Source organism: Diceros bicornis, chromosome 27 (assembly GCF_020826845.1).
Source record: "Diceros bicornis minor isolate mBicDic1 chromosome 27, mDicBic1.mat.cur, whole genome shotgun sequence".
Taxonomy (NCBI): Eukaryota; Metazoa; Chordata; class Mammalia; order Perissodactyla; family Rhinocerotidae; genus Diceros; species Diceros bicornis.
In genome coordinates, this window is record NC_080766.1 from 2,740,516 (window position 1) to 2,812,604 (window position 72,089).

Below are 72,089 nucleotides of genomic sequence, written 5' to 3' on the forward strand. Positions count from 1 at the left end.
ATAAATAAATAATTAATTAATTAATTAATTAAAAAAATAAATAAATAAATAAAAGTAATCCCAAATTGAATTAAAGACCTAAATGCAAGACACTAAATATAAAACAACTAGAAGAAAATATAGAGAAAACAGCCCCAAGAAACTCATCTTGACAATGATTTTCTTGGATATAACATCAAAAGTGCAAACAACAAATGTAAAACTTAACAAGTGGGATGACATCAATCTAAAAATCTTCTGCACAGCAAATAAAATAATTGGCAAATTAAGGGGTTAATATCCACAGTATATAAGAAACTCTTACAACTCAACAACAAAGAAACCAACAAAACAATATGAAAATGGTCAAAGGACCTGAATAGATACTTTTCCAAAGAAGACATAAAAATGGTTAACAGGTACATGAGAAGATGCTCGTAATCACTCATCATCAGGGAAATAAAATCAAAACTACAATGAGATATTACCTCACATCTGCTAGAATGGTTATTTTCAAAGAGACAACAGACAACAAGTGTTGACGAGGCTGTGTAGAAAAGAGAACACTGTGCACTGTTGGTATGAATGTAAATTCCTACAGTCACTATGGAAAAATTTTGGAATTTTCTCAAAAAATAAAAATAGAAATACTATATAAATGAGCAATTCCCCTTCTGCTTGTATATGCAAAGGAAATGAAGTCACTATTCTGAAGAGATATCTGCACCCCTATGTTCATTTCAGCATTAATCACAAACTGAGGACGTGGACACAATCCATGTGTCCATCAATGGATAAATAGATAAAGAAAATGTCAGACATATGTATATATACATGAAATATATAATGGAATATTATTTAGCCATGCAAGAGAATGAAATCCTGCATTTTGTAACAACACAGATGGAACTTGAGGCATTACGCTAAGTGATATAAGTCAGACAGACAAAGACAAATACTATATATTCTCACCCATATGTGAAATCTAAAAAAGCCCAACTCAAAGGAATAGAGGCTAGAATTGTGTTTGCCAGGACCTTGGGCTTGGGGGAAACGGGGAGAGGTAAGTCAAAGTGCACAAATTTCTAGCTGTAAAATGAATAAGCTTTGGGGATCTAATGTACAACATGGTGACCATAATTAACAATAATATATTATAGACTTGAAAGTTGTTAAGAGAGTAGATCTTAAAAGTGATCGCTAGAAAAAACAAGTTAATTATGTGAGGGAATGGAGGTGCTAACTCACTGTATTGTGGTAATTCTTTCAGAAATCATCATCTTGAACACCTAAAACTTACATGTGTTATATGTCACTAATATTTCAAGAAATATAAAAAAAAAATCTCTCAACAAATTAAAACCCAGGACCATATGACTGCAGTGGTGAATTCTACCATACATATAAAGAAGTTTTAAAAAGAAGCCTTCTTACACTCTGTCAAATATTGAAAAAGAGAGAATACTTCCAAACTCATTTTACGACGCCAGAATTACCCTGATACCAACACTAGACAAGGACACTAAAAGAAAATAAAATTACAGACCATTACCCCTGATGAACATAGATACAAAAATCCTCAACAAAATACTAACAAATTGAATTCAACAGCGTATTAAAAGAATTATACACTACCACCAAGTGAAATTTATTCCTGATATACAAGGGTAGATTAACACACAAAAATCGATCAATGTAATATGCAACATCAAGAAAATGAAGGGGAAAAAACAGGACCATCACGATTGATGGACAAAAACCTGTTGACAAAATTCAACACCCTTTCATGATAAAACACTTGAGAAACAAGGAATAGGAGGAAAAACACACAGGAAACACAAAACTCAGTGTTGGAAGACTGAAAGCTTTTCCTGAAAGCGCTAAGATCAGGAACAAGGCAAGGATGCCCACTTTCACCACTTCTATTCAACACAGTACTGAAGTTCAAGCCAGAACCATGAGGCAATAAAAATAAATAAATAAAAGTCATCCAAATTGGAAAGAAAGAAGTAAAACAGTCTCTGTTTGACGATGATATCATCTCATATGTAGAAAATCGGAAAGACTCCACAAAAAGGCGTTTGATCTAACAGAGAATTCAGGAAAGTAGCAGGATACAAAGTCAATACACAAAAATTAGTTGCATTTCTATACATGAACCGGGAGCTCTCTGAAAAGGAAATTACAAAAACAATTCATTTATATCAGAAAGAATAACATGCTTAGGAATTAGCTTAACCAAGGAGGTGAAAGGCTTGCACCATAAAAACTACGAAACATTTCAGAAAGAAATTTAAGAAGACATACATAAATGGACAGATATCCCATATTCATGGATTGGAAGGTTTAGTATTGTTAAAGTGTCAATATTACCCAAAGCAGTCTACCGATTCAATGTAATCCCTATCCAAATCCTAATGATGTTTTTTGCAGAAATAGAAAAACCCGTCCTAAAATTCACATGGAATCTCAAGGGACTCAGAATAGCCAAAACAATCCTGAAAAAGAAGAACAAAACTGGAGGACTCACACTTCCTGATTTCAAAACTTACTACAAAGCCACAGTAATCAACAGTATGGTATTGGCATAAAGGCAGACATAGAGACCAATGGCATAGAATAGCTAGCCCAGAAACAAACCCTCACATATATGGTCAAGTGATTTTTGACAAGGGTGCCAAGATAGTGCAATGGAGAAAGGTTTCTTGTCAACAAATGGTACTGGGAAAACTGGATATCTGCATGCAAAAGAATGAACTTGGACCCTCATCCAACACCATATACAAAAATTAACTCAAGGATATAAATGTAAGACCTAAAATAAGAAAACTCTTAGAAGAAAACAGGACAAAATCTTTATGACACCGGACTTGCAAATGATTTCTTGGATATGACACCAAAGGCACAGGTAACGAAAGAAAAACAACGGACAACTTGGACTCCACGAAAATTTTATAAGTTGGTACATCAAGAGGCACTGTGCATAGAGTAAAAAGGCAACCCACAGAGTGGGAGAAAATATTTGCAAATCATATTTCTGACAAGAGACTGGTATCCGGAATATACAGAGATGTCTTAAAACTGAACAACTGAAAAACAAGCCAATTCAAATATGGGCAAAGGACTTGAAGAGACAGTTCTCCAAAGACTTATGAATGGCATATAAGCACATGAAAAGACGCTCAACACCACTAATCATTAGAGAAATGCAAATCAAAACCACAATGAGACACCACCTCACACCCACTAAGATGAGTGCTACAGGAAAGACAGAAAACAACATGTGTTGGACAGGATGCGGTGAAATGGGAATCCGTGTACACTATTGATAGGAATGTAAAATGGTGCAGCCGCTATGGAAAACAGTATGAATGTTCCTCAAAAAATTGAACATAGAATTATCACATGATCCAGCAATTCCACTTCTGGATATACACCCAAAAGATCTGAAAGCAGAGCCTTGAAGAGAGATTTGTACACCCATGTTTATAGCAGTATTATTCACAATAGCTAAAACGTGGAAACAACCCCAGTGTCCACTGACACATGAATGGATACACAAAATGTAGTATATCCATACAACAGAATATTATTCAGCATTACAAAGGAAGCAAATTCTGCAATATGCTACATGTGTATTAACCTTGGGGACATTATGCTAACAGAAATAAGCCAGTCACAAAAAGAAAAATACTGTATGATTCCACTAACACGAGGAACTGAGATTAGTCAAAATCACAGAGATGGAAAGAGGAATGGTGGCTCCCAAGGGCTGGGGGAGGGGAGAAGGGAAACTTACTCTTTAATAGGTATAGAGTTTCAGATTTATAAGAGTAATGGGGATGAATGGTGGCGATGACTGTGCAACAGCGTAAATGTATTTAACGCCACTGAAGTATACACTTAAAAATGGTTAAGATGTCACGCTTTTTGTTATGTATATTTTAACTCAATATACAAAAAGAAAAAAAAAGAAATTAGCTATCAAGGCACAAAAAGACATAGTGGACTTTTAAATACATATTGTTAAGTGAAAGAACCCAACTGGAGAAGGTTATATACTCTGTTCCATAGTTTTCATATATTCCAATCACACGACATTCTAGACAAGGCAAAACCATAGAAACAGTATAAAGATCAGTGTTGCCAGAAGTTGGAAGGCAAGGGATGAAGAGGCAGAGCACAGGGAATTTGGGGCAATCCAATTCTTCTGTAGGCTCTGTCATGGTGGATACATGAGATTATGCATTTGTCAAAATCCAAGTACGTGACAGTGAGACAGTGAACCCTTATGTAAACCACTGACTTGGTTACGAACACTGTAGCAGCATCAGCTCCTCACTTGTAAGGAATGAACCGCACTAACACAGGTGGTCATGCAAGATGTTAACAGTAGGGGAAACTGTAGGGGAGGAGGGAGAAACGCTTTGCACTGTCTGCTGAATTTCTCTGTCCAACTAAAACTTTCCTAAAAACAATCTATTAATTAAAAACTAATCAATGCAAGGTAGGGAGTGAGTAGAAATATGGAGGAAACAAGAATATCAGAATATTAATGTGTTGGAGCTGGGTAATAGGGACATGGGGGGCTATCACACTTTTCTGTTTAATTTGTGTATGTTAAAGGTTTTCCACAATAAAACATTTTTAAAGCTCCAGGTTAAATCTAGATTATATGTACAAAGAATCAAAGAATGTGAAGAAAACATATTTTTGAAGCAAGTACTCAAGGGGTACACTGAGGGAATGTGCAATCACACTGGAAGGTTCAGAGCTCAGTGAGCAAGGCAGGGGACAGCACAGTCAGGGAAATGACAGATAATGAACACGGAAAAATGTTCGCCCTCGCTGGTCACAGAAATGCCAATGATGGGCCCTGATAGAACTGCCAGAAGATTTACAACGTTGTGACACTCACAGTTAGAGCAGGCTCAGGGACAGTGTACCACGTCCTGTGAGAAACCCAATCATCACCGGCTTTCTGGAGGGCAAACCTCTCAAACCCTGGAACTTGCAGGCCACTGGCCCGGCTGTTCTGTTGTACAGAATCTGTCCAAAAACAAAGGTATTGGGTAAAGATGATAGACTGAATAAACACATGTAGAGCCCCCTTGACATAAAATCCCTAAAAAATGACCCAAAGATTCCTTGATTGTTGAACAAATTCATAATAGCCCTGAGAACCATCAAGAGAGCTGACATTTTGAGGAAGACATCAAAGAGAGACAGCAGCTGGTGACCGGGGATCCCAGTGGGGAGCTCCTGGTGGGCCATGGAAACCAAGCCAGAGCGCCCTCTCCCTCTCCCCCTCCTCCCCCTGCCGCTCACCTAACACCTCCTGCATCGCCCCTCCACTCCCAGCCACTGCCCACATCACACTCCAGGAACACAGGAAGAGAGGCACAGGGTGCCCTTTCCACCAGCACATCTGTCCTCTTGTTCTCTGCACCTCCCCTGGCGGTGAAACCCAGCCCTGCATCTCCTCAGGGCCCAGCATGCTCCTCCCTGACCCTCAGGCTCCTCCTCTCCATCCGGTCCTACCTGCAGCACCTGTTAGCTCATCTCCACCTTATAAACAAAACTCTCCCTTGGACGCATGCTCCTTTTTGGCTATTGTCCACTTTCCTGACTCCCCTTCATGGCTAAACCTCTTAAGTAAAGTGTCTCATCCCTACTGCCCTCCCATGGCCCCCCTTCACCCACTCTAGACCCAGCTTCATTCCCACCCTCTCAAGGAGACTGAGGTCACCAGTGATCCCATGTGGCCAAGTCCAGCCATCTTTTCTCCATTCTGATCAGAGCTGTATCCCACCCAGCAGAGCACCCCTCCTTTCTGCAATACCCTTTTCCCCTCGTGGCTCCTGCGACTCCATGCTCCAACCTTTCAGTCTCCTTTCCTGGACCCTCTTCAGCTGCACCTCTGTAAACACTGCCTGCTCCTAGGCTGGGCCCTCATCCCTTCTACAGCTGCAGTGTTTCCAGGAGACCTCATTCAATTTCATGGTTTTAAACATCTCTGACCTCATCCTGACTCTGCAGACACACTGATGCAACTTTAACAGGATAGGTGCTGGCTCCCCAGTGTCAGCACCTAAGAAGTATTTCAGACTCGATTCCTTTCAAAATTTTACTGTCATATGAGTTCCAAAATAGCATCAAATATTTCCAAAAAGGAGGAAAAATTTGGCAACAATAAATAGTAGTGAACAAAGTAACCAATAAAACGTCTACTTGCATATAACCATCGTTGCTTGATGGGGAAAATAAGAACATAGAACTAAGTAAGATCAGACAGTCTCGAGCTGGGGAGTGGAAGGTGATGAGTTGGGAGTGTACAACACAGGAACTGATCGATTCTAAGCATTTACAGAAAGAGAGGCAGAAATCGTTGTTCCTAAAAGCTGAAAGACACCCACTAGAAGAATAGAAAAATCATGAGAAAGCCTAACAAATTAAAAATTAAATTAAATGGTAGACTCAACTTCCAATTTATTGATAATCACAATTGTAAATGGATCAAATTGCTCTATAAAAAGATGAAGGCTCTCAAGTTGAGTTAAAATATAGTTATAAAATAAAGGTATATAATATGGTTGAAAATAAGGAGATAAAGAAATAAGACTTTAAATGGGACAAAAAGGGGTTCTCTGTGTTGATAACTGTCAGAAACACATACACCTAACAATATGGTCTTGAAACATAAAGCAAAACTGGACAAACAAGAAGACACAGGCACCTCAAGAATCACAGGGAAACCTACCTTACCTCTCTTAGAAATCCAGAAGTCAACTGATACAGTAAGTTAGGAAACAGATCTGATGATGAACACAAAAAAGCTAGATCTAGACTCAGCCCAAGGGACAACAACATAAGCAACTAGTGGAGAGGAAACATTCTTCTCAAACCACAATGAAACAGTCACCACAATGGACTGTGTGCTAAGCCACAGTGAAATCTCTAAAGAGTCCAAAAAGCAGAAATCTATGTGACCATATTACCGGACCTTAAAACAATAAAAGTAAAAAATAATCACAAAATATTGGCTCCCCTCCCCCAACCTATCCACTTGAAAATATATCCAAACCCTTCTAAATCTCTCAGGTTAAAGAGGGAATCCAGACAGACAGGACAACCTCTTTAGAAATGAATAGCAATGAGAGGAGCATGAGACAAATCTATGGCGTGGGGACAAAGGAAGAGAAGAAGGGACACAGCCTCCACTGCAAGTATCAGGGAATATCAACTGTACACGAAGAAGCTGAGCACTTCCCTCCAGGAGCCAGAACAACACCACAATAAAACCAACATCAGCAGAATGAAGTGAGGATTCACAAGACAAGAACAACAATGTAGACCTGAGCAATGGAGTCAAGGGCTGACTGTCTGGAAAGACCTGTACCAGTGAGAAACCTTGCGCAATCTGACCAAAAGGAACAGACAAAGGCACCAAACTGTACCATCAGGTACAAGAAACTACAGAAACAGCTTTAACGTGATAGGAGAACATAGGGGATAACTCTGACCAGGACATCAGCGGTCCTCAACTGGAGCTGTCCTTCCCCCGGGATGCATCTGGAAACACGCAGGATGGGTTTTGTTTCTTGCTTTGTGTTTTCTTAATGGTTGTTGCCCTGGGGGTCCGGGAGGTCCTGAACAGCCTGTCATATAGAGCCGTTTCCCTCCTGAAGTGTTACTGACATCTGGGAAGACAAGCACTGATCCAGATTAAATGAACAATGTGGTAGGGAAATGTTCTCCATGGGTGTATAACAGGCAAAAGATGGTACCCTCAATACATAAGGAATATCGAGAAACCAATGTTTACAAGGACTAAACTGTAAAAGAGCAGGAAAATCAGAAATGTAGCCAATAAACACACCAACAATATTCCAACCTATTTGTACAGGTAGAGAAATATGTATGTAAAGCACAGGAAATAGTCTAGGAGATTACACACCAAATTTTACTACCAACAAGGAATAAAAGTTGGGAGGTACGTGAGAAATAGGAGTTTTTACCACTTGTTAGCTTGTATATTTCTGGAGTGTTTTAATTTTTACAAAAGAGAATGTATTCTACTCAAAAAGATGTTTCAAATTTTAAAGAAATTATTAAAATGTTCAAAATGACTTCAGTTCAAGGATATTCATTAAAACATGAAGGGAAAGAACCCCCCCATGACTTTAAGAGTCTCCTGTAACTATTCTAATAGTTACTATGTCGATTTTATTTCACATTTAGATCCTAACTCATTGGAATTTACATTTGTTTGAGGGATGCAACAGAACCTGATTTTCTCCTGTTCAAGTGGAAAACCAACCATCCAGGAACCATTCATTTCGTAGGTCTGGCTTTCCCAGCAGACCTGCAATGCCTCCTTCCCCACCTGCTAAACCCTGACAACTACCACTGCCTCTCGAGCGCCCTAAAGCGAGCGGAGTGAGCTCTGCAACCTGGGCTCCCTGTCTACGAGGGGCGGCTACCAGCAGAGCCTTCTCCCAAGACAGCAGCAGGCATGCTGCACACAGAAGTGCTCAGGGGCCGTCTGCTGCGGAGCAGGAAACCCCTCATGATGAGCAGGCAGTGGGGGAGCCCCGAGCCCCGGGACTGACCTCGGCGGGGGGCACCAGGCTGCTAAGGCAGGGAGCCCCCTCCCTTCAGCTCATCCAGCTCCTCCTGCAGCTTGTGCACCTGGCTGTCGGCGGCTGCCCCTCTTCAGCTGGCCGTTCTTCTCCACCTGCTCCCGCAGGCGGCACCCGTGCTCCTGTTCCCCCGGGAGCAGAAGCAATAGGAGTGCAGCAGTCGAGGAGATCTTGGGCCCCCAGTGCTGACAGGATGACCCCGCTGAGGGACGGAGGGCTGGTGTCGCTGTTCTCGCCCCGCACAGCTTCTGCGGCTGGCTTCAGGGTGACATCCGTCGGAGGGTGAAGGGGCTCTGGGAGGGTTTCTGAGGCATCATTGTGAATGATGAACTTGGGGGTTCTGGGCCAAGCTCTCATCAGGCCCCAGGCTGGTCCCGCTGCAGCTGGGCTCCACATCCTTCTTCAGCCTCTTTTGGTCAACAGCCTCTCAAGGGACAGATGGCCTCTCTTGAGTGTGCTCTGAGAAGAAACTGTAAGAAGGAAGCCAGCCAATAAATCTGCACTCCCCGATCCTGAGGGATAAAGTCACCCACGGAAATGCCACTCTTACCCAGCAGGCCCTGGCTGGGAAGAGGGGGTCTCATCGCCAGCATCTACAGCAGACTTGTTTGCATCTCCTTGGCTGCCTAATGCTGTGGAGGCCACACTGTCTCCTGGAGTTCCTTCCAGAGACTGCGCCCAATCCTGACTGGCAGCTCCCTGGGCGGCACTGGGTGCGTGTTCACCCTGCAGAGCGGGTTACTTCCACTTGCGGGACCACGGCTGGGCCCTCAGCTTTTCCCTCAAGGCCCACAATGAACCTGCAGCTCCTTTCGCATCTGCTTCACGCGCATGTTCCTCAGGCCCCCGGTGGCCTTCCTGATGTCTTTTCTCCTGGGGTGGCTGTGGCCTTCAGCCCCGCCCCGTCTCAGTCAGGTGGAGGATAGAGGGCGTGGCCATGGCTTGAGCACATAGTACTGATCCTCCAGCCTTTCCTAGAGCTGTTTTTGGTGAAATATTCACTACAGACGAAAGAATGCTTAGTAGAGTCCAGTCACCCCTGTGAACAGCTTTTAACCACTGGACCAGACGTTTTGAGCCCATTATGTGGAGCCTGCAAGGATAAATGAAAAAGTAATTAGAAAGAAAGAATTAAATGTTTCCCCCTAAAATAATCAGCAATAAAAGCAAAACAAGTGTGTTTGGGAACACCCACACCTGTAGCCACTTTGCCCATTTAAACCTTTAGTAAAGATTTAAGGAACACCTGCTTGCAACTTATTACTGGAATAGAAACATGAAAGACCCACTGTCTAACTTAAGGAGGTGACCGTCTGTAGGGCAGAGAAGGAAGGAAGGTGAGGACCTCCTCCCAGGCTGTGGTAAGTGCCCTGTAGGGACACAGACGTTCTGGCAGATAACACAGGATGGCATCAAGACAACAGGAAAGGCTTCAAAAAGCCTCAGAAATAGTTCTTAGAAGCTCATGGCTGCCCAATCCTCCTGCTGTCCCTAGGATGCAAGACTTTGGGTGCTAAAATGGGGAGGGTTGGTCCCCCTATTTCAAAGCCAGGCCAGGTGTTGGCCAGCAGAGCCTCCCAGGCACCCAGCAGGGCGCCTGGCCCCAGCTCTGCTCAAGCAGCTGAGGATGCGAGACCACCGCCAAGGGGAGGTCAGCCCCAAGAGCTGTGGATCAGTATTACTCCTGTCCTCCCACTACCAGGAGGAAAGCTGCTTCCTGTACAAATCAACCAGCCCCTGCAAGGTACTGACCAAGACACTTCATAATCTCTTCTCCTCATTAAGGTAAAATCTCTATTTAGACCAAACTGTGCACGTCGGGGGTTGGGGGGGGTCTGTCCCGAGGGCTTTCTGTTCCACTTGAGGTCATCTAACCCCCCTGAGGCCACTGTGGACCAGACCAGGTGGATACTAGGTCCTCAGGGAGTTCCAAGCAACATGACTTTCTAACCTTTCTCAATGCTTTGTGACTAGTTACCAAAGGACTCCTACCTCATTTGCCCCCAGACCACATTAGACCATGACACATGCCAAGAGCCACCTTCTCTGCAGGGCTTTGCCTCATTCTCAAAACAGTTACAAAACTTTTGGGACACAGGCTCTGAAGGAAACCGTCAAGAAAGCATGGTGGCTGACCTCTGAAACAAGCTCATGTTACTAGTTCTTTGGATAGATTGTAACAACTTCCGAATTAGAACAAACCACTGTAAACCTTCAACAAGACTACAGACAACAAGTGGCATTCAGGTCTTTCAAAATTCAATAACAACCTGCAACATGAAACAAAATGATCTGCCAGGAGGTTTTCAAAGTAGAATGTCTTCAGCACACTGTTCTGGGACCTCCAGTGTGGAGTCTGCAGGAAAGGACTCATTGAACTAGCTGAATTCCAGAAGCCCTCATGAAGGGAGCCAGGCCAGGGGGAAAGCAAACACCTCACCCTGCTGTAGGAGCCCAAGGACGATGTGTAGAGAGGAGCCCCTTCACCGAGTCCCCGAGGTAAGCCTCCCGGTGAGGAGTGGGCCATGCCCTCCTCCACCCAGGATGCTGTCAGATGCAGAATCCAAGTCCACATGGTCAGCCTCCCTATGAGGAGTGGACCGTGCCCTGCTCCCCCAGGATGCTGTCAGATGCCCAGTCTGCAGGGTCAGCCTCCCCGTGAGGAGTGGGCCTCGCTCTGCTCCACCCAGGATGCTGTCAGATGCAGAGTCCCAAGCGTAAGTCTCCCCTTGAGGAGTGGGCTGAACCCTGCTCCTCCCAGGATGCTGTCTGAGTCCAAGTCCACAGGGTCAGCCTTCCCATGAGGAGTGGGCCTTGACCTGCTCTGCCCAGGATGCTGTCAGACACCTCTCCAGCACTCACCTCCACCTGCAGAGCCACCTTTCCCTGCACTGCCAGGAACCTTCTAGCCACAGAGCATCTGGGAGGTGTATCCATCCAGCAGGTACAAGCTGCATTTGCTCAGCCACATTCCTGATTGCAGAGATCAAGGCAGGCTCCTTGCCATCAAAAGAGCAGAAAAGTCACAGCAAATCCAAGAAGATAGTGACCTAAGGAAGAGCGTTTCCAGACTATCCTGTTACTTGACATTGTTGGCCCTAGCCCAAATCAGTGGAGAGCAGGGTGGCTGCAAGGTAGTGGTGAGAGGGTGGTGGAGGCCATAAGGTGGGTGCTGGTGGCTGTGGGGTGGGCATGGTGGCCCGAGGTGCCCCGAGCAGAGACGGTGGCGCAGACCACAGCTACACAGCACACAGCGCTGACTCACCTGCTGGACAGGCCCCGAGCACAAAGTGCTGCCCACCTCTGGCTGGACCTCATGGGGGGCTGACTGGGCAGTGGCGACCAGTTACCTGTGGAAGGAGACGGTGGTTTCTCCTCGTTGCCTGGCCAATGGGAGCAGATCGTGGCCGCACAGCGAACACCATCTCAGGCCTCAGGCTGTTGCACCGCCAGGCTCCGTCCCCCTCCTCACCACCTCTGAGTGGGACCACCACGAGGGTAGAGCTCTGGGCAACACTCTATGGGATGTGGAACTGGTCCCCGTGGCCTACAGGACAGCAAGATGGCAGCACTTACTCCAGCCACCCCCAGTGCACAGTTCTGATCGTTCTTGAGCTTCTGTTAGTGTTTCTTTATATAAAAACAAGCCATTGCGGATGCATGCTTTTCTTTGCATGTTTGTCCTTGTAATGAGCAGTCAGACTCCGCACTTTTTGATGTGTGCTGACAGCTTACGCCTCTCCTCTCCCTCTTCCCCTCACGTCCACACCTGGACAAGCTGAAGAGCAAGTCCAGAGTCTCCTTTCTCTGGCATTGGCTTCGGATCCAACCACACAAGCCCCTGTATGTGTGCAGAACTCTCGCCCTGGTCTCACCCCTGGCAAAGATTTCTTGCTTTGACCAAACTTTAGTCAGGATCCTGAACCTTTTCCTAGGTTTGTGTGTGCACTTCCTTGTAAAATCCAGTTTTAGTAAGAACCTTGCTAAGTCAGTTTAAGCAGAACCCACACCCGTAGATCTGATCACCCTCGAGATCTGCTTGGGCTCCTCCACGTCCCCCACCATCCCTCAGGTGGTGTCTGATAACTCTGGCCTGGTTTCGGTAATAATCTTGTTAGGTCAGGTTAGCTAGAAACCCCAACATTTGTTTTTTCTCTTAGTAATTTTCCATCTCCTGACCCCCACAATGCTGCCTGGCCGTGAATGCTCACTTGCCCATGCTGCATTCAAAGTCGAGCCCAATCTCATTTCTCCCCAGCTGTGAATCCCATCACAGTGGTCTCTACTTATTGCAGTGGTTCTGAATAAAATATGCCTTACCATTTTTGACAAGTGTCATTGAATATTTTTTCTTTAAAACCTCCAACCACGATAAAAACCCAGGCCTGGCTTCTTTCCTTGCTCCCTCAAGCCATTTCAGAGCTGCTTGTGATTTTGACCCTGCTCTCCTCAGAGACGTCTATTATGTGAGTCATAAGACTTTTGCTAACTTCTGTGTGTGTGTGGAGGGGGACACACACCAGCATCAGTCTCTCCATGGCAACCATAGCACTTACCAGTGAGCAGTCATATTTTGAAAGGAATCTCTTTCTCTGGGCGGTAGGTCTCAACAATGAGTTCAAAATATTCAGTGAACGATGTACTAAACAGATGTGCTGTCATCCAGGCTTTGTTGTTCCATTTGAGCATTGACTCTAAGTTAAAGTCACCGGATGCATTACCCCTAACAAGAGAGCGAGACTGTACAAAGGCCGGGGGGGGGGGGTGGATTGGAGGGGGAGGGGAGAGAACAGGATCAGTTAGAGGAACCAGAGGTCAGAGTGTGAGACAGGAGTTGGAGAAGAGGCCAGAGCAGTCGGTAACAGCACAGCAGCCAGGTCAAGTCCCTGTGCACCATGTCTGGGAGTCAGGATCTTCTAATTGCAGTCAGTGTGGGAGCCCCATTTCTGCTTGGATCTCTGGGGGACAAGAAGGCAGTGTCTTACCAAGTCTGTCTGTCCACAGCTCCCAGACCCTGGCCAGGGAGCACGAAGCACTGATGCAGAAGTACCTGCACCTGCTGCAGATCGTGGAGAGGAGAAGACAGTGGCCAAGCAGCTACGGCAGCAGATCGAGAATGGGGAGATCAATATCAAGCGGCTGAAGGCAGAGGTGACTGCTGACGAGGGGTGCAGAGGAGGCTGGCTGGGGTGCCCAGGGCACAGGCCCAACACCTCACACTCCAGGCTTCAGCAGGATCGGGGGGTCACATGACCGGCAGCGGGGACCAGCTTCCAGCCACAACTAAGCCAGTCTCCAAAAGTAAATTTAGTGATGCTGGCAGAGTGGGAAGGGCCTTAGTCAGATCTGAGTTCAGATCTGCCACTTGACAGTTGCAACTTGGAGTGCGCCCCCCCATCCTCTATGCGTCCATTCCTTCATCTATAAAACAGCCTTTTTATACTTGCCTGACAAGGGTGTGAGGATTGAGTGAGGTTATTTATGGGCGAGTTTTTATTTACTCTGCTGATGACCACATTGAGTAAGCATCCCCACATTATCAGCTGAAGAGTCCGGGGACACAGAGTCCCTGGTAAGTCATCATAGTGTGGGCTCTTGGCTCAGTTCCAAGCAGTCGTTCTCTCTGCCTGTCATAAGAGCACCTACAGGGGCTCACCGGCTCCAGGCTCATCGGTCTGGAGGCCATGCTGTTGCTAAGTTAAGCCATCTAGAACTTCACTACTCAAAATGTGGTCCATGAAGCAAGAGCATGTTAGAAATGTAGAATCTCAGGCCCTGCCCAGACCTCCGGAATCAGAATCTGCACTTTCACAACAGCCCAGTCGATTGCCATTTACATTAAAGCTTGGGAGGCGCTGGCTCTCTGTCCCTTAGACGCCCCTCACCAGCTGTCTACCCCAGCGCCGAATGATCTGATTGCCTCTCCCCCCTCATCTCACCATGCTCACCAGATGCTCAGAGCCATTTGACCACGTCACACGAGGACCGTGGACTCTGAGCTGAGGACGGGAAAATGGAAACATAGATTCTAACGAGGGTCAGATGTATGATTTGTAGGGCCTGAGGCAAGGGAAAAATGCAAGGCCTTGGGTGGAGTCGGGGAAGTCGACCTCCCCTTCTCACAGCCCACCAACCCACCCATGGCAGACAGGCGCCCTCCCCAGTTTCAACCTCCAACCTCCTCTAACCTCTGTGCCATGATACACTTGGTACCTTGATGAGGGGTGGGCAAGATGTCCCTGCTGAGTCACCCACCTAGTGCCCAGGCATTGTCCCTCACCCTGCCCTGAGACACCATCGGGATTGCACTGCACCCACTCTTACTGCACCTACACCGAGGCTCCTGAAGAGGGTTGATGGTGACTCACGGAGGGATGTGAGTTTTCCTTGCTAACTAGACCCATTTGCTCCCAGAGAGAGGGTAGAGGAGGTCATGGGTTCTGGGGGTGCCAACGTGTGTTGAGCAAGCAGCTGAGAGACCATCCCAGTGAGGCAGCAGGAGGCAGGAACACATGGGGGCTGAGGCTCCAAGCCCCTGGGGAGTGCTCCATTGTTCCATCAGATGTTACTCATGAAAACAAATAAAAGAGAAATGGTTAAGAACTACAAGGTTACAACTGCGGAACTTGAAGCCCCAAGCACGGGGCCCTCTGAGCATAGGACCCCATCACATGACTTTGAAGCCAGCTCTGCCTGGAATGTTCAAAGATCTGAAGTTGCCAATTCCACCTTATGGTGCCGCTGCCAAGCTCTGAACTGAAGGTCACGTCAGCTCGGAACTTGAGGTTGAACAAAAGGTTCAGATTCCACACACCTCCTCTACCCTGCACCAGGCACTGTCAGACATGCTTCCTTAGTCAGTCCCCATAGCTGTAATCATAGGATTGAACGAGGAAGGGGGCTAAGAGAACTCAAGTCACCTGCCCAAGCTCACACAGCTGGGAGGTGGCAGAGCCAGGACTAGAACCCACGTCTCCTTGTCTACTTGCTAGTCTTGCCACTCTACTCATAGCCTCTTCCCATGTCGCTCCTGGGATGGGGGCTTGTCCCGAGTCTAAACCATCTGGTTCATTCTGAGATCTAGCCTAGCCCTACACATATCCCTGAAACCAAGCTGAGTCGTTTTTAGGGACCAGGGAATAGGTCTAGGGACCAGCACCAGGTTAGTGGCTTCATGATCGAGGGTGTCGGGTGTCATTCATTCACTCACTCACTCATTCACTAACTGCCTAAGATCAGCTGACCACTGCCTCATCCTCTCCCCCAGACTCCTCTTCCCCCATCACTTGGGGATCCAGCCAGTGCTCCCTGGTCATGAGCTGTGCACTTCTTTGCCTTTGCACATGCTGGGGCTTCTGTTTGGAGTGCCCCTGCCACCCCCACGCTTCCCTGCCTGGTGGGATCCTACCAAGCTCGAATGCCTCCTCCTGGGGACTCTCATCCCAGAATGTTCTCCTTGCCCCCTGCTCCCACGGCTTTCCCACCCTCAGCATGCCATGTCAGAGCCAGGTCCTTGGGTGTCTGTCCCCAACCCGGCCTGGTGAGACCTCCTTGAAAGCAGTGGTGTCCTTTATCACTCTGTCCCTTCTGCCTCACACATAGTAGGTACTCTGTAAGGGCTTGATGAATGAATGGGCATCAGGCTCTGTGGCAGGCAGTAAAGAGATGTAAGATTCTACCCTTAAGGTCTGATTGGGGTAGAGTGTGATTGGTGCCATAATAGAGTTTGTGGTGTGAACCCAGCTAGAAAATGAGTCATTTTATGGCCAAAGAAGGTGTGGGTTCATGTCGCATATGGCCTTGAAAGGTTTCAGGGGTTGGTAGGCCAGAGAAGGGGTGGGTGCAAAAGACAGGGCCCTCTCTGGTGCTGGGGAGCACAAAACTGGTCAGTTTTGAGTGAAAATGTGTGTGTGTGTGTGTGTGTGTGTTTGTCAGTGTGGCAGCAGAGGCCTGTTTGGTGGGAATTTGGAGCAACGTTTTCAACTGAGTGCATTACTCTCCAGGGCAAAGGATTTCTTTAAGAAGACTGAAAGATCAGCTTGGTAAAGCCTTCTGGCTGTAGTCTCTCTCTCTCTCTCACTGTCTCTCACTGTCTCTCACTCTCACTCACACACACACATCCACATCCTGCAGGGCAGAGGGCACCTGTGTGCTCTGGAGGGGCTTTAGGAAGGTGAAACAGAGCCCATTTCCCAGGAAGTAGGCCATCAGGTAGGCAGGAGGCACTGAGAAGCCAAGTAAGTGATGAGTGACGCCCGTGACAAAGATAGAGGGTCTTAGAAAGTCAGAGCTGGGAGGGATCTGAGAACTCAGAGGTCCACAGAAGAGGGAGGACTTATCCAAGGTCACTCCAAGGTCACTTCCAGTGTTAGAATCGAGGCTTAAACTTGGGTCTCCTGGCTGCAGATCCTTGGCCTGTGCCTGCCCCACAACTTATTCCTTCCTTGCTGGGGAGACGAGCCAGATAAAAGGTGCATGTTCGGGAACCACTGTGTCACCTGGATGGCCTCAAGCTCTCATGGTCCACCTGATAGCCAGAAAAACTCCTCAAGCCCCATCCCACTTATTCCTGAGGATTTTCAGGGTCTTCCATTTTCATGGCCACGTCTGGCTTCCAATTCTGCTCTCCTGGCTTCTTGTATCACTTCTCACAGTGGCTGTCTTCACTCAGTCTTGACTGCTCCTTACCCCCGTATGGGCACTCCTTGTGTCCATCAGGTGGAGCTAGATTCTGCAGCAATTACAAACAGCCCCCAAGTCTCAGTGGCTTAAAACAACAAAGATTGCTTTTTCTCTCACTCTGTGTGTCCATTGTGGGTTCCGCTCCACAACATTCTCACTCAGAGTCAGGGTCACAGGCTGATGGGTCTCCCACAATCAGGAAATTCACCAGTCCCATGGCAGGGGAAGCAATGTGGCAAATGGTGCCTGACAGCACTGCTCACATTTCATTGGACAAAGTGAGTCACTTGAACACACTCAACTTCAGGGGCTTGGGAAGTACAGTCCTGCCCTGTCCCAGGAGGACAACCAGAGTATCCAGGAAAGACCTAATGACACCCAACTGGCTCCTCTTTCAGTCCCCAAGCCCCTGACACCAGCCAAGTATAGACCAGACTTTCTGAAAGGCTTAGATACAGTAGAAGGGGTTTGCAGTACTGAAACAGAAAATGGCTTAAAGGTGAATAGAAGACATCCTTGCCCTCCTGTCACTCAGCCTTTCCTGCTACACGGATTTCTTGCTGACCTCCTCTCCTCACACTGGCCTCTCTCCACATGCTTCCAACACCATTTTGTTGGTGGTGGGGGTGTTCATAATCTCTTTATCTGCCAAGACCCTCGCCCCCGTCCAGTGATGTGTTGGAGCTGGCTTATACCAATTTGCAAGTTTGTTGTGAAATTTTCAAGACTCTTGCAAGCTTGTTATTCGCCCTTTGGTAGCTTAAAATGGGCCAAGGTTGGAATGTTTACACCATGGAAATCAGCCAGTGCTACCAGTCAGAGTTTTTTTTTCAGAGAGCTGGTCATTAATCCTTTACCAATATACCCTTGTATACACTTTCTTCAGAACCAGCTAAATACTTTGCTGGGTCCAGTGCAAAATGAAAATGCAAGGCTCTTAAGAATTTCAAGGCAACAACAACAGAGCCTGAAACCAGGCATTAGGCCCTTCTAAGCGGGCTGTGGACAGGTCACACATCAAGGACATTGACCCTGTCTCTACTCCATGTATACTCTCCATCCCTGGAGCCCCCACCCACAGCCATGTCTCCCTAGAGGTAACGGGAGAGCATACCCAAACAAAAGTCTGCACAAAATTTATTAAGCAAAACTATCCAGCTCTGCTTAGTCTCTTCTTTTCCATCTAAACAGCCCTCTTGGGCCTTATCTTTTGTAACCAAAAAGCTCCAAGGACCATCTAAAACAAAGGGAGCATCCTCCTCTGAGAAGAATCCTCCGCTCCTCTAGAATCTTCAGTTTGGCACCATTTCATTGTTTTAATAGCTATTTTTCTCCCATTTATGATTGGAAGTAAGTTGGGATGGCTCAGGCAGCTCTAAAGGGCAGGGTAGGAGTTTAGAGATGGTGGTGATATTTTCCTGACTTGGTAGCACTCAGAATCCTGCAAGCCTGACTCTGCAAGAAACTGCAGAGATCTTTAGTTCAGGGTTTAAGGTAAAACTGTAGCCATGGAATCAGGTTTGCAAACCAACTTTGACATGGAGAGGGCCGCCTTGACCCCTCCCCAGTCAGCCCCTCTGCAGGGCCCACTCTGTGCCTTGAGTCCTGTTTCCCATGTTCCTCCTGCCATCCCCAACCCTGCTGTCCTGCACTCAACACCCTGTCGTACTCTGCATATTTGTTCACACCATCCCCTCTGCTCCAATTCCTTCCATTCTATAACACACTTGCTGGGCTCCTTTTTTTCTTTGTGAGGAAGATAAGCCCTGAGCTAAAATCCATGCCAATCCTCCTCTTTTTGCTGAGGAAGACTGGCCCTGGGTTAACATCTGTGCCCATGTTCCTCCACTTTTATATGGGATGACACCACAACATGGCCTGACATGAGGTGCATCGGTGCAGGCCCGGGATCCGAACCCAGGCCGCCAGCAGCGGAGCTCGTGCACTTAACTGCTACACCACGGGGCCAGCGCAGTTGGGCTCCTATTTGTCCTGCAAAACCTCTGGGTAGCACTTGTGGCTTCCATGGTGAGACCCTCCCACTGCAGGAGGTGTGCACCTTGTTGGAGTATAAGTTACCTCTGTGGGTATCTGACCCTCTTCTTAGGCTGGAAGCTCCTCCAGGGAAGGGATCTGACTTATCCACCTCTGGCTGTGTCTCACCCATGCCCAGCATGGTGCCCACCACAGAGACTCCATCAGGACATGCTGACAGGATTGGCACAAAGGGAGGCAGAGATGGACATCTCTTAGGCTTGGAAGAGGCCAGAGGGAATGGAGAATGAAGGAGAGAGAACTGAGTTGTGTGGCAGATGTTGGAAAAGCAAGAAGTGCAGAGATCTTTAGCAAAACTTTGCTAACAAAAGAGAGAAAACCCAGGACTAATTCCTCCACCAATGACTGCACTGACTAAATGCATTCTGGATTAAAGACACTGTCTCCAGAGAGGGGACTGGGGTGTGGCAGGAGCCGATGAGCAGTGCTGCTAAGGAGTGTGACAAATGAGGGTTTGCCTCTGATGGGCCAAGAAGGTCAGACTGTGGGGTGGAAAGTGGGCAGGGCTCAGCTGAGACACCAGGCATTGACCCAGTTGGGCAGACAGAGCTGGACTCTAGCTGGCGAGTTGGGGTGTAAGCCAAATTCCAAACTCTCCATGGACATCGTTGACAAGGGTCAGCTGAGCAGGCCCTGATGTCAGCCAAGCAAACCCAGATCCAAAGCAAATGCATCCCCAGAAGGGACCTGCAGGATAAGGGAAAGGAGGCCTCTGCGATCTCAGTGGGGCTGGGGCTCCTGCCACCATCCTGACACTGGTTTGTAGCAGGGTTGGGCCATGGTCCAAGGCTTCTGCAGGGTCCCCAGGCTCACAGCTTTCCAGAGCTTTGCCAACCTGGCCCAATCCTTAAATCAGATTCCCAGACTGCCAGTGTTGCCTATGCAGGGAGCAGAGTGCCTGACCTGACGGCATCTGGTTTTTGCTCTTGTCCCTGGGGAGTAGATGTCTTGTAGACGTATCTGAGAAGAGCGCCATCAGTTTTACATACAGACTAGTCTTACACACACACACACACACACACACACACACACATCCCTCCAGCCTAAAGAGAAAAGGATACCACGTGCAGATACCAGAACTGGCAAAGACAGCAGACTGGCATGAGGGTGATGACATCAGGACAGTAAGGGTGCTGACTGGGCATTCACGTGTCTCTGAGCTCTCCACGAGCCTGTGTGTGAGTCCCTTAGCTCTTTAGAGTTCAGATCCAAGAACAGCCATTTTTTCATGTGCCAAGGGTCTCAGAGAATCGAAAAAATAGAAAAGCCTGCATCAGCAATGCATATTTCTCCATTAGATATTTTCAGCCGCTCTTCAAGCACAGTCCGGGGCAGTTTTAGTAACCCAGAAGTGGAGAGAGGGTAACTGTCCCATTTTGCTTTCAAAGTGCTCCATTCACTCAATTGTCAGAGCCCATTCATCCTGCGGTTCAGCAAGTGGCCTTGAGGGGACAAAGCCACGTGCCCTGAAAAGGGAGCAGAGCTGGCTCTGTGGCGTGTTTGTGATTTCCTGAGCTACTATCTCTGGACGTCTGCCACACAGCTCAGGGATGTCTCCACCCATTTAGCACCTTCCACTCCTGCTCTTGTTGTACTGAGGGAGTGAGACCCCAGGGTGGGGGTTTGCCCTCAGGCAACACACTGCTGGGAGAGGGGACAGCCTCCTGTGACACATCCCCGAGGAGGACAACACCAGGGGCCTCCAACAGCCAAAGTGCTGGATCATCACAGAGGAGGGAGCAGAGAGCACACGTGGACAATGGGACCAGGGAGGGGCATCTGATGTGGCAGAGAAAGACAGAGACCACGGCAGGGAGATGAGGACAGGCTCCTAGGCTGGGGCTGCCCTGACTCCCGGGGGGGTTCACACTTTCTCTCTGGGCCTGTTTTCCTGTCCACAAATGGGGTGTATGACAGAGTCCCTATGGCATCCCCTATGTCGTTCAGCTCAAACCCCAGACACACTGGAGAAGTTCCCAGTTCTCCAGGGTGGTAGGAGATGGGGTTTATGAGCAGAGGCAGAGGAGGAACAGTTGGGAGGGGAGGGGGCTGCAGGAAGTAGCAGAAGTCTCTCTGGCATCCTTACAGCTCACCCTGGAGAGGAGACTCAGGCTGTGTTCTGGAGCTGGCTGGCTGGGGAGCATGGGTGGAGAGGAGGATGCTGGGAGGGGAGCCACAGCAAATGTGGCTGCCAGGGGTGCTCAGAGGGCCATTACTCAGCCTGGTGCTAAGCTGCTAGTGAGAAGGCATGTTTCCCAGTGCTCTTTAGGTGGTGACAGGGCACTTGCATGGGAGAATCTGGGTGTTTTTGCTTTTCTGTTTTCCCTCAAAATGGGGTTGTGGAGAGCTAGCATTTACTGAGCACCTTCTCTGCATCAGGCCCTCAAATTGTCCCATTACTTGCAGGGGTGACCTCATTTCACCTTCAGATTTTCCAGGAAAGACCTGAAGTTAAGAGATGTTAGGCATCTTGCTGGAGGTCACACAGCTGAGAAGCAGCATAAGGCGGATTTGAGCCTGCTCTGAGTGGGTCTCAAGCCTTAGCTCTTTTCACACCATCAGTGGCATTTCCTCTGAATTCTCTAGAGCCCTGAGTTCCTCTAAGATCCTTTAGGGTCACCCCAGCAGGTGGGCACTGAGGGTGCCAGGAAGGCTGGCAGCGAGAGCAGCTCCCATCCTCTGCCGGCTTTTGGGGAGTGTGACCCATGTTTAGAAAAGCCTGTGTTTGGTGTAGAGCTCTGCTGTCACCATCTTGAAATTTTGTCATTTTTTAAAGAAGGGATCCTGCATATTTGCTCTGCACTGGGCCCCACAAGTTACATAGTCTATCCCGCTGATGAGGTTTTCACATAAGGTGTCACTTGAGAAAGGTGTTTGCTGCTAGAGTCCCACGGACGGTGGCAACCCCTGTCCTCTCCCTGGGCCCCTCAGCTCTGCTGGGACTTGGGGGCAGAGGCCCTTTGAGGGGCAGGAACTCCATGGCCGGAGCTTATACTGTGCTTCCTCTGTCAGTGAGGCCATTGTGTGTTTGCACCACATCTTTACCAAGGCCCAAAGACCTGCATCTCCAGCTGGCCCACTGGGGCCTGGGTGAGCAGCCAGCCCTGGCAGAGGTCCCCAGCCACCACCTGAGAAGTCCCTCTCCAAGGCCCACTCCTCCAGGCTGGCGGCACTTCCATCCTCCCCGACTGTAACAGTAGCCCCTTAAAAACTCACATAATCCCTCAGAGGGAGCAGAAGAGGAAAGACAAGTTGGCAAAAGCTGTTTTTCTAGGAAGAAGAGATATTTTTAGTTTCTTATCTATTTTCCCTTTTAAAAATAATATATATGAACACATTTGAGAAAATTTGACTATCTAGAAAAGCAGAAAATGTTAAAAGCTATATCAACCATAGTTCTCCTTCTCAAAGATAACCACTGTAAACACATTGATGTGTTTTCCTCAAACTTTTCTACACACAGATCTTGGGATCCCCCCCCCATTTGATTTACATAATGTCACACATATGAATATTGAATTTGAATATTAATGTGTTTTTTTTTAACTTAAGATTAGCACATGCTTTTTGATGGTTGTATGATGCTCCAGTACCTGTGAGCATGCCCTCATCCATGTAGCCATCTCCCATCATTGGCTCTTACAGTTGTCGCAACTACTAGAAACACTCATCTCTGCATCTGAAATGTTCATATGAGAGAGCGTCTCCTTGGGACAGGTTTCCAAAAGTAGAATGACAAAGAAAAGGTAGAAGCACGGTCAAGGCTCCCACTCCATCCACCCTGCGTCACTGCTCTCTGAGCTGGCTGCACCGTCCTGATGGCCCCGAGGGCTGCACAGCAGGACCCCTGCATCGCGCCTCTCCCACACTGAGTGTGACCCTTTTATTGTTCACTTTCCTAAGTCAGAGAGCCCCGCTTTTCCCCAAGGTCACAATGAGAAGACTACCTAGAAGGAAAAGGTCTGCACTTCCTGTAGTTGCGTCATTGAAGGTGCTATCTCTTGGGTAGTGTAAGAGCTCCCACTTAAGAGTTTATCGCAAAGGAAGCACGTTTTTTTTTTTTAATGGAGTTTATAAGCAGAGGTTTCAGTGGGTTCATCCCTGCCAATCAAATATTGAAGGGCAGGTTTGGGGAGATTGGCTGGGCTTTCAGGGGCTGGAAGGCAGGGTATTGTGTATCCAGGAGGTTGGGACAGAGCAGGCCAGCAACAGACCCACCTTGCTGAACCTGGGGAGGCATGGAAGGACAGGGACACACAGATAAAGGGACAGAGAGCTGAGGGGACATGACCCGGGAGGGCATGTCATGTGCGGAGAAGCCCTGGAATGGGGGACTCAAGAGAGCTGGTTCCAGGCCAGCTACTGATTCACCTTATGACCACGGATGGGTCACTTCTGTCACTGGTGGGGCACTCTGGGAGGCCTCTTGGGGGAGCCAGGGCTGAGGGGGATGTGGAGCTGCAATTCAGTTACCACAGAGGCCTCAGCTGAACCCCCAAAACTCCGGAGCTGGGTGGCCCTTCAGACCCTTCAGGCAGTGGGGCACACCACAGCACCCACAACAGCCCTCTCCGACCTTCCAATACACAGGTGTCAGAGTAGACGGAGCACCATCTCTATAAAGATCTGTGACTCTGATGTGGTCCCAATGCCTGGGGCCACCTATCTGGCCCTGGATAGGGCAGTGGTGTCAGAGTCATCCCCAAAGGCAAGGGTGTCTCTGGGTGGGAGGTCTGAGCCTAGCCTTGACCTCCGTGGGTAGGGCTGGGTGACCGAGGGTTTGTGGGGCATCTCACCGAGCAGACCTGTTGGCCATCCTGCTGCCCGTGTTCAATTTCTATCAGGAGCTAGTATCCAGCCAGCAGTACAGCCTGCAGACCCTGGCCAACTGCAAGCAGAACAGTGACTGACAAGCTGCTGAAGCACTATGAGGCCAAACTGACTGCAAGGAGAGAGTTTTGGAGACCTTCCTTACTGACCCCATGTTCCAGCTGGCATTTAGCCCTGTCCTTGAGGGCAAATGCATGGGGAGCCCACTGGGGGCCATGACAGTGAGGGCCACATCTGGGAGGAAGCCACACCTGGGGGCACCAGGGGGCCATGGCCGGGAGAGCCCAAGCCCTAACAGGCCCCAGCTCTGGGCTGCCTGGAGAATGGGGTTAGAGCCAGCCCCTGACCTAGTGGACCACAGGCCTGTCCAGCTCCACAGAGCAGGCAGTGTGGGAAGGCGAGGGGGAGCTCCTGGTCCTGAGCCCACCTCCAGGCCCTTCCTCTTGCTGGCTTAGAGCCTCAAGCTCTGGGCTCTTGCCCTAGACAAGACCCTGGAAAAGTCTCCACATTAGAGTCTGAGATCAGAAGCGCTGTGGGTGTCCGTCCTCAGCCCTGCTCATGGGAGTGCTGGGAGTTCAGAGAACCATCCTCCATCTGCTTTCTCTCTCCCTCTCTACATTGCTGCTTTCTCTGACTTGCTTCATCACAGTCTCTCTCGTTCCTCATCTTTGCCTCTGTCCCTCTCCCCCTGCCTCTCCCTCCTGCAGATTCCCAGGCACATTCTGACACTGCACGAGCTCCTGGCCCACTTTTCACATGCACATCCAGCCAACAGCCTGGATGATGCCAGGGCTAAACTGGGGGGGTTGTCTGGGTGAGCTCGCCTCCCGGGTGCCCCCGCCAGTGGACAGGCCAGGGCTGAGGATGCTCCCCAGCGGGAGTTTGCTGAGCCCCAGATGGTAAATCTCATGTTCAGGTTAGGATCCCAGGAGGTGGTGTTTGGGGGACCCCCAGCCTGCCCCACCTGGAAGCAGGGTCCCCGGAGCAATCTGAGTTCACAGCTGAAGCCCAGGGGGCAGTTGGTGGGATGGTGTGGGTGGTGTGCTGTCCCTGGCACAGTTGTGGTTCGAGGAAGGGCCCTGGGCACTCACGTGGGCCCATCTGCCAGGATGGGGATCGGCCCAGGGACTCACAGGCACTCTGCCAACTTCCTCTGTTCTCTAGTGTCAGTGTCTCACAACCTGTGGTATAGGAGCCCCAGGGGGAGCCTGGATGGTGGGCCTTCATGAGCCCAAGACTGCAGTCAACAGCAGGCAGTGTCACAAGTGGACAAGCCCATGACTTGTCCAGTGTCAGAGGCCCCAGCCCTCTGGTCAAGGCACCTCTGCTGCCCCTCTTTCAGTCTCCAAAGCCCAGGGGGAACCTTCCTCTGCCAGGGCAGAAGCAGGGGGACCAGGGAGGAGGCGCCTACAACAGCCCAGGCAGCAGTTGACGGTGGCCTGCACCAGGTGGTGGCAGTGGAGGTGAGGAGGAGGTTCAGATTCAGGGTGTGTTTTGAAGATGGAACCAACAGGAGTTTTTGATGCATTAGATGTGGGGAGAGAGAAGATGGGAGTCAAGGGCGATTCCAGAGTTTTTGGCTGAGAAAGCAGAAGGTTAGAGTTGCTGCTAACGGGGATGGAGAAAGGTGCAGGAGGGGCAGGTGTGGAGGGGGAATCTTTCTTGTTTCATTGGAGCTTAACTGGGGGCGTGTTGAACTTGAGATGGATAACAGTTGTGGAGAGGACAAGAAGAGAGCAGGGCATTTGAGTCTGGAGTGTAAGGGAGTGAGCCATTCGGGAGCCATCAGCTCGGAGATGGGATTATAGTCACAAGACTGGTGAGATCACCAGGGGAGTGAGTTTAGGCAGGAACGAGATGTGCACCAGGAGCTAGGCCCTGGGCTCTGCACCTTATGGAGGCCAAGATATGATGAGCAGCCTTGTACTCAGTGATGGGCTGCCAGAAGCTGCAAAGGAGGGTCGGTCTGCAGCGTGTGAGGTGCTGTCCCCAGCTCTGCCAACCACTCAGTGCCCTAAATGGCTTCCCGAGTCCAGCAAGAGGCAGCCAGTAGGGCCACGGATCCCAGCTGGGCAGAGAGAGGACCAGGCTGGACCAGGGCAGGGCACAGGCCCCGGAAAGGAGGTTCATTCAGGGAGCAGATGTAATCAGAGCGTGATTGCAGACTAACAGAAACCATTGTGGGGTGGGGACCCCAGTCCTCTCGTGTCGCAAGTAGCCAAATCCTGCACACTTCCTCAAGGAGAAGACTTGGGACACCAGCGAGGCTCCTCATCCCTGCGGGATGCCCTGTCCTGGTGCGGGCAGCGGTGAGGAAGGCACATGGGTGCCAAGGCATTTATTCTAAGATCCTGATCCCCTTTCCCACAGCCTACTCGTCCTTTGTCCCACCTGATCACCTGTACCTGGCCTGAACACAGCCCTACTGGCACAGAAGAGTGTTTTCCTATCAGCCTGACAGCAGCCCTTTCATCCTCCTCTCTCCCTCCGGGGACTGAGGCAAGCTCCCAGCCCGGCAGTAAGCCATCAGATAAGAAACCCTCCCTGGCTGTGCTCAGAAACACTCCTCTCCTGGGGCTGGCTCTCTCCTACCTCTGGCCTTTGTCCCGCTTTTTCTCCTGAACCTGATCTCTTGGGCTCAATGTAACCCAGGTCATCAGTTCCAGTTCCCCCGGGAGCCTGCGGCCCTGGGAACTCCTCCCCAGCTGCGTGGACGGTGTGGCTCTCAGCACAAAACCCAGCCGGGGCTGGCAGGAGTCCTGAGCAGCTGCAGCTGGCACTTGTCTAACAGTGAAACTAGTGTTGCTACTCTGGGATCGCCCCCTTGTTTGTAGCAAATACGGCCCTCCTCAGCAAAATCCCCACCCTCTTCAAAAGAAATGGTTCTGCTTACTTTTGCTCACCTCCAAATATGAGTCCATCTCCAGGGAACTAGCATATCTTTGAAAGGTGCCTCCCTAGAAGAGGGCTAGGGCCTGGGTTGCTGAGAGCATTGCTGGGAGGGACGGACTGAGGCTCCTAAGGAAGATACCCCATCTCCATCACCCAATCTGATAACCAGAAAACAACGGATGATAATAGTTTTATAATAACAACTTTGAAACCAGTGATAATAGCAACAGTGATCACTGCCCTTTATTCAAGCACCTGCCGTGTGGGCTGGGCCTGAGGTCAGCACGTGAAATGCGTTGTCGGGGGAAGAGAGAATCTCCCTCTGCCCTTTTCCTTAAGGTTCTTAAGGTTAGCCAAATAATTAACAAGACAGGTTAGCAGGAGAAAATAATACCAAATTTAATAACATGTATACATGGGAGAAAGCAGGGACACTGAGTTTCTCCACAATAGCAGAAATTCTCGTCTTAAATACCATGTTCAGCCAATGACAAAGGAGGATGTTGGGGGTGGGGGTGTCAGTTACAGGAGATTACCACTAAAGCACTGTAAACAAGAGTAAGGTTTATTATGCAGTTTTAAGGCCTCACCTTCCACATTGATAAGTTTCTAGAAATGAGGTCATCCCCCCTCTTCCCAATACAGAGAGGGAGATACCTTTACAAATGGAAACTTCCCTTGTAAATGATTGTCTGGCAACTCCTCACAGGGCCATCCAGAGAATGTGGCCAGAGAGACAGAACTTCCGATAAGATGGGCTTGTTGGTGCCTTTTCTATTGTAACCTCTGTCCTACATTATCTTTATAGCAGTCATGATAATAACTCCTTCCTGAAACAGATCTTTTGTTTTAAATTCTTTAGGCAGTTTGGGAGGGGAAACTCAAATATTCTTCCTGAGTTCCCTGAATCCTTATTGTCTTCAGCTCGAAATAATCCACATACCAGAGTGGTGCTTCCTGGGGTAGCTTGCCCTGAGCACCATCAGCGTTCTCTTCCATCCTCACTCTGACCTTCTAAAGGTGAGCAAACTGAGAGTCAGAGGGGCCCAGTAATTGCTCATCACGCTGAGTTCATTAATCACGGATCCAGCTCAACCAGTGTCATCTCTCATTGCTCGGAGGGTTAAATTGGACAGTGTCTACTACCACACACATTAACCAGCCCTCTTGGTGATCTGGTCGTGCTTGTAGAATTTGAGGCATCAGCAGACAAATAAGAGGTTTTGTGCTTTTCTTGGAGTAGGTGGGGTACTTTTTCCAGACGCTCCTCCCCACAAAATTACTAACATCCTAAGATTCCTGAAAACCCACCAAGGCTCTTAGCAAAGTTGGCAACTCACAGACCTCTTTTCCCACCAATGCTATTTTTAAAAAGCAGTTAAATGGCGCCACCTGCTGGAGGAGGAGTGTTGCGGCAGTCAGAACAGGACAAATAGGAGAGTTGTCCTTATTCTCAGACTAAGGGGCAAGGTGTGTTCTGCTTCCCCCCAGAAGTGCTGGAGCCTACGGGAGTCAGTCTTTCCATGAGCCAGTGCGATTGCCAGGTGCTCAAAAACTAAGCCATTCCAGGGCCGAACATTAAGGAAGCAACTGTATAAAGTGCATTGGAGGAGGGGTGGAAAGAGTAAGTGCAAAGGCCCTGAGGCAGGATGGGTGGGTGGAGTTCGATGGATGGAGATAAGACCAGTAGTGGTGTGGGGGACAGAGTAATGAAGAAATGTTGTTTCCTGTACTCCCGTCCTCCTCTTAGTTTTGCCGTCTCTTTTCCACGTGGTTCAGACTTTCAGATCAGACCTGCTTTCTAGCTATTAATCTCCATTTCCTTCTCTCTGAAATAAGAACACCTGTCTCCTTGGGCTGTCAGAAGGATGATGTGAGCTCATGCCCATAGAGTGCCCAGCACAGCAGGTATTCAATATGCATGCTCTTTCCCCCTCCGTGACCAGTCTCCACCTGAGCATCTTGGGTGCCAGGCCTTCTTCCTAGGTCTGGCCAGAGGCCCGGCATTCCCTTCTTCCTGAGAGGTGGGGGCAGCCTGTCTCTGACTTATTTTCTGTCCCCACAGGATAATGCACAATGAAGTAAACGAGACAGAGATCATCCAGGAAAACATAGCCATGGAGTGCATGATCATCAAAGGCTATGAGACCCACCTGGACACCAGCCAGACTTTTGTGAGACAGGGCATGGCACCCTGCCTCCCCCCAACCTCAAGGTAGGCCCCAGCAGTGGTGGCATTCGGGGACACCACCAGTTGGTTTGGCTACCTTGTGCCAAAAACCTGCCAACATGATTGCGGAGTATTCCAGGGCTGCTGGAGGAATGTGACAGCTGTATGTAGATGTCGGTATCTGCACACATGGATGCAGATATTACTGGTTTTCACAGTTCCCTTCTCTCCAGATGTACACATGATTCTTCCCAGATGCCCTTGATGTGTCTGTGGATGTCACAGTAAACACTGACATGTCCTTTTGGGGAGAGAGGAGTGGAGGATGAAGACAGATACTGATTGGCCTGGTGAATCACAAGCATGTTCAGCATCCGAGGGGAAGTCGTGTGGGTCAGTCCCTCTGTCCCTTGCTCATCATCCTTTGCCCCTTGCGGGAGGCCGTGATCATAGCAGTTCTCACGGGTAGGAGGTTGCCTTCACCCTCAGCCTCCACTCTCCTTGGGAGCTGTGTTTGGGAGGCACAGCCCTGTGAGGGGGCAGCTAGAGGCTGTGACTGAGGGGACTGACTTCCAACTCGAAGACGTTAGAGCCACTAGGACTTTGAGAGTCAGCTCTTCAGATTCCACTTGCTGTGGGACCCTCAGCTTCTGCTTGCATGCCCCCGAGGTGACCTCCACCTCAGATGGGCCTCCTGAGTTCCTTCTATCCAGCCCTGGGACTCTCTGAGCAGATGAAAAGCTCGCCAGACCCTCGTGCGCCCTGCGCAGCTGCCTTTGGCCCCTGCTGCCCTTAGCAAGGGTATTGTTGACTTGGAGTTCTGTCCTGAGCCCCTCTGTGTGGCCCCTGTGCCTTTTCCCTAGGCTGACCCTGTGACCTGCTGGGCCCAGAGCCAGCCTCCCTGTGTCCTGGCTCCCCCTGAGCTGCATTGGGTCCAAGTTGGAAGTGCCCCAAAGAATGACCTCTCCTGAGGTGGGCAGTGTCACCACAGTCCAGGAATCTGCTCCATTGCCCTGAGCCCAAGCATTTCCTCCCCTCCTGAGGGGCTTGGACTTGAAGACCAGACAAGGGGGCCCAGCAAGGTTCCCGGCAGTGATGGATGTGGGCAGGAGGCAGAGTGGTGGTCCAGAGCAGGCCTGGGGAGATGGAGCGTCAGGGAGGGCTTCCCGAGGAGGCATCACTGGAGTCGAGTCTTGAAGGGTAAGTAGGAGTGCACAGGGTGCAAGGGTGAAGGATGGGGCTCCTTCCAGGCCAAGGAGCAGCACTCAGGAGCCACAGGTAACTTGCCCTGGAACTAGAGTGGGAGCAGAGAGGGGAGGCGGTGGTAAGGAAGGAGAAGTGCTGGAGCAGCCTGCTGGCGGGCCTTGAAGGCCTGAGTCCCGAGGACAGTGAGGAGCTGGTGGAGTAAGTGGGGAGAGGAGGCCTGGAGCACGTCTTAGGGGAGCGGGGATGGCAAATGTGTTCATCACAGTCCCCTGCTCTGCCCGGGAGTGGCTTCCGAGTGCACATTGTTGAGGACTGGGGGGCTCTCTGGGCTCTGCAGCCCAGCATGTCGTGACTGATGGGTGATGTCTGCTGCGGCTGTGTGTGGCAGCAGGTGCCCTGTGTCTCTTGCTCATCCCTCTGGGTCAGAGCCAGCTCCACACTTGTCCAGCCTCCTGCCTCCTCCAGACCCAACCCAAAAGAGGTACAGCCTTTTAGATACAGGATACAACCTTCCTTAGAGAGGGAGTACAAACAATACCCTAGTTGGCCTAAATTCAGCCACCAATTAAGAAAGCCTTCAGGTTCAACAATATACTTATCTTAATTTCAATCACAGAAACTAACTCCTAATCTAATACTGCATTAATCTATTAATTCATAGAAGTAGTACTGTTACTATAAGCAACAAGAATTATTTCTCCTTGCATAATCTTATAACAGATAATCACCAAAAGTTAACAATAAAATAAATTCAACCCAATAATTATTTATTACATTAATTGTTAACCCAACACAGGTAGGCATTCAAGGAAAGATTTAAAAAAGTAAACTCTGCAAACACAGCCCCCACCTGTTTACCAAAAGCATCTCCTCTGGCATTTCTGGTGTTACAGGCACTGCTTGCCCAGTGCCACGGTGTAAAGGCCGGAGTGACTGGACCCTGCAAAGGCAGCATCATCATTTGTTGTCTAAATGAGGACTTGTAATAACAGCCACTCCAGGGTTTTACTCTCTTTTACTTTTAATCAGTGAAATTGACCTTTCCCTGAAGAGGCAGGAATGACAAAATAAGACAAGAAGACCCTGTGGAGCTTCAATTAATTCAAAAAAAAAAAAAGTAAGCCAAATCAAGGGATAACAAATCTTAAATGGACTAACAATTTTGGTTAGGGTGACCTCAGAGAAGAAAATAACCTCTGAGTGATTAGACCAACTAGTCAAAATATTTCATCACTTATTGATCCAAAATATTGATCAACAGAACAAGTTAGCCTCGGGATAACAGCACAATCCTATTCTAGAGTCCATATCCACAATAGGGTGTATGACTGCGATGTTGGATCAGGAAATCCCAGTGGTGTAGCCACTATTAATGGCTCATTTGTTGAATGATTCAAGTCCTATGTGATCTGAGTTCAGACCAGAGTAATCCAGGCAGTTTCTATCTATTCCATATTTCTCCCAGTAAGAAAGGGCAAGAGAAACAAGGCGTACTTTACAAAAGCACATTCAAACTAATAGATGATATAATCTTAATCTAATATATATATGTATATAGCCCTGCCTATGAACGGGGTTTGTTAGGCTGGCTGATTAATTGAATGAAACGTAAACCTGTATAGCCAGAGGTTCAATTTTTCTCCCTAACAGCATGTTCATAATCAATAATCTTTTATTAATTGTCCCCAATCTACTTTCCATAGCATGCCTTACACTAATTGAATGAAAAGTATTAGGTTATATATGACTTCGTAAAGGACCACACATCATTGGCCCCATGATCTGTGGAGACAACAGTATTTACATCAGTGTCACAAGGCCATCAGCTGGAGTTCACACTGGAAAACGTACCCAGGAAGACAGCCTACAAAGGACCCATTAGCACACAACAGAACAAGTAATGTGGACTTTTGTCGATGACCCTGTGAAAACATACCTGGGAAGACACCCTACAAAGGACCCACTAGCACACAACTGAACAAGTCATGTGGAATTTTGTCGATGACCTAGTATTTAAAATGGTAGGATAAAGATGCAGGACTCTAAAGTGTTCATGGAAATGCTGAATGCACAACTCAGAAATAAGGAATAATCGACAAGGTAAACCAACTTCAATAGATTTATAATTGCTTACATGTACACAGGAAGAGTTTTTGCTGAACAATTAAGTATTCGTGTATTTGTCTTGATGAAAACATGAAACTTTATGTTGAATAAAAATGGGCCATTTTCCTGTATTAGTACATTACTACTCATCATTTAGTCAATTTCTATAGTTAATGGAGTTATAAACATAATTACAAAGTCATGCATCCATCAGAAAACAACTATGAATGAATCTGGAAATTGTAGGGCCAAAAATAATGTTTTCAATATTATGTATTAGAACATGTATATACATAACAAGGATGAGAGAAAACTCTGATTAAAGGAGATTAAAATGTAATCTAATCTTAAAAGAATAAAAAGAGTGTCAGTCCTGGGAGACTGGGGATAGGCAGTAAAATTTCACAGAATTCTGAGACTGGAAATGGGCCATTCCCTACTTTCATTTTTTTATTGTCGTTGCCAAGGGAATTTTTCCACCAAGAACAGAGAGATGGAGGGGAAAGGGGACATGGAATGATATTACAGACGTGAGAAGGTTTCCATTTTCAAGACACCTTAGAGCAGCCAGGTGTCCATACTCTAGACCATGTAACCACAAAGAATTTCCCCTGGCAGATGCCTTCTGTAGCTCTTCCCTCCAAATTTACACTCATTGCTCCTGGTGAGATCATCCTAAATGAGAACAGGCTGGGAGAAACACAGAGCTGCCTGGAGGAAAGCCCATCTTGTAAATTGACCCTGTGCTGGAGCTGGCTGGGCAGAGGACAGGAGCTGCACGATGGATACCGACCCCTCTTCAGTCCAGGGACTTTCTTTTATTGCCCAAAGCACTGGCTGTAACACTGAAATTCGCTGAAGGCCAATGGGATGAGGTGTAAGACTAAGGTGTCGATAAAACACATGATGCAACATGTTTTCATGTGTAGCAATATGTGCACAACTAGGGAGAAGGGCCCTAAAGTCTTTATGATCCTTAAGGGGAATTTGACTCACACCAATTTAGGGATCATTGGCAATAATGTGTCATGTAGAAGAAGGATCGTCAATCTAAACGAACTTATTCACACACTCAGTGTCCTAGTCTGTATGGGATGTCATAACAAAAATACCATAGACTGGGTACTTTATTTTTTTTGCTGAGGAAGATTCACCATGAGCTAATATCCATGCCAGTCTTCCTCTATTTTGTATGTTGGTCACCCCCACAGCATGGCTGCTGATGAGTGGTATAGGTCTGTGTCCAGGAACTGAACCCATGCTACCAAGAGGAGCTCACTGAACTTAACCAGTAGGCTGTGGGGCAGGCCCCTAGACCAGGCACTTTTGGGGTTCCTTTTGTGTGTGTGAGGAAGATCAGCCCTGAGCTAACATCTGATGCCAATCCTCCTCTTTTTTGCTGAGGAAGATTGGCCCTGGGCTAACATCTGTGCCCATCTTCCTCTACTTTTTTATGGGATACAGACAGAGCATGGCTTGACAAGCTGTGCATCGGTGTGTGCCCAGGATCTGAACCTGCAAACCCTTGGGCCACCATAGCGGAACACCCACACTTAGCCACTGCACCGCCGGGCCATCTGTAGACTGGGCACTTTTAACAACAGAAGTGCATTCCTCACAGTTCTGAAGACTGGGATGTTCAAGATCTAGGTTCAAGCTGATTTGTTTTTGGTGAGAGCTCTCTTCCTGTTTTGCAGAAGGACAGCTTCTTGCTCTACCCTCATCTAGCAGAGAGAGCTCTGGCCCTCCATCTCCCTATAAGGGCACTAATCCCGTCATGGGGGCTTCGCACTCATGGCCTCATCTAAGCTAATTAACTCCCAAAGGCCCCACTTCCAAATACAATCACTTCGGGGATTAGGATTTTAACTTATGAAATTGGATTACGTAGACATTCAGTCCATAGCATTCATGAAACCAACAATTAACACATATTTATAGAAGTCATACAGCCCCAACTGAAGAATGTTCTGGAGATCATGTGGCAAATGATACAATGTCTTTCCCTTTACAGAGTCTTCTAGTGGAGGCAATAAAAATTAACAGCCAAACAAAGCTTGTGATATTAAAAAGCTAACACAGACCAATTATGACAGATTGTATTTACAATTGTTTTCTGGTAAGACAGGTCTGATTATCAGAGTCCAGATTAAGCAAATTCCCCTGGGTGAGGGCATGTGTGGCTATCTCACCTAAAAAGGCTCTTTCCTTTTTGAAATTTTATTTCATCTAGTCCTGTTTGCTTCCACATCCCTTTGGTGTTTTCAATCTTACAGTATTTATTAAATCAACGTTTAATTGTTGCTCTGCCTTTACCACAACTGACTGGAAGCAGAAGTTACTGGACTTGGCTGAAATGAAATTTCAGTTCATTTTTCCTCCTCTTTCTGCTCAGACTCTCTTCTCTCACTGTTGAAATAGCAAATGCCTTAGGGGAGAAGCCACGTGGAGCTGGTGCTCACAATCTTCTGCTTCCCTCATCTCCGAGATTGTAGACCCCCAAGTCCTGTCTGCACGGGATGTTCTAAGACCCCTCAAACAGCTGTTCTGTGTGCATTGTACAGCTTTTCTAGCTGCCCCAGGAAAGCTACTCAATAAAAGTGGAAGCTGCATTAATTTTACCCTGAAATGTTTTAAACCAATGAGCATTTGTCATTTTTCAATGAGTATTTCTATAATTTTATAAGAACATTTAAATAGGAATTTTAACAGCAATAATGGCTGTTCTTTGGCCAGAATTCCATGTCATTGTTTGAAATTATATCTAAGCTTTGATGGACTCTCCTCAGTGCCTTTTAAAATATCACTGTTCCTTACATTTAAATATCTTGTGATGGGTTTGTATCAGTCACCTCTTTTGTACCATTTCAGATCCTCTTGGGTCTTCCTATCCTTGAGTCGTATGTCATTTAGCAACCAGCTTTGCAGGTATCATATTTGTTTTATGCAAGTGCCTCCTGACTGCTCCTCACATTTTGTCCCTGTGCCCTCTGCCTCTCCCTCTTGCCCCGGGGTGTCCATGTTGATACTGAGGTGTGAAAAACTTCCTGATCAAGCCCACACATGCACGGCCGTGCTCCTTGTTGTATGGATGTGTGTGTGTTCAGCAATTCTGTATGGTCACAGGGTGCACGGCTATTATGGCATCTATGTGAAGGTGTGTTTTGTTGATGTCTGTGTGTGTTTAGAGAGTTCAAGTCACCGTGGGCTCTGAGACAGTGAGTGGTCTGTAAGTGTGTGAGTTTGTGTGTATGTTCTGAGTATCAGTGTGCATTATCAGATGTAGTTTACAGACTGAATGCTGATGGTCATTTACAAATAGTGTGTATGTGGGTGTGGGTGTGTTGTCAGCATTTCCATGTGTTCAGAGGATGTCTGTCATTGTGGGAATGTGTGGAATAAGTATGTTGTTACAGATCAGCATGGGCACCAACACTGTTTGCCTGTTACTAGTTCAACACTCAACACCCCTGAAGAAACACTGAGTCCAGACATTCACAGGCCCCATCAGGCCCACAGAGATCCTACTCAGCTGTTTTGTTCCCATCACAGAAATATGAACAGGTAGCCAAGGACCACTTGATATTTGAGAAAATCCTCTAGCATGAAAAATGGAGCAAGAAACACATACACTGAAGTGAAGGACTAAAGGAGTAGCAAGGAAATCCAGAGATCATAGTGAAACTTCAATTGCATATCTAGTAACATCGTCAAAACAATTAGACATGGGCCGGTCCCATGGCCTAGTGGTTAAGTTCAGAGAACTCTACTTCAGCAGCCCAGGCTCCATTCCTGGGCATGGACCTACACCACTCATCAGTGGCCAGGCTGTGGTGGCAACCCACATACAAAATAGAGGAAGAGTGGCACAGATGTTAGCTCAAGGTGAATCCTCATCATCAAAGGAAAAAAAAAAAGAAGATAAAACATCCATTAAGTGTATATATATATATATGTATTGATGTTACTGCACAATATTGGGGTTCTCTTGCCCAATGCACATTAAAAAAGCCAGTTATTTTGGCATCAGCTTTTGGGAAAAGAATTGTAGCTTTATTTTTGTGAGATTTATCTGCAAGGAGACAGGGACCATGTGTCTGTCTCAGATCTGTCTCCCCGATCCAGGGCTTGGGGCACAATTTATGGGATGAAGGGCAGGGCAGTCTGACATTTGGAAGTAGATGATTGAAAGTAAGCAGAAGTGAGGTAATTGATGATCTTCACAAGCAAAGTCAAGCTTTGTGGCTCTTCATCGGATGTGTATTCAGAAATTGGCAGTGTTACGATGATCTGAGGATGGAGCTTTTAGCTGATTGATGTCAAAAATATCATTTATCGAGCATTTGCGCAGGTGTAGTTGATGGGTTGGTGGTGTCAACTGGCCTGAACTGGACTAGGGGTCTCAGTTCCTGAAAGAAAACTCTTAACTACTCTGTTGATAAGATGGGGTCAGTTGAACTGGTCCTGGAGGGCCCATGGTTATGTTGAATATATATGCATATGCCTGAGATTATCTATATGTGTGTTAAATGTAGAATATATGCAAAACCAGGCTCTAGTGAAAGTGGTCAGGACAGATTTTAATCAGTAATATACCACTGCAATAGGGAAGAGGGAACAGGGTGAACTGAACTCAATTTGATTTGTACAGAGGTGACTGGGCATTTGAAAGGGAGAATGAGGGAGCAGGCAGAGGGGTGAGCAGGGGCTCAGTAGAGTCAGGGAGGGAAAAGTTACAGAGTGTTGGTCAGTGTAGTGTAATCTGGCCAGTTGTGTCTGCTGGTTGGAAATGATCAAAGTTTCACTTTTCTCCTCTCACAGAGTCTGGGAGACAGACACCCTATCCTCATCTCAATGAATGGCTCTCAGGACCTTGAGAAATGCATTCCTTGGTTATTAGAGACACTTATATATATAAGTGTCTCTAAATATATATTTATATATATGTATATAATATATATATATATAAAACTCAAAAGGACAGAGGAAATATTCACAGTTGTAAGCACTTTTGGGTAAATGCTCTATGAAAGGGATGTCAGAGGCAAATGATTGAGTGTTGGCCAGAACAAACAGTCAGTTCTTTTGGCTGCTTTGAGCTTTCTCAGGCCAACACTCTTTAAGGGGGCAGGGGTCATCCTAGGGATGTGGATTTGAGCTGTTAGAAACTGTGTCAGTGTTTAAGTCTTATAATGCGTGTGGAGGTGTGAAACCATTTGTGCTGAGAGGCTGTAGTTATTATAGGATAAGATTGAGGCCTAGTCAAGAAGAGGGCTCAATGGAGCCTGGCTTGAGTTTGGTCAAGTACAGGATCATATATAGAAATAAGATATGTACATTTTTTGGATAATATAAATCATTATATTGAATAATATAATATATTGAATTAAATAATATATATAATGAATATATATTGAATGTGTATAAATAACATAAGTATGTGTACATATATTTGAATTAAATAATATAAATATATAGAAGAGAGTGACATCAACATCATGGCAGAGTGAGCTTCCCCTATTGAACTCTCCTCCTCTAAGACACAACAAAAAGGACATTCATAGTCCAACAGAAGCTATTCACAAATAATATAAATATATATATGATTTAAAGGAATATTCAGACATAATAGAAATTTCCAGGGCCAGCTCCGGGGCTTAGCAGTTAGGTGCGCGCACTCCACTGCTGATGGCCCGGGTTCGGATCTCAGGTGCGCACCAATGCACTGCTTCTCCGGCCATGCTGAGGCGGCGTCCCACATACAGCAACTAAAAGGATGTGCAACTATGACATACAACTATCTGCTGGGGCTTTGGGGGAAAAAAAAAAGGAGGAGGATTGGCAATAGGTGTTAGCTCAGAGCCAGTCTTCCTCAGCAAAAAGAGGAGGATTAGCATGGATGTTAGCTCAGGGCTAATCTTCCTCACAAAAAAAAAAAAAAGAAATTTCCAGAATTAATAAAAGACTTCTATTCTAGATTCAGGCAGGTGAACACATCTCAAGCATAATTAAAAAAAATAAATCTAGAGTTAGATCCATCCAGGGAAACCAAAGAACACCAAATACAAAAGAAGATATTCAAAGCCCCACAGAGGGACAGAACACTTACAGAGACTTACATTTAGACCTATGATACATTTCTTAACAATGGAAGGCAAGAGAGAGTTGGATTAAATCTTAAAGATACAGAGAGAAAATGACTTTCATTGTATACCCAATCAAATCATATCTCAAGAACTGGGGTGAATTACAGATATTTTTATGCAAACATTTACTAAGAGTATTACCACCAACAAATGCTCATTAAGGAACTTCTAAAGAATGTACTTTAAGGGGGCCAGCTACCCAGTGTAGAGGTTTAAGTTCAGCACGCTCTGCTTCCAAGGCGTGGGTTCATGGGTTCAGATCCTAGGAGTGGACCTACACCACACATCAGCCATGATATGGTGGTGACCCACATACAAAATAGAGGAAGACTGGCACAGAGGTTAGCCCAGAGCTAATATTACTCAAGGAAAAAAATTAAAAAGTAAAATGAATGTACTTTAACAAAAAATTGATAGAAGAAATGCTAAGATGTAAAAATGGATTGTGAGGATAAAAAAGGGTAAACATCTGAATAAATCATTGAAAGCATCACTTTACCAAACAATAATAATATTGACAATGTATAACTGATGGAGTTAAAAACTAATGATAAGGGAACTTCTGTTTTAGAGTAGACGAGGACAGGAAAGTACTCTTGCTGCAAAACCGGACAAAGCCAGATAAATTATAGATATATTTTTAGAGCATCAGAGAACTTCAGAACCAACCAACTAAAATTCCAGAAAGAAGAAAAAGTCTTTTATGTGAGCAAGAATTTTTACCTTTCTTTCCCCCAGAAGCATTTTCTGATTCTGGGTGCCTGTTGAGGATCTGGCTTGCTCAGTCTGAGCCTCGGCTAGAGAAAAGAGAAACTAGGCAAACTTGTAGTGATTCTGCAGGATTGGTGTGGCAGAGGAAACCTGAGTGCTTTCACACACACAACTGCTCTTCCTCACAGCACCTGTGCTAAGTTTTGGTTCCACACAGGAATCCGGGGAACTAGGCCAAAGCTTCCATAAAGCAAAGTGAAACCTCCAGAAGTGGTGGAAGTGGCCTAAGTCAAACATACTGCTAGTCTGACCTTCAGGGAATTTGCCATATTGTGAAGCGATGTAAGGTAGGAGGATGGAGAGCTGCGCTGAAATGTCTGGAGGGCGTAGCTGAATTTTCTGTGGGCTCCCAAACCTGAGGAGACAGAGATCTACGAGACTTAGAACCAGACGCCTGTGCGGGGGAGGGGAGCAGAGCAAACAGGAACAGGGGGAAAGCGGAAGGGCTGGGTTTACTAAAAGTGAGACCCAGCCCCAAGTCTGATCAACATCTGATTGGACTCAGGTGCTCCAACCTCACTGTTTCCCAATGAAGGAAGACAAGGTCACGTGGAGCCTCTCGAGTTACATTACACAGACCTTCCAAAGACACTGGTGAGAGGATGGAGAAGGCAAGCCACAGACTGGGAGAAAACCTTTGCAAATCACATATCTGACAGGACTATAAAGAACTGTCAAAACTCAGCAATAAAAAAATCCAAGTTTAAAATGGGCACAGAATTGGACACTTCACCAAAGAAGATAAACAGATGGCAAATAAGCTCATGAAAAGATGCTCAACGTCATTAATCATGAGAAAAATGCACATGAAAACCACATTGAGATACTGCTATGTACATATTAGAATGTCTAAAATTAAAGATGTTGACCATACCAAGTGTTAATGAGGATGGAAAGTCACTGGAACACTCCTACATTGCTGGTAGGAACACAAAGTGGTTCAGCCTCTTTGGAAAACAGCTTTCAAGTGGAGTTTGTTATGCTGCTGTAACAAATTAGCACAAATTTCATGGCTTAAAACAGCTCAGATTTGTTTTACAGTTCTGTAGGTTAACAGTCTGACACGGGTCTCCTTGGGCTAAAATCAAGGTGTTGGCAGAGCTAGGTTCTTTTGGGGGGACTCTAAAGGTTAATCCATTTCCTAGCCTTTTCAAGCTTCTAGAGACAACCACATTCCTTAGCCTATGGCCCCCCTCCTCCACCCTCAAGAGCAAGAACTCGGCATCTCTCTGGCCCTGCTTCCCTTGTTGCATCTTTTTTCTACTCGCCTGCTGTTCTTTCCCTTTTAAGGGCCTTTGTGATGCACTGGGCCCACCTGGATAATCCATGATAATCTCCATATTTTAAAGTCAGTTGATTAGCAACCTTAATTCCATCTGCAAACTTAATTAACTAACCTTTGCCAAGTAAACTAATGTATTCCCAGGTTCCAGGGATTAGGACATCTTTCTGGGCCATGACTTTGCTACCACAAACAGTTTTTAAAATAAAGTTAAACATACACACACCATGTGACCCAGCAATTCCACTTCTAGGTGCTTACCTAAGAGAAGAAGACTAATGTTCACACAAAAACTTGTTTGCAAAGATTTATAGCAGCTTTATTCATAGTCAAAAAAGACAAAACTGAAAATAACTCAAATGTCCTTCAACTGGTGGATGGATAAACTGTGGTACATTCATACAATAGATACTACATTCACCAATAAAACAGAAGGAACTGCTGATACAGGCAACAACATGGATGAACACTAAACTGAATGTATTTTGCTACATGAAAGAATCCAGACTCAAAAGGCCAAATACTGTAGGATTCCATTTATATGATATTCTAGAAAAGACAAACCATAGGGAAAGACAACAAATCATTAGTTGCCAGGGGTTAAGGGTGGGGGAAGAGTTGACTACAAAAGAGCAGCTGAAGGGAGTTCTGGGTGCTGGAACTGTTCTGTATATTGAAGGTGGTAGTGGCACAGCTCTATGCATTTGTCAAAACAGTTGTACAAAGAGGGAAACAAATACATCATTTCTCAGTCATCAGATTGGCAAAACTTTAAAAATCTGACAATCCCGATCTGACAATTCCCAGGGAAAGGATGACTCAGACACTATTGGCAAGAATGGAAATTGTTAAAACTTCAGAGGATGATTTGGCTGCAGCTCGTCAAGTTGCAGATGCACATCAGCCTCTGGACCAGCAATCCACTCACAGGCAGGCGTCCATTCTAGGGAATCCACGTGTGCTCGAGGAGACACACACAAGTATAGTTATTAAACATGGTATGGGAATGAATTAATTGTGGTTAGTAGTTATTTAAAAAAGAAAGCAAAAAATGCATATGGGAAAGAATCAACCCTGCTGGCTACATATATGATCTGGGAAGGTAACTCACTGGTTTGTCTACTTAATAGTACATAGCACAGACAGCACTGTACTAGGAATCTGGAGACAAGCATCTGAGCATATAGTTCCAACTCTGCCACTAAGTAGCAGTCAGACTATGGATGACTTAACTTGAGAAACCTCACTTTTCATTTACTGGAAAATGAAGAGGTTAGGCTCTACAACCACTAAAATTATTTCCAACTCCACAAATCTATGCTTCAATAAGTCAACAATCAAAAATTATATTCCAAAGTACCTATGTTCAGAAACTGTTTTTCCCAGACACCCTGAAATTAGAAACTATCAGGGAAATAGGATATCTTAAAATATTGATACATAAGGCTGGCCCCGTGGCTTAGTGGTTAAGTGCGCGCACTCTGCTGCTGGCGGCCTGGGTTCGGATCCCAGGCACGCACTGACGCACCGCTTCTCTGGCCATACTGAGGCCGTGTCCCACATACAGCAAATAGAAGGATGTGCAGCTATGACATACAACTATCTACTGGGGCTTTGGGGGAAAAAATAAATAAATAAAATTATTTAAAAAAATATTGATACATAAAATGGCCCAAATTTCTTGGTACGTCTATGACAAGCTGTTTAATCAAGATGGTAACTCAGAAAGAGCGTATAAACAGCAAAACCTACCATATTGACTTGGGTCACCCTCAGGAAAAACGTATGTCCTCTCCCACTTTAACATTCCAAAACAAATTCACCATACTAGTGAGTCCGTCTTGTCAAGTTCAGGTCTGTCTAGCCAGAAGTCATTCATGTATATAGTAAGATTTACTTCATTTTTTAACAAAGATAAAAAGATAAATGGCTTTTTGTATTTTTGCCTGTTTCATCTATAAAGATCTTACATTACAATTTAATAGCTTCAGCCTGCTACAATAATTTAAAGAGCATTTTGAAACTTGTAATATGCCATGTCCAACAGAATCCAGTAAAAAAATCAGTAGTTCACAATCCAACAATGCTTATTTAGATTCATTACCAACAATCCTTACACTTCAAAGACACCAATAACCAACATGTCATTTGTTCCTCCTGCAGAATTTCATAGGTTGTTAAATTCTGGTATCATCCAAAAGTATAATTAGGATGCTATCAATAAAATGTATTTTTTTATCAGAAATATTAAAACTAATGATTAAACTATTAAACTAAATGATTAACTAAATATTAAAACTAATGGCAACTAACGATCTGTTGTCTTTCCCTATGGTTTATCTTTTCTAGAATATCATATAAATGAAATCCTACCGTATTTGGCCTTTTAACCTTTCACCCTCTCAGTTGTGGGAGGTTAAGATTTGGCCACCCTGAAATCCATCTCTTTACCTTGGTTGTTTTCTCTAGGGACATTTGACCTCCCCCACTAACTAAAGAATTTGACATAGTAACTCCTTCTTGGAACAGATCTATCATGTTGGCTGTAAAGATAATGTAGGATAAATGTTACAATAGGAAAGTCACCAACAAGCCCATCTTATCGGAAGTTCTGTCTCTCAGGCCACCTTCTCTGGATGGCCCTGCGAGAAGTTGCCAGATAATCATTTACATTTATAAGGGAAATCTCCATTTGTAAAGGTATCTCCCTCTCTGTTTTGGGAAGAGGGGGGAATGGCCTCATTTCTAGAGGCTTATCAATGTGAAACGTGAGGCCTTAAATCTGCATAATAACCTTACTCTTGTTTACTGTGCTTTAGTGGTAATCTCCTGTAACTGACTCCCCCCATCCCCAACACCCTCCTTTGTCTTTGGCTGAACATGGTACTTAAGACAAGAATTTCTGCTATTGTGTTGAGAAAAGCAGTGTCCCTGCTTTCTCCCATGTATACATGTTATTAAACTTGGTATTATTTTCTCCTGCTAACCTGTCTTGTTAATTATTTGGCCAGCCAGAAGAACCTTAAAGAAAAGGGCAGAGGGAGATCCCACCTCTTCCCCCGACACAATCAAATCAAAATTTGAAAATTCTTGCTCTACGAGCTTTCCAAATCTAAATTCTTACAATTCTAAATGAGTATGGAGACAAAACACACACTACATACTACTTCTAAAAACCTCCTCCTTATCCGATTTTAATTTTAGCACCAACTGCCAAGAAAAACCTTTCCACTGAAACCAAAATTCCGTACACATTATGTCAATCATCAATTGATCAGTCATCAGTCTATGTTAACAGAATGTGAGTTATTATTAGGAAGCTACATAATTTGCACCAAAGACTGTTTAAAGCTCCTTTCATTAAATGCAGTTTACAACAATTCACAGGCTTCAAAGTTCCCCTTGCAAATATAGAGTCAATTATCAGAAACCATTAATGGGATTAGGCTTTTCTATAAAGGTGGTCCCAAGGAAGTAGGAACGCTTATTTGTTTCAAGAACGCAATGAGGAGCCCAATAGCCTGCGCGGAGTCAGACAGAGGAGCGCTGACCACAGTCCATCTTCTGAAGGAAAGTGTTCACCCCAGGATGTCGAGACCTGGCCTAGACGGGCCCCGGGGAGCATGAACTCAAGGGCTCGCGCAGAGGGCAGGCGACTCCTTGCCGCCCCCTGCACCTCCGCTGGGTGGGCAGGAGGCCCCGCCGGGGTGGGGCCCCGCCAAGGCAGAGGGACCCGCCGGCCAGGCGGCGCTCCTCTTCTCCTCAAAGGGACAGAGTTGGGCTCCCGCCTGGGGCAGCCCGCCAGCAGCCCCGGCCCCCGACCCCATCCGCCGACCCCCCCCACTGCGCTCCCGCCATCTGCGGCGGAGACCTCCACGCCGAGCCCGCCGCCCACCGCCTACCTCAGCGCCGCCTCCTGCCCAGCGCTCCTCCACACTGCAGAAAGGAGAGCTCCCCTGTGCTGAAAATCATGGAGGAAGGATCCAGAAACCGCCAATCCCCCTACACAAACCTCAGAGACAGCCACCTGTGCACCTGGGGCCCCGCCTCCAGTGCACACGCCCCGGGGCTCTCCAGCTCGCCAACCCCTCTGCCGCTCTGAGAGCCAGTCCTGCGCATGCGCGGGCCTCCAAGAATACAATGGGAGACGCTGGGGAGCACCCGGAGGGGGATGGGGGTGCGGGGACCAAGGTGTACCTGAGAGGGAGAGCGGGAGCGGGCTGGCTCTCTGCAGGCCTTGACTCTGCTCTCCCTGGATGACCAGCAGCTCCTGGAGAAAATCTGCCTTCCATTGAGGCGGCTCCTCCTGTCCTGAGCAGCACGTTACATGATCTAACATTTGTTTAAAAAAGAACAATGACATCCTTAACACCTGATGTGTCGTGTCCCCAGAAGAATTCTCTGCTTCCCCAGAAGACTAGACAGCGAGCAGCTGGGACTGAGTTCTGACCTAGGAAGGAAGGACGCTGAGGGCACAGCTGTCTCCCCTCTGCCGGCTCCTTCCTCTGATCTGTGGCCGTGATGGGGCCACAGCGTTGGGGACTCGTGCAGGTGACAACACTCACATGTTTGCCCACCATATTACATTTCTCATGGTTGAGTGGTTAAAATGGGAGGCTAGCTGTCAGTTTTTCTGACGATTTCACTTGCAGAAATGTCTTTGGACAAAGAAGTTTGTTTTCTTAATTTCTGATTTTTATAATCAATAACAATAGTTAAAATACTTATTTTCTTAATCTCATTGGCATGCTAAAACAAACAAGTCACTTGGTTTTCACCAAATTGGCCACATTTTCATTAAAACTTTGGAAGTATTGCTGTTTGAGGTAAAGAAAGCATCTGGGAAGAACAATTACCCTTGGATAATATCTTCCCAGATAAATGCACAAACACACAGTTATGAGCCGTTCTGAGGGGCCTGGATATCCAATTTGACTTCTACAATGGATCATCTGAAGTAAGGTTAAATTAGTAATTTTCTGAGGAGTTTACAAGTAAATATTCACGTCGCCTTCATCAAATAGGTCTGATGATTTAAATGAAGGTTGAGCTTAATGATAAAAGTTTTCAAGAGACTGAGAAATATTAAGTAAATGTACTTAAAAAACAAAAAGGTGCAAATCAAAGTAAAGCCCGCCATTATCCTCTTTAAAACAAAGTCACAGTAGCACTATTGTCAAGGTACGAGAAGGAATAGAAATGCTTTATAAAGTCAATTCTTCACTTCTAAATGACCTAACGTGACATTCTAGAAGTGTCCATAGTCTTTCACTCATCTAGATTAAAATTGCTCAATTTATATTTTAAAGACTAATGTATCTGAGGGCAAAATATTCAAGGTCAGTGTTTAATTGCTTTTCATTGTTGCAAAGTACATGGGTATAAAGTGTGGCTGAAATCCATGGTCTTGGAGAAGAAAAATATATAGAACTTATTTATCACTCTCACAGCATGTCCTGACTTAATCCTACAAATATCCCAAGAATAAAGCCTCAGTGAATTCCATTCTGTTCTTAGATATGACATCTTTCATTTCTAATGTATATTCTCAAATAAGGCTCTAGCTAGTAATTATGTTCCTGATGCAAATAGGCAGTAAAAAAGAATCCATGCTTGATTAACTCGGGCTCAAGAGGACTACTTAGAACCAAAATTTGTTTTTTGCTTTGTTTTTCTTTATCGATTTCTTTCTTTCTCCTCAGTGGAGTCGGCAGATAAATGACACAGAAAGCTGAGAGACTAGAGGGCAGGGTCTTGAAGAATGTAGGATTTCCTAATCTTCCAGATCTTTTTTATCTTTAAAATTCTGTGATTTTTGCTATTTACATAGGGGTTCATTTTTTTCATTATTTCTCATAGTGATCATAATAGTGAGACTAACAAAACTTAGCACCTGTGGAACATTTTTCATCGTAAAAATTTATGTCATTCTGACAACTGTTAATATTTTAAAAAGCCACTAAGAGATAACCTGATGCTCAGAGGATTATTAGGGTGGTGAGATTGTTCTGTACATAATGGTGGCTACATGTCGCTATATGTGTGTCAAAACTCATGTAACTGTACAACACAAAGAGTGACCCTTAATCTAGGGACTGTAGTTCATAATGTGGGAGATCAAGATTTGGCCACCCTGAAATCTATCTCTTTACCTTGGTTGTTTTCTCTGAGGACATTTGACCTCCCCCACTAACTGCCTAAAGAATTTGACATACTAACTCCTTCCTGGAACAGATCTTCTGTCTGATGGTTGTAATATAATGTATAACAGATGTTACAATAGAAAAGACACCAACAAGCCCATCTTCTCAGAAGTTCTGTCTCTGGCCACATTCTTTGGATGGTCCTGTAAGGAGTTGCCAGATAGACATTTACATTTATAAGGGAAATCTCCATTTGTAAAGGTATCTCCCTCTCTGTATTTGGGAATAGGGGGGATGACCTCATTCCTAGAAACTTATCAATGTGAAAAATGAACCCTTAAATCTGCATAATAACCTTACTCTTGTTTACTGTGCTTTAGTGGTAATCTCCTGTAACTGATTCCCCTCACCCCCAACATCCTCCTTTGTCATTAGCTGAACATGGTATTTAAGACGAGAATTTCTGCTATTGTGTTGAGAAACGCAGTGTCCCTGCTTTCTCCTATGTATACATGTTATTAAACTTGGTATTATTTTCTCCTGCTAACCTGTCTTGTTAATTATTTGGGCAGCCATAAGAACCTTAAGGAAAAGGGCAGAGGGAGATTCTCTCTCACTTCCCCAACAATAACAACGTTTCAATATTGTTCATTCATTGTAACAAACGTATCACACTAATGCAAGGTGTTAATAACAGGGGAGATGGCGCTTGAGAGAGAAGGGAGAGGCAGTACGGTGGGTGTATGGAGCTCTATGTACTGTGGGAGATCAAGATTTGGCCACCCTGAAATATATCTCTTTACCTTGATTGTTTTCTCTGAGGGATATTTGACCTCCCCCACTAACTGCCTAAAGAATTTGACATGGTGGCTCCTTCCTGGAACAGATCTTCTATCATGATGGCTGTAAAGATAATGTAGGATAGAGGTTACAATAGGAAAGGCACCAAGCCTCCTTTATCAAAAACTCTGTGTCTCCCTGACCACATTATCTATAGATGACCCTGAAAAGAATTGTTTTCCTGCCCTCTGAAGTCCCAAGCCACTACCCGCCCCCAACACGCTCCTCGCCTTTAGCTGCGATACTTAAGCAAGCAGCTTAGACAGAGGGACGAGTTGCTCATTTCTGAGTTTCTCCCATGTATACACGTTATTAAACTTGGTATTATTTTCTCCTGCTAACCTGTCTTGTTAATTATTTGGCCAGCCATAAGAACCTTAAGGAAAAGGGCAGAGGGAGACTCTCTCCCTCCCCCGACATGCTATCTGTTCAATTCTCTGTGAATCTAAAACAGTATTGTTAAGAATAAAGTGTTTAAAGATTTTTTGAAAGGCACCAAAAGGTGAGCTAACACTGTAGGGCATCTATTTTGTGCAGAAGGGCAAGGAAGAAGAAGTTGAAATGATTTAAAAAGTTCACCTTGTGACAGTTTGAATTGTGGTGTGTTTCTGAAGCCTTAGACAAGGGCAGGACATAGAATTTGAGACAGGAATGAAATAAAGGAGAAGGAAGACATCAGCGTGATCAGAGCTGATCAATTAATGTTTAGGACAAGTTACTATATTGGATGGATTTGTTTTTATTTTCTTTGCTTTTTAGAAACCTTACACCTTTCTATGAAAGCGACACGTGCACAGTGTCAACAGGTATGTTTCTTACCGAGCGGCACCTGCTTCTCTCCCTCTGCATCTTCTATTCCCTCCCCCTCCTCTCACCACCTCTGACTGATGGTCGCTGTTTCTATCTCCCTTCCTTACTCTTCCTTTCTCCTATTTTTTTTTTTCTTTATCTTTGTGTTCCTTTCTCCTCTAACACATCAGACTAACCATAACCTTCCTGGTCACTGTTTAGTTCCACTGAAGGAACTCAGTGGTTTCCATCAAGAAATGATAGATCAGTGTTCTGGGAAAATTTTCTCTATTTCAGCTACTTCTCCACCCTCAATCTGAAGCAGGAAAATTTCTTGGACGTTGAACCAATTTTTTATATTTTTTTTCTTTTTCGAAACCAAATTTCAGAGCTCCTGGTTGTGTTGGAAAAATTCCTGAAGAAGGCTGCCTGGAGTTGAGTGGATAGTTCTTCCTATGGCCATAAAAAAGAATCCTTATTTTGTCCATGGGGCCTCAGGAGAAGCCCTCGTGAGAGAGGAATCCTTGCTAACCCTATGTTGTACCTAGGACTGGCTTCTCCTAAGACAGTGGTTCTCGAACTCCAGTGTGCATTAGAACTGTGGGGAGGTTCCCTACAACACAGAATGCTGAGCCCATCCCACAATTTGTGATCCAGTAGGATGGCGGACACAAGAATTTACATCTCTGATCATTTCCCAGGTGATACTGCTAACCAGCTACACATTGAGAACCACCGGCTTAGAAACCTTAAATTTCAAAGGATGCTTTGCTTGAACAGACAGCCAAAACTATCAAAATCTTAATCAAGATTCACAAACAACTTCAATGAGTTGGCATTTGGATCTAGAGGCTCCTGAATTTTCGGGGGCTAAAGCAAAGATTACTCTGAGTTCAAGGTTTATGACTCTCCTAAGTGTTGCCCAATTCCTTTGCTTGCTTCCCTCGACCCCTACTTGGCTGGGAAAGAATATTAAAAACAAAGCCAGCTTTGATTATTTAATCTTCAGTCAATTCAGACATTTTTGAGGAAGATTTCTTTGACAGAATAGCCAACTTTCCTTTATCTACACTATTGGAAACGAATTATTAGTGATAACAATGGTTATTTATTGAGGACCTAATATGTCTCAAGCCCTTTACAGACTTATTGCTCTGCTTCTCAGAACCCTACGGCATCCCAGGTGTGTTTACTGTTTCTCTACCACTCCTCTAATGAACCCCCTGACCACAATTATATTTGACTTCACCATGCCTTCTCTCATTTAATTTAGCAGTAGATTAAAATTAAAGAAGAAACTTGAAGGGGTCTTGAGCCCCAGCAGGAGAAGGTCTAAAGTCTATCCAGGACAAATGGCTTAATGTTGGTTTCTGAGAAGTTTCCAGGGACGAAAACTCCACAACCTCCAGAAATCAGTTCTGATATCTCTAATCAATGATATACATTAATTAATTGGTTTTTTATTGATTGATTGATTGTCTGCTATATTACTTTGCCATATAATAAAATTTTTTTGTGTGTTATTTAAATAATTTTCACTTTATATCCACTTTTTAAATTTAGCCTTCTCTGGACTTCCTCATACATTGAAGATGGTAATTGTCACCTATTAGCATTTTCCTCTTCTGTTTAGATCACCTCAGTTTCTTTACTGTATTAAAAATATTTAATAAGGCCGACCCCATGGCTTAGCGGTTAAGTGCGTGTGCTCCGCTGCTGGTGGCCCGGGTTCGGATCCCGGGCACGCACCGACGCACAGCTTCTCCGGCCATGCTGAGGCCTCGTCCCACATACAGCAACTAGAAGGATGTGCAGCTATGACATACAACTATCTACTGGGGCTTTGGGGGAAAAAATAAATAAATAAAATTATAAAAAATATATATAAATATTTAATAAGTGTTGTTCTTTTTTTCTCCAGTTCTTCTCTAGGTTCAATTTATTGGGTAGTATAGTGGAAAGATGACTTCAGAGGCCCTGTGTGGTAAAGAATCATCTTTGTACTGTATTCAATGTGAATAAAATCTATATTAGTTTTGTGTTCAGTCTAATCTGGAATCTGAACCTTTCTTCCTCCCTCCCTCTATTGTCTGGAATAGTTAATAATCCCAGACTTAGAGTTTTGCTTGTGGAAAGTGTTTCTTGTTCTTGTTGGTTAGTTGGTTTGACCATCTAACAATTCAATTTATTTAGTAGATATGTCAGTTTTCCTATTTTATGTTTTTTTGTGTGTGTCAGTTTCAGTATATGGATTTTTTATAAAGTGAATTTTGACCTTTGCTGTCTAATTCATAGTGTTAAGTATTTCACAAAATGGTATATCTCGTTAAGATCTAAGCACTCTGTAGACAATACTTCTTATTTGATTTCTGATACTGGTCATTTGTGTTTCATTTCTTTTTCTTTTCCTTAATCAGTTTTGCTAGTGGTTTATTAACATTATTAATATTTTAAAAATAACTACTTTTAGCCTGATTTATTTCTTTAGTATTTTTCTATTTCATTGATTCTTATCTTTATTATTGTTTCCTATCTGTATTTTTTCCAGTGTTATTCTCTTTTAATTCTTGAGACAGAAGCTGAGATTGTGGATTTCCTGTCTTTCTTCCATACTCATACATTCATTTAAGGGTACACACTGATGTAGCTGGTATCTCTTGTCTTCCCTAGTGTATTTCTAAACTCTGTGCTGCAAGCCATGTCTGCCCCATAGTGTCTCCAGCCCATGATCTGCAACCATGCCAGCCTTTGTGTGTCTCCGTCCCTCTACCTGAAGCTCATATCTTGTGTCGAGTGTCACCATCTCATATGACTGCAGCCCATGTCTGCCCTTTTGTTTTGTCAAGATTTTCTCTTCCCTCTGTCCATACCACCTCTCAAAAGTCTTCATTCCTTGTTCCTGTAGCCCTTGCCAACCCATATGAGTCTCCATCCCCTCTCTCTAAAACCCATGTCAGACAACTAATGTCATTCTCTCACTTACCTGCAGCACGTATATTTTCCTCGAGTGTCTCTATCTCCTGTGCCCACATTTTATACCAGACCTCACATGTCTCTCCCATTCCATGTGTCTGCATCCCTTTCCATCCCTGAGTGTGCCTGTCCGCTGTGCTTCAGCCCATGCCAGCTCGTGTTTGTTTACATTCTCTGTGCCTCCAGCCCATCTAGACAACCAGTGTTTTCATTTACTGTTCCTCTAGCCCCTGTCTGAACTCGTGTGTTTCCTTACCCTGTGCCTGCAACCCATGTGTGCCTCAAGTGTCTTCACTCAAGGTCTCACGCTTGGGTGTCATTCACTTGTTAAAGGACATCTTGGTTCCTTCTAGGTTTTGGCCACTGTGAATAAAGCTGCTTTTTAGATGTTCTTAGGGGTCTGTGTGTGGATGTATATTTTCGCAGTAGTTGGAGAAATACATTGCTGCACAATTGGTGCACCGTATAGTGACACTATATTTAGCTTTACAAGAATTAGCAAGATGTCTTCTTAAGAGGTTGTACTGTGTGTATTCCCATCAGCAGTGAATGAGATTTCCTATTGTCCTACATCCTCACCAGTAGTTGGTATTGTTAGTTTTTGGTTTTTAGCTATTCTACTAGAAGAGTAGAGTATTTCATTGGTGTTTTAATTTGCTTTTTCTTGATGCACAATGGATTTTATTTTCCAATAATTCCTTGTTGTTGAGCAATTTATATTTGCTTATTTGCCATGTATATATATATTTTTGGTAACTTGTCTATTCATATTTTGGTCTATTTATTTTAATTTGGGGAGTTTGTTTTCTTGTTGCAGTATTTGATTGGTTCTTTGAATATTTTGCATGCAGGTCTTTCTGCAGATATGTGTTTTACAAATGTATTATCCTAGTCAGGAGTTTGCATTTCCACTCTCTGAATGCTGTCTTTCCCAGATTGGAGAGTTTAAATTTAACCAAGTCCACATGATCAACTATTTTCTTCATGGATTGTGCTTTTTGTCTTGTATATGAAAACTAATCATCAAACTATAAATCATGAAGGTTTTCTCCTGTTTCCCAGTATGATTTTTACAGTTTTGCATTTTATATTTAAGTTGATGAGTGATTTTGAGTAAATTTATGTCTAAGGTGCAAAGTTGGTGTCTTTGTTCATTTATTTCCATAGGGTAGTCCTTTTGTATCATCACCATAGTTGATGATGACTAGAGACTAAAAGACTAAAGACCTAAAAGACTATTATTTTTTATGTTGGAGTGCATTTATTGTCTTGACCAAGATCAATTTGTCTGTATTTTCAGAGGTCTATGTGTGGACTTTCCATGTTTTTTCATTTACTTCTGTGTCTATTCATTTTTTTTTATTTATTTTTTAATTTTTATTTATTTATTTTTCCCCCAAAGCCCCAGTAGATAATTGTATGTCACAGCTGCACATCCTTCCTGTTGCTGCACGTGGGACACCGCCCCAGCATGGCTGGAAAAGCAGTCGTAGGGGCGCCCCTGGGATCCGAACCCGGGCTGCCTGCAGCGGAGCGCGTGCACCCAACCGCCAAGCCATGGGGCCGGCCCTATTCTTTTTAAAATATCAGGGCTCAGATCCCTGGCCTGCACCGACGCACGGCTTCTCTGGCCATGCTGAGGCTGCATCCCACATACAGCAACTAGAAGGACGTGCAGCTATGACATACAAATATCTACTGGGGCTTTGGGGGAAAAAATAAATAAATGAAATTAAAAAAAGTAATTCAGAACAAAAACCACCATCCTAGTTGATGAATATTTAATGGGGACTCTGTCAGTCCCAGAGCTGCTGACAGAGGCAGTTCCCAAAGCTCCAGCAGGTCCCGGGAGAGGACAGCACTGGTAATCAGTGTCGTCAGAGTTTGGATGAGGCGTGGTCATTCTGTGGATGTTAGAACTGAGTGGAGTGCTCAAATGCAGCCCAGTGACTCTAGACCTGAGCTCGGCTCAGAAGCCAGTTGACTTGTCATTCGCTCTGAGCATGGTGTTTTCCGTCTGCTCGTGCCCCTTTTTGCCATTTCTCATCCTTCTCCTAACTCTTTCTCTTTCCTACACCTTCTTTCTTATTTTTTCTCTCTTTCTTACTTTTACTCTCTATTATATTCCTTCTCCTTATCAATTTTTTCTTCCTTCTCTTATTGTTCTCATTCATTTTCTTTTTACTTTGTAGTACAGTTACTCTGTACATCACGTTCATCTTAAAATCTTGACCCTCTACAACTTTTATACTTCAGCTAGCTATTTTGAAGAAAGTGTTTTGATAAATTTTTCTTAGATGTTATAACATGGTGATTCAAGGAGACAAAAACTATCACGAAAGGAATGAGGATGGAGAATGAATTCAGTTCAGGTAGCCATGGAATTAGACAGAGGGAAACTGAGAGCTTAGGTGTGGGTGTTCAAAATATTTCTTGATACATCTTTGTAGTTCATTGGTGTGGTAAACTGCACACAGTCTTATTTACTGTTGGAGCCCAGAAGTTTGCTCCTCTGGGCAGGTCAGCAGGTCTCGCTCGGCCTATAGAAAAGAAGCTAGGAAACACTGCCTGCATTTCTAATGTAAAGAACTGTTCGTGTTCCACCAGGAGATCTTTTGGGCTCTTCCCTGCACTATCTGAATAGAAAAAGAGGAAGAGAAGCTTTTCTCAATCTGCACAAAGCCGGGACCTTATCTTGAGTTTGAGAGGATTTGCATGTGACTGAAAACAAAGTGTTCCCAAGTTTGGATTTGCTTTAACAAGATCTATTGGCTGGCTTTGATGTTAAAGGTCTTTATTCAAAATTGGCTACCTCTAGTGTTAAGTTCAGAGTTGAGATTTGTGAGTATAAGAAAGAAGAATCCCTTTTTGATTAACTCAATGAAATACAATATTTGGGAAAATGGTTATATTTGATGGCCACTTGTTAATATTCTGTTGCCACAGTGACATCTGTTGGTAAGTGACTACTTCATGCTATTCTCGATTATTTCTGTTTGAAAGACACTCCCTGAGCTTTATAAATAAATTGCAAGCAATAGGATATATTGGAGCATATGAGGAAGCCATTTGAGGTAAATCTAATTCAGCCTGAGTTTGTTTTTCCAAAAGGGCCTGCCACCTGCATTGTGTATCTGCTTTGCCATGTCTCAAAGAGAAGAGTAAATTCCTTTAAGGTAAGGATGCAGCTTTCCCCTCATTGGCATTGCCTTAAGGATAAGCATTTCTCCCTAAGCTGGGATTATATTGCTGCACTCATCCTGTGACCACCCAGTTTGAGACAACAGACCTGACACCAGCCAAACCCATCAAGACAGCAGACCTGCTCCCTGTTGTGTCCATCAATAGCTATTCTGGCAGGGCAACCTGGCATGGTGATCTTGTGGCTATTGTAAAAGGTACATTACAATCCTATGTGATACATGCTCTTTGACGATACATAACCACTCTATACATCCCACTTCTTCAGTGCCCTTCCTTCCTTATGGAAGGAAGGCCCAGGGCCATGGTCCTCAAAAGTTGGCTCATAATAAATTCACCCCAATTTTGATTTATACATTGGTTACAGATTATTGACGTAGACATTTCTTGGTGTAGTCATGGCAGGATTTCAGAGAAACCCACCAGAGACCACCTGGAATCTACACTGAACTGGCATTGGGTACCAATAGGGACCCATTGTGTCCTCCAGATTACTGCATTCTTCAGGTGACCCCAGTGAGTTCTCCTGAAACTTGGACCTCTTTATTTTAAGTGGACAGTCTAGAGTTTATTCGAGCTGTTTTCAAGGCTTAAGACTAGGTGTCTTGTCGGGGGAAAAGGGAGAATCTCCTTCTGCCCTTTTCCCTAAGGTTCTTATGGCTGGCCAAATAATTAAAAAGACAGGTTAGCAGGAGAAAATAATACCAAGTTTAATAACATGTATACATGGGAGAAACTCAGAAATGAGCAACTCGCCCCTCTGTCTAAGCTGCTTGCTTAACTATTGAGCTAAAGGCGAGGAACGTGTTGGGGGTGGGTAGTGGCCTCGAACTTCAGAGGGCAGGAGGACAATTCTTTTCAGGGTCATCTATAGATAATGTGGTCAGGGAGAGACAAAGTTTTTGATAAAAGAGGCTTGGTGCCTTTCTTATTATAACCTCTATCCTACATTATCCTTACAGCCGTCATGATAGATCTGTTCCAGGAAGGAGCCACCATGTCAAATTCTTTAGGCAGTTAGTGGGGGAGGTCAAATGTCCCTCAGAGAAAACAATCAAGGTAAAGAGATATATTTTAGGATGGCCAAATCTTGATCTCCCACAGTCTTAAGGGGGTGCTGGTACATTCTCTAGGTCAGAGGAACCTAGGGAGGAATTCCTAGGAAAGAGAAATGTAAAGGGAATTTCATAGGCCTGGGGAGCCTAGGGGGAACTTTTGGAGTGAATGGGGCAGGGTGACTTATTAATATGGCTTAAAATTGGGAAGAATTATGTTTATAAAGTATGAACAAAACTGCTTGATAGAGAAATGAGAGACTGAATCTGTTCAGCTCCGAAGAAAAGGGACATTGTTCCTCCCGACCTTTCATGAATTCTCAGGCAACTGAGAATCTCAACGGGGGTGTCAGAGGCGAACACCACGACGTGTAACGGTCCTTCCTATAGGGAGCTCCACTATCATTCATGTTAATTAATCACAGGTTCGTCCAGGGACGCACACAGGAGGGTTGGTCACCCGGGCTCCACACCCACATGGCAGTACCTAGACTGCGGGCGGAAGAAACTGAGGCACGTAAGAGAGTGATTACGACCTTTCTACCTTTCTTTAGCGAGAAACACTCACAAGCAGTACACTCTTGACCCACTACACAGTCCCTAGAAATTGTTCAGACTTTGTAGTAAAATAAAAGAAAAGAAAAGCGGGAAATTGAGTTTGCTGGACAGTTCCCGGCTGGGCAGCCTGGCCTCTGAACCCAGGAGACTTGCCCAAGTGCTAAGACAGCAGGGGGACTAAGACTGAAAGAAAAAAAAAAGGTTAAGAAGATTTCTTCAGATAGAAGCTAATAAATTTTCTAAAACAACGGCTATAAAATCTTTGTTGCATTTGTCTGTTCTTTATGTGTGTGTCTCTACATGTATGTTGTATGTGTGTGATATCTTACCTCCGGAGGTTATGGTCAAAATCCAGAGGTCTATTCAATTAACTTGAAGTAAGCACTTACAAAAGTTGTTTCTAAATCCAAATATTTTTCCAGTTAACGTGATATGAAATAATCTTTGGTAAATAAAAGCTTATTTAAGCTTGTTAGTTTTCAGCACTGGATATGATGCAGATATGCAGCCTTTATTCGTCAAATAAATTGATGTTATTTCTATTACAAAACTGGTCTCAAAAATAGTAAATGATGGCTAATATTATCTAATGTCTCATAAAGTCTTGTAGGCAATCTAAATAATTATTGAGGGGCCGCCCCGTGGCTTGGCGGTTAAGTGCGCGCGCTCCGCTGCTGGTGGCTCGGGTTCAGATCCCGGGTGCGCACCGATGCACCACTTGTCAGGCCATGCTGTGGCGGCGTCCCATATAAAGTGGGGGAAGATGGGCACAGATGTTAGCCCAGGGCCAGTCTTCGTCAGCAAAAACAGGAAGATTAGCATGGAAGTTAGCTGAGGGCTGATCTTCCTCAGAAAAAAAAAAAAATTCATTAGGTATCTAGGTCATTTCCAAATAAGATAAAATATTGGACATTGATTGCTAAATATAGGTTTATCTACTTTTGGCTTATTACAGAAAAACTAAAAGGTGTTTTGGGTCTATTGGTAAACATGTCTTGTGTTTTATTTAGAAGATTGTACTATAAGATAACATGTTTCGCAAAATTATAAAAAGTGTCCATATAAATTTGTCAAGCCACAAAATGCTAAAGTAAAAGAAATTTTATAATTGCTTACTTAGTTTTTACTTAAAAATTAATGTTTCTAAGGGTTAAAAATTTCTAATATGTGATTACGCTACTAAAAAATTAAGAAAAATATGTTTGTATTCAAGGAGAGTAAGATGTGTGTTTTCATTAAGAAGATATGAAAAATGGAAATATTTTTGTTTGGTTAGGAAAGATAAATTTGCCCTGAAAAGTACTAGAAGGAAAAAAAAAAGAGCACATGGCACAAATTCTGAATGTAAACAAAAAGTTATAGAAGGTTTGTTGAAGAGAAACCCTGAGGAGTTTTATACACGGTCAAGTTGGCTAAGATTAAACTAAATCCGATTAAGTAAATGATTTTTAATATCAAAAGTAAGCTGGTACAAAATTCAAATTTGGTCTTCTTCCTTTTAAAAGGATAATTTTATTCTACTCTTTTTTTTCTTCCCCCAAAGCCCCAGTATATACTTGTACGTCAGAGTTGCACATCCTTCTAGTTGCTGTATGTGGGACGTGGCCTCAAAATGGCTGGAGAAGCAGTGCGTCGGTGCGCGTCTGGGATCAGAACCAGGGCCGCCAGCAGTGGAGCGTGCGCACTCAACCGCTAAGCCACAGGGCCGGCCCTATTCTACTCTTAATCTACTCTTGATAGAGGTTATTACATAAAAAGATTTTTCTTCACCTTTGAGTTAAGTTTATCTAAAGAACAGAAATCTGTTTTGTTAAGGTAATTTCCTATGTTCAAAAGACTGAGGTTTCTCTATTAAGGTCTTTTTTACTGTTTAACTGCTGTTTGTTAACTAAGCATGATTTCACTGCGACAAGAGCAGCAACTCCTTGATCTTGTCTGACCAAGTGTTTAAAACCCTTCTATATTTTTGAAAATCTCCCCAAAATTCATATCCTAAATAAAGTCTGTCTAATAACTTTTTTCTTTGAGAATTTTCAAAGGGCCCTGGCAATTCTCAAGCAAATTTTATCTCTTCCTATAAAGAGGGAGATACTAAACTAATTAGACTTGTTAAGTATGCTAAATTGCACGGGCAACATTGTCAAGTAAATGAGAAAACTTCTTAGGTTATACTGCGTAGGTAAATATTACTCACTATTTTAACCCTGCTATCTTGTTTCCAACATTACAAGAGGAAGGACCACGACTGCATTCTATTTAATTTGGTTTACAGATGGGTCTTACTTAAGTGATAAGCAAGATATTACCAAGCTGGATATGCTGTCCAGCCCCGAGAATGCCTGTGTGGGGGAAGAGGGAGAATCCCCCTCTGCTCTTTCCCTTAAGGTTCTTATAGCTGGCCAAATAATTAACAAGACAGGTTAGCAGGAGAAAATAATACCAAATATAATAACATGTACACATGGGAGAAACCAGGGACAATGCGTTCCTCAACACAGTAGCAGAAATTCTGATCTTAAATACCGTCTTTACATAAAGACAGAGGAGGATGTTGGGGGTGGGGGGTGTCAGTTACAGCAGATCATCACTAAAGCTCTGTAAACAAGAGTAAGGTTATTATGCAGATTTAAGGCCTCACCTTCCACATTGATAAGTTTCTAGAAATGAGATCATTACCCCCTTCCCAATACAGAGAGAGAGATACCTTTACAAATGGAGATTTCCCTTATAAATGTAAATGTTTGTCTGGCAACTCCTTGGCAGGGCCATCCAGACAATGTGGCCAGAGAGACAGAACTTCTGATAAGATGGGCTTGTTGGTGTCTTTCCTATTGTAACATCTATTTTACATTATATTACAGCCATCAGATAGAAGATCTGTTGCAGGAAAGAGTTACTATGTCAAATTGTTTAGGCAGTTAGTGGGGGAGGTCAAATGTCCATCAGAGAAAACAATCGAGGTAAAGAGATATATTTCAGGGTGGCCAAATCTTGATCTCCCACACCTGCTAATTCCTATTAACTCTGCTAATCCTATAAAAGACTTCTTTCCACAGGCTTGAAAGAAATCGCCACCAAAGAAGAGAAACAGATATAGCAGTCAAAAGGGGGAGTTTTTGACACCCCCTCACAGATGTGGTTGCACCCAGTAAAAAAACCCATAGTATCTATTGGAGCACAATTGCCACTGCTCCAGCATATACACCAATTAACCCATTGGGCCCCTGAAAAGATAATTTTGTGGGAAGAGCAATGCTTTAAAAAACCTTCTCCCACAGCGGCTCATAAAGCTGTACTGATTGTGTTATATGCCCAAAATATCATCTAGGGAAACTACTACATGAATCACAAGGCCACTTTGCCTTTACTAAGGGACCCTTTGAGGTATAGCAATTGGACTGTGTCCATATGCCACCATCTCAAGGATAAATACATCTTGTAATGACTGCATGTTCTCACATTGGGTTGAGGCCTTTCCTTGCAGAAGAGCAATGGCTCTAATAGTAGGCAAATTACTATTAGAGAGAATAATTCCTGTTTGGGGAATTCCTGCTGAGTTACATAGTGACCAGGGAACTCATTTCACTGGACAAATAATTAGTCTATTTGTAATATTGGGCCAATGATACAGCATTTCCACTGCGCTTAACATTCCCAATCCTCAGGATTGGTGGAAAGAACTAACGGCACAATCAAAACTCAACTGGCAAAGCTTTCAGGAACATTTCATCTCATGGCTGAAAGCTCTTCCACTACTGTTCCTCAATCTTAGATCCACGCCCTTTGCTAAACATCGGCTGTCTCCTTTTGAGATAATAACTGGATAGCCTATGCAATTAGATAAAGAAATGTATGAATCAACTTCGCGTAAAGAAAATATCTTAATTACTGCCAAGGTCTCATTGAGACACTTAAAAATACATATATATGAGAAGTCGGTAGCCGATTCTTTTTACAGAGCCCTCCCAGACCTTAAGGATGATAACCTAGAAAATTTATTTATCAGAAGAGACATCAAGTAAAAGACTCTACAGCCCTATTGGAAAGGAACATACCAGGTACTTTTAACCAGTTCCTGCACTGCAGAATCAAAAGACATAGACTCATGGATTCACATTTCTTGTTTTAAAAAAAGGCTTTTGCATCTGAGTGCGTTACAGTTCCTATTTCTGAAACCTGACTTCAACTGGCCAATACGAATATCTCCAAAACAGGATGAGAAGAAGACAACATCACTTGTAGACAGCTGTCCCAAGACTCCAGACCAGGACTGTATTCCCAACCTTAAATCCACTCATTTAAACCTTTGTTATGCTTAAACTGTATACCTAATTTATAATTGTTACATTTAAGATTTTCAGAATACTATCATTTTCAGAATACTTAAGGAAGGTGCTTGATTTGGAACAGAGTGGTCTTAATGTCCAGGCATTTATCAGGTGGCTCCTAATATAACTTAATGGTTATATAGAACAAATCTCTGACCTTGACTACGGGCCTGATGTGTAAAACACTGCACCCGATCTTCCCTTAAATGCAGGGAAGGCTTCACAGTCACAACTGCTGCCAACCTGCCTCTGCTTAAGGCCAGATGGGCTCATTCAATGTTTCCCTGGTATGACCACCGAGCAGCTAGCTATATTTGTTCCTTTTTTAGGGCTAAAGGATGTCACATCACATACAGAAGCCTTTAGTGACAGTCAAGCAGGAATTGCTTTATTAAATACTAAAACGTCTTTAATAAAAAGACTGTCCTTCAAAATAGAATGGCCTTAGATATTTTAACTACATCCCAAGGTGGTACATGTACAATCATTCAAACTGAATGCTGTGTTTTCATACCTGACGAGTCTTCCAATGTGTCATCTCTGCTAAAGCCCATGAAAAAACAGGTGAATGCCTTAAGCAATCCTGCACCCAGTCTTGAGTTGTTTGGCTGGCTCCCTTCTGGTATTGGTTCCCTTTTTTGATCTGGATTGCAATTCCTATTTCTATTACTTCCTGGAATTCTTGTACTAGTCATAATATTTAAACTAATTGCTGTTTTCTTTACTCAATGCTGTGAGACTGTCATGTAAGCTGGAGTAATGAAACTTGAGGTGGTCGATTGATCTTATAGCCTTGGACAAACTTCCTTTTTTGATAAGGACTACGCCTAAGAACTCATTTTAAAATAATCTTTTCAAAGATGTTAAATGATTATCATTGTTACTGTACTTGTTCTATAATTGTGCATAGCGTAAACACAAGGAGTCATAAAAAGCACATACACAGTGTTTGTGCAACAACCTAAAATTAATCCAAAACCCATGAAATGCTTCCTCTATTAATATATATATCCCTCTTTGCTTGTCCACTATATCCAATTAATTCCCCCCAACGGGGACAACTGGGCAAATAAATGAGATAAAAGCCTGGCACCGAGGGACATGAGGGATCCAGGGCAGGCAGCAACCACCCTGGGGCTGACAGACAATATTTTGATCATCAATGCTTTCTATCAAAATATTATAGATCAAAAAGGGGAAAATGATAAATAAACGGCAAGCAATAGGATATATTGGAGCCTATGAGGAAGCCGTTTGGGGTAAAACTAATTCGGCCTGTGTTTGTCTTTCCAGAAGGGCCTGTCGCCTGCATTGTGTATCTGCTTTGCCATGTCCCAAAGAGAAGAGTAAATGCCCTTAAGATAAAGATGCAACTTCCCCTTCCTTGGCATTTCCTTAAGGATAAGCATTTCTCCCTAGGCTAGGATGTGACTGCTGCAGTCATCCTGTGACCACCCAGCTCTAGACAACAGACCTGACACCAGCCATGCCCATCGAGACAGCGGACCTGCTCCTCACTGTGTCCATCAATAGCTGTTCTGGCAGGGCAACCTGGCAGGGCGATCTTGTGGCTATTGTGAAAGGGACATTACAATCTCATGTGATACATGCTCTTTGATGGTATATAACCGCTCTGTACACTCCACTACTTCAGTGCCCTTCTTTCCTTACGGAAGTAAGGCCCAGGGCCATGGTCCTCAAAAGTTACTTCATAATAAACTCACCCCAATTTTGATTTATAGATTGATTACGGATTATTTACATCGACATGTTTTACAAGTAATAAAATATCTTGAAAGGAAACAATAAAGCAGCAGCCTTGCATTACACATGAAAGCTGTGCTCCCCCTGGAGGGAAAATGAGGATACAACATGGGTTGAGTACTTGATTTTATAATCCACTGGTGCCTTTCAAAAATATAGCTATTATTGTAAGAGTAAAGATATCCTTAAGAACAGTGCCACAAAACAGGTTTTCCCAGCTTCTTTTTGTCAGAGCTGAAACCAACATCAGGCTGGGGCACTTGAAGAGGCATGTGGACTCAGCTGAGGGTTATTTAATTACCTTGAGATGATTAGCCAATAGCGAACAGGATGCAGAATGATTAAAAACAGGTAAAGGGACATAAAGTTGGAAATAATTAAGAAAAATATCGCCTTCAAAATATCCTATCATTATTTTTATAGCATTTTTTTTTTTAAGGCGTGACTAGGATAGTATGTTAGATTTTTCTAAATCCTTATCTCCAGGGCATATATTACTGAGTTCTTCATTAAATATGATAATGCCAAAGAAAACCTGGACAAAAGTATTCTGTACTATCAACAAGGACAAAACATGTACAACATTGCTCTATACATTAAGATTCCAGCTGTAATAGTCAAGATATATATTCATGTGTGTAAAATTATAATTTTCTATTTTTCTCGGGCTGTGAACCATGGTAAAATATATAATAATAAGCAGAAAACCTGATGAACTAGGTGATTTAAAACACCTGATGTTACAGCTTGGCCATTCAAGGGTGAAATACATCAATTTACATTTCACACCTTTTTTCCTTCTAGCCAGTGAAGTGTCTGGAAGACACAAAATTAATTGAGAGTTAACAGTATTTGGAAGCAGTTGAGGTTAAGCCCTCAACGATGGTGGCCCTTACTTCTGGAGCCATTGACTCTTTGTCATATGTTTATTGTATAGACGAGTTCTCTTCTTAGATGATTTGTGTATGTTTCACAGAAGAAAGACAGGGCAGGAGAATTAACTATCACTCTACACCGGTTCCTTTACTGTATTACCTCATGCAATTCTTACAGTAATCCTTTAAAGTAACTATTATAATTCATATTTAGCTGATAAAGAAAACCATGTTTAGTGGCCTGCTCGGTGGCGCAAGCGGTTAAGTGTGCGCAGTCCGCCGCGCCTTCCTGGGGTTCACCGGTTCGGATCCTGGGCACGCGCCGACGCACCGCTTGGCAAGGCATGCTGTGGTGGCGTCCCGTATAAAGTGAAGGAAGATGGGCATGATGTTACCCCAGGGCCAGTCTTCCTCAGCAAAAAATGATGAGGATTGGCAGATGTTAGCACAGGGCTGATATTCCTCACAAATAAAATAAGACCATGTTCACAAAATTGATCAAGGGTGAGAGGGAAGATCTGAACATCAGTCTGTTGGGTTTATGCCTCTATTCTCTCCACTGTGATAAAAATGGTACTTCAACATGGGTACTCACCATCTGGCTATTTAATACCAGTTCCTGTCAGCATCATTGGATGAGATGAGATGAGAACTTTATTTCCAAAGTTATTCTATTATATTTAAACTAACTATTTATGAGTCAGATGTCAAGACATGTTTTAGAGACAGAGAGAACAACTGATTAGCTCACCTACACATTTTTCAGTTTTACTATAACATTCATGTGTCACATTGTGTCAACTTTACCAACTTTAGTGCTTCACTGTACTTTTTTAAAAAACTCACAGTTTCATTTTCCATGTAAAACACCTTGCTGCTCTCTTCTTAGTCACTAGAGGGCAGTTCTGTATGTCTGTAAATTACCACTGCAGCAGGAAACGAGAGGTCTTAAGCCAGTTTGCTCTGTACAAATGATGGACATAGGAGGATTTCTGGTCCATCAAGGTTGCTTGTGTTATTCCGTGGCCTAAGGGGGATGTCCAGGACTACTTAGTCAAAAGCACGAAGCAGAGTCAGAAAGCATCCTCTAAGTTCTTCTTCAGATGTGAGTTCAGGCACCTATCTTCTCACCTGAGCACACTGGAGTTTATTGAATGTGTTCTGACTCTTACTCTCTCCCTGTAGTTAATAAGTCTGGGAGCTCCATACCCCTAGAAAAAAACACACGACTCATAAAGCCTTTTCTCAACTAAATGGAGTTGAGGGCTATGGTGTTGCCCGAGAGTCTGATGCTTAAAGCAAACGCAGCTGGTGCTCATGTGGAGGGAAAGAGCATCAGCTACCTCTGGAAGGCTTTTATTGATGCTCCTATGCAATGAGCAAGTTTAAAATAAAACCACATTGCTTAAACCTCACTAACTGATTATTTTATTTTCAAGTAATATGCTGTGAAAATCTGCTATGTCTAAAAAACTATTTCATAAAACTGAAACAATTCTGTTTTTTATTCTCTGGTATTTGAAATACTATTAAAACTGTAAATCCTTTAACATTCTACAATATACAAATAGGCAAATTTCAATTATAGTCTCAAAAAATGTTTGCTCCCATGTTAAAGATTAATATATGGTAGCAAAACTGGTTACCACCCAGTTTTTAACTAAGTTTTTGCTTTTGAAATTACATATAAAATTTGTGTTTTGAAGTATTTTCCTAAAACTCAGCATCTTTCTGATAAATGGACTAGTTGAGAGGTAACTAGAATGAAATTTGATCTTTAAAACTCTAGCTTTGTGTAAGAATTGATAATATCAGGCAGTTGAATGTTGGGTCTCTCCACATTATGATATTTATTAATTGTGAATAGCCACATCTATTACAAAGTGCTGAATAATAACAAGAAATTGAACAGTATCAGCACTCTCTTAACACACATGTACCGTTTATATGCAAATAAACTCTCAAAGGTCAGAAAAATGCTTCTGATTTCAGATAACTGGTAAAATACTATCTCATTCCAGTATTAACCTCATTTGAAATTGACTTAAAACTTTTCTCTTAGGATCACTGCTCTTATCAGTGACCCCAGGTCCCCTCAATGTCTCATTTGGTTGCAAACCTATCTGAGGAATTGAATATTCTCTTCCATTTGTTCTCTTGAAGGTATCTGTGATAGTACTTTTTATACAATGACTAGTTGGTACAATTTATTATTAGTTTCAGAAACACCTTGGGCTGGCCTTGTGGCTTAGCAGTTAAGTGCGCGCTCTCCGCTACTGGCAGCCTAGGTTTGGATCCCGGGTGCGCACTGATGCACCGCTTCTCTGGCCATTCTGAGGCCGTGTCCCACATACAGCACCTAGAAGGATGTGCAATTATGACATACAACTATCTATTGGTGCTTTGGGGAAAAAAAAAGGAGGAGGATTGGCAATAGATGTTAGCTCAGAGCCGGTCTTCCTCAGCAAAAAGAGGAGGATTCGCATGGATGTTAGCTCAGGGCTGATCTTCCTCACAAAAGAAAACAAAAAAAGTAACATCTTTATTTAGGAACAAATCAAGGAAACACATGTGAGGAATGTGGGGTCGCCTAGCTGTTGGTGCTTGAGGGATTCCTCACGTGAATCTTGGCATAGAAAAGTTTAAAGAGTAAAGCAGCATTGGTCAGATCAAAAGTGTGGGGTGAACGTAATTCTGAAGGAATAATGATGGAGACGTAAAAACAAGAAGCCACTTGAATTGCATTGGAAGATATTAGACACATCAAGGGGCTGGGAAAAAAATCTTGTTTAATGTAAGTTCTTTCTAAACTCTAAGGCAAAAAGTAATATGAATTTACATGGTAATTATAAAACACAAAGCAACAATTCACAAGACAAGTAAACAACTAAATTAGAAACCAGAATAAGAAAAATAGAGGTTAAAGGAGAGATGGAGAGAGCTGGTTGGGGTCAGAAAACATGGCTTAGTCATCCTTGAAGTCTCCCTCAGAGTCTGATCATTCTTAGTGCTCAGTAAACACTTTGAGCCCATGAGCCTGGGGAGGGGCAAAGTGAGAGGTGGTTGGGAGGGGACACAATGCGAGGATATCCTTGTGGAGGCACTGACATTGAAAATCAGTGACATTTTGTCAAAGTGTTTACCATAATATATTAAGTATTATCCTGGAAAGTTAAGGATTTTTCTGGAATGTGCGTTTTCATTTTATGGAAACTCCAACTAGCCCAGAGAACAATTTAGACATTTCAGCTTTAGAAATAAAGAGAGGGGCCAGCCCTGTGGCACAGCGGTTAAATGCACATGCTCCGCTGCGGCGGCCCCGGGTTCACAGGTTCGGATCCTGGCGCGCACCGATGCACTGCTTGTCAAACCATGCTGTGGTAGCATCCCATATAAAGTAGGGGAAGATAGGCACAGATGTTAATCCAGGGCCAATCTTCCTCAGCAAAAAGAGGAAGATTGACATCGGAAGTTAGCTCAGGGCTGATCTTCCTCACAAAAAAAGAAAGAAAAGGAAATAATGAGAAAATTTTCTGTCAGTTTTAAGAATGAAAACCGGTTAGCATCTGGAAAACAGTTGCAATTTAGGATGAGAATGTGGAGAAAGAATTAGATGTCACACGTTGTTTTTGCTTTTCTGTAGGGCAGCAAGGCTTGCAGAGGGAATGAAGTTCCATCTTTGCTCTATTGAGTTTGAGAAGATGTAAAATTCATTGGTGCTGGGCAACACTGTTGACCTGTGGAGAAACACAAATGGTTCAAGCAGCTGATCTAAAGGAATAACTGAGCTCATAAAAGTTCTTAGCTAATGAAAGGTGTTTCTTCTTTATTGAATTTTACGGGACATCCATTGACCTATATGTCCAAGGTATTTGTGGTAGGTATTGAAGGAAATACAAAGAATTATAAGGTTCCAAGCTCCTCCACATACATGAAATGGTTTGCAAGATGTATTTAGATTCTGCCAAGGTATTTAGTGTATGTTGTATTACAGAACTTAAAAAAATGGAAATGTTATTGAGAAATTGTAATTAAGGACAGCCTCTTAGGAGAGGTGAACTAGATCAAGTCCTCAAAGGGACCACTGTTGGACAATGGAGGGAAGAAAGAGTGGATTTCAGATGGGGGAAGAGGGGAAAGTACAGACGTAGAAAGGAACATGGCATTTTGGCATGAGGTGAGGAAGCCATGACAGGCACAGTCTTCCCATGACTGAGAGGTGGCTCAGTTTCCTCCTCCAGGAGCCCAGCACTGCTTCCCACCTCCTGGCCTCCTCCACCTGCAGACCCCCTGCCTGAGCCAAGGCCTATCTTATCTGGATCACTGCCTAGTCTCCCAACAGGTCCCTTTACTTCCAGTCTTAATTTCTTCTAATCTTTCCTCCCCAATGCCTCCAAAGTTACCTTCTGGAATCCAAATTTGCTTAAATCTGACATCTGCTTAGACTCTTTCAATGACTGCTTAGAGCATCCGTGAGATCATTCAGACTCCTGAGCTGGACACGCAGGCTTTGCCTTGCTGTCCTCATCTTTAGCCTCATCATTGACTGTCTCCTACATGTTCACTTTGTTCCAGCCTTAAAAATACCATTTTCTGAAAGCTTTAGCATCCTTTACATCTGTCTTTTTATATGTGTTTCTTCTGTCCTCCTACTCCCTTTTTTGATCAACTTAATTCCTATTTCTTAATCTAAACTCATGTCAATTGTTCCTTCCTCTTGGACACTTTTCCTGAGAGGTCTCCATCTAGAGACCACTTTCGATGTCCCCACTCTGGGACCCTGTACTTATCTACATTTCCATAACTGTAGTTTTATTCATGTCTCATAGACAGTGAGCTCCTTAAAGCTGAGACTATCCTTCTTCTTGATGAATAAATGGCAAGCAATAGGATATATTGGAGCACATGAGGAAGCCATTTGGTGTAAAACTAATTGGGCCTGAACTTGTTTTTTTTTTTTTTTCCCAAAAGGGGCCTGTAGCCTCTGTTCATCCATTGTACATCCGCTTTAAGCAATTAATATGTCCCAAAGACAAAAGCAATGTCCTTAAGATGTAAATGCAACTTCCCCCACATTGGCATTTCCTTAAGGATAAGCATTTCTCCCTAGGCTAGGATTTGATTGCTATGCTCATCCTGTGACCACCCAACTCGAGACAACAGCCACGCACATGGAGACAGCAGACGTGATACCCACTGTGTCCATCAATTGACGTGCTGACAGGTCGACGTCATGAATACTGTAAAAGGGACATTGCAATCACATGTGATACATGGTCTTTGATGGTATATAACCACTCTGTACACCTCACTTCTTTGGGCCTCCATTTCTTTGTGAAAGGACTCTCCTGGGCTTTATGGCCTTCAAAGGTTGGCTCATCATAAACTCAACCCAATTTTGATTTATAGATTGGTTGGATTATTTGCGTCGACATCCTATTAGTCCTTCCAGTATCTGAACACAGTACCTGACACCTTTGGGGCACTCAGAAAATGTTTGATGAGTGAATAAGTATGTGGGAGACCACACTGACTGGAGCAGAAGGGGCTTTTCAGGGAGTGGTAGAAAATCCGCTCACATTCCTACCATAGTGGTTGAGGCTGTGGGCTTTGGACCAGTTTGTCTGGGCACCAATCCCGGTTATTCTACTTTTAACTGGGGAACAGGTGCAAAGTATTTACTCTCTGAGCCTTAGTTTCCTCATCTACAAAATGCGGCTACTGATAACTCATCTCATAGTGTTTTAGTGAGATTTAAATACATTAACTTATGTAAAGTACTTAGAAGAGCTCCTGGAACATAGTAGGCACTAAAATGTTAGCTACCTTAAGTTATCCTTATTGCTCTTATATCTGAGCAATACTCTGGTTTTGAAAAGATGCTTTCATAATATAGTTGATCCTCATTATTTGTGGATTCCGTGTTTGCACACTTGCCCACTAGCTAAAATGTACTGACAGCCCCCAAATCAACACTGACAGGGCTTTCATGTCCATTTGCAGATAAGCACAAAGTGGTGAAAAATTTGATTCACTCGACGTGCATGTTCCCAGCTGAGGGGGAACCAGGTGACGTTCTGCCCTCGTTTCAGCCCATACTGTAAACAAGTGTCCTTCTTGCAGTCTATTTAGTGCCTCATTTCTTATCTTTTTGTGCGTTGTGTTGGTGATTTTGCTGTTTAATATGTCCCCCATGTGTAGTGCTGCAATGCTGCCTGGTGTTCCTCAGGGCAGGAGGCTGTGACGTACCTTTACAGAGAAAGTATGTGTGTTGGACAATCTTCTTTCAGACGAGGTACAGTGCTGTTGGTGTGAGTTCAATGTTAATATATCAACAATATATCTTAAATAAGGTGACTTTAAAGAGAAACACACAGAGAACAAGGTTATGTATTGATCAGTTGAAGAAATTGTGACTAAGGCTTGCAGCAACCTAACCCTGCATTTCCTGTAGTAGCAGTGGGTCATATTCACCGATTCAGTGTTCACAGCGACTTTATAGAATGTCACACTGTGCATAACGAGAACTGACTGTATCTTATGTAATCCTCACGTACTTCTTTATAGTAGGCAGGGTAGGGAACAGGGTGTCCACATTCTACAGGCTATTACAAACCTTATGAGCCAAGTAGAGAATTTAAAATGTCTTGTGCTCAGCATAAGATCCATGAGTTTTTGAGCAAGGAAGATCTATGATGAACTGATGTTTAAGGAACAATTATCTGGCAAGAAAATTTAGTTTTGAGAGGAAGAGGGAGAACTGAGCTGGAAAGGAGGACTGGCTGTTAAACTCTCCAAGTATTCCCATTGTTAGGTGAGGAGATTCGGATCTAAGGTGCTGATGTGATAAAGGAAAAGTAGCAGCCAAAGGATGAAATAATGGATTTGGTAACCATATATATGGTGCAAGTTAGGCTGTGGTTCTCAAAGTGGGGTCCCTGGACCAGCAGCATCAGCATCACCTGGGAGCTGGGTAGAAATGCAAATTCTGCGGTGCCGCCACAGACCTGCTGAACTGGAAACTCTGCAGTGGGGCCCGGCAATCTGGGTTTCAACAAGGCCTCCAGGTGCTTCTGGTGCCCATCAAGTTTAAGAGCCAGGGAATTAAAGAAATGATTCCAACACGTCACCGTGCCCAGGTAAGCTGCCTGGCAGGGAGGTGGTATTTGTTTAGAGGATAAGATGCATTTTAAATTTTAGGAAAAAGTAGTTCAGCGTCTGTTTCATCATAAGGATTCCAGAGATGCCATTTTAGCTCTCTGCGTTTAGGCTCTTTTTTCCACAATATGTTCTCTTTTAGAGACCCTTTGGTAACTTATTTACCACTTACCACATGTTCTGAGAGTCCCTTCTTTCTTGAAATCCCCTTTCAGACGTGAAAATATACTTTATTTTTTGTTCACAATCTCTTTTATTTAAAATCTGGATTTCTCTTCCTATAGGATCATGTATTGCACATGCAGCCTTACTGTAAACGTGGAATGCCATTGGTTTGTTCCAAAACCTTAGAATGTTTTAGAATTTAGAACCTGATGAATAGAGAATTTATATGCTTCTGTGTAGGACTCATGTTTTTCAGATGTCTAGAGGTATCCCAACTTGCCAGTAATGTGGCCTTAGATGTAGCAGAACTTCAAAATCTGAATATAGTAGAAAATGAATTACATCTCTCATATTAACATTTACAAAATAAATGATCACAATGTTAACTTACCAATAAGCACTTTCTATATTCTCGGCTCTGAAAGTATCTTGCTTACACAATAACCATGACAAAGTTTCAAAGATGAGCCAATTAACTTTTCAGCAAAAGCTTGACTTGAGTGTATCTTGGCTTCCTTTTTGACAGTTTTAGCCTTAATGTTACAGTATTGTTTTCTTTTTCTAGGAATCAGATAATCTTATATTTGGTGAACATTTTAATTTTTAATGGCCACTTGTATTTTGTGATATGCACGTGTTCAAACAATCTATAAGAACCAACCATTACCACCCACATATAAGATTATACAGGAATGGAAGAGTTTTGGCTGACTTATTGTATATAATTGTTCAGCCAAAGCAGATGGCAGACTCTACCACTTACAATGATTTAGAAGTTTGAAGCAGTATTTTTAAATACAAATAATCTCAAAATTGGTAATATATAAAATATAATTCTGTGTTAACTAACCAAAAGAGTTAAATTTTTTTATCTTTCCTCCATTTATAAGGATACACCCATTATATAGATTCTGTACAAAATTGCAGAAATCATTTTTTTCCTTTTCAAAGTTTATTTATTTTAATTTTTAAAGTAAGAACCTTAGTGTTGGGTAAACTGCTACACAATTACTGGAAATGCTGAGAGTCTTTTTGAAAAGTGTGGAAGTCTAAAGACAATGAAAATTACATTTCTCCAATATCAAGTCCTTTGAGCCTCTGTCTAGTTGTACACTGAAGAGATGGAAGATTAAGTACCAGCACAGGACACAAGAGAACAGATTCCCAACTTGAGACCTTCCCACTGACCACAGTGTGCCTGGCAGATGCTTGGAGATTAAATCTGGGCTTTGTCCATGGGTGGGCCCTGAGAGGAGGATTTTTCTTAAATGACCAGAGAATAGACAACATTTTTTCTTGATAATAAGTAATACCATATAAATTTCTTTATAAATCTCTGAATAAAATTTAAAAAATATAACCTGTACAGAAATCAACTCTTACTGACAAGCCCCACAGCCTTCTCTAGAAAGCTCAACAGAAAATGTCTCAGCTGACTGTGAATTGGTCTTCTCTGAAAGCCAACCAGCCCTTCACTGA

General features: G+C 44.1%; 1 pseudogene; it reads right to left on the bottom strand.

Moving 5' to 3' along the window:
* Positions 1-4,913: 4,913 nt before the first annotated feature.
* LOC131423069 (peroxynitrite isomerase THAP4-like) lies at positions 4,914-44,794 on the bottom strand (annotated as a pseudogene).
* Positions 44,795-72,089: the final 27,295 nt, after the last annotated feature.